The 72089-nt window shown below is 37.6% G+C and overlaps 3 protein-coding genes across 3 annotated transcripts; 1 reads left to right on the forward strand and 2 right to left on the reverse strand.

Annotated features, from left to right (window-relative positions):
• Nucleotides 1-28722: 28722 nt before the first annotated feature.
• On the forward strand, nucleotides 28723-31277 carry LOC133819158 (pentatricopeptide repeat-containing protein At4g14820). Its single transcript, XM_062252330.1, has 2 exons — nucleotides 28723-29373; nucleotides 29629-31277. Exons 1-2 carry the CDS (start codon nucleotides 28781-28783, stop codon nucleotides 31220-31222), a joined length of 2187 nt encoding a protein of 728 aa, XP_062108314.1. The 5' UTR covers nucleotides 28723-28780; the 3' UTR covers nucleotides 31223-31277.
• Nucleotides 31278-31416: 139 nt separating this feature from the next.
• Nucleotides 31417-32885, reverse strand: LOC133819159 (uncharacterized). The gene is made up of 3 exons (XM_062252331.1): nucleotides 32124-32885; nucleotides 31867-32016; nucleotides 31417-31763 (listed from the first exon to the last, which is right to left on the reverse strand). Exons 1-3 carry the CDS (start codon nucleotides 32757-32759, stop codon nucleotides 31473-31475), a joined length of 1077 nt encoding a protein of 358 aa, XP_062108315.1. The 5' UTR covers nucleotides 32760-32885; the 3' UTR covers nucleotides 31417-31472.
• Nucleotides 32886-40390: 7505 nt separating this feature from the next.
• LOC133819160 (uncharacterized) lies at nucleotides 40391-41360 on the reverse strand. The gene has a single exon (XM_062252332.1). It carries the CDS (start codon nucleotides 40993-40995, stop codon nucleotides 40627-40629), a length of 369 nt encoding a protein of 122 aa, XP_062108316.1. The 5' UTR covers nucleotides 40996-41360; the 3' UTR covers nucleotides 40391-40626.
• Between the last annotated feature and the right edge of the window lie 30729 nt (nucleotides 41361-72089).

Below are 72089 nucleotides of genomic sequence, written 5' to 3' on the forward strand. Positions count from 1 at the left end.
CAAGAGGTGACACTTGGCGCAAGCACATGGATTGGCTCAGCTTGGCTTGGCGTCTTTAGCTAATTGCTCAACTAAAAAATGGCTTACACATCTCAAGCTCTTCCATTTTGGGCTGGGCTTATTACTCTAGCATTTCACCAATTTTTTCATTTTCTTCTACAAAAATAACACATTTATTTTCCAAAAAAAATAAGCCAAATTAAAAATAAATATTTCCAAACTAAAGATTTATCAATTAATAACCAATTTATTTTAATGGTAATAAAAGTATATTTTAATTTAAAAAATCATTTTAGCCCAAAAATCATAAAATACCAAAAATAAAATTAAAATAACTAAAAACTAACGATTTCTAAGCCTAAAGAAATTATGAAAATATAATTAAAATTGCACTTATCAAGCATGTGTGATTGTATATTGGATACTAGGAAAAATTGTAGAATTGAAGAAAATTTCGATTTTCAACTTTGAAAAAATAGTGGGAATTTTCCCTCCAATAGGTAAGTGGAAAGGTTTGAGAAAGACACTACCTTTTGGATCCATTTTTACACTTGGTCGAATAAAAATTGTGTTTATTCGAGCAGCACACTCTGTTTAGGCACACATGCTAGTCGAATAATTCACTTCTCCTTTCCTTGTTACCAGATGTATGCACGCGATCACTAGGGAAGTGATTATTCAATTGACCTAGATTTACTCCAAATGTTGGTCGATGATGTGGATCAGAATTGAACCGATATTGATCTCAACCGCGATGCTACTGAAACTTCTGCTCAACCTGGGGAGCAATCCCAGCAATATGATTTTGAATTTTTCCCTGACCAGAAGTATCAGTAAAAAATTGGGTAATTTTATGATATTTTATTTCTTCACATTTAACATATATTTATACAAGCCTAGGTTACCCTAATTGTGAAAGAAAGAAACCCTATAATTAATACAAATAAATATGTATAATAACTATTTTCCTATCATATACAATTGCTAGAATATTCTACACTTTACATCAAATAAACTAAAAACAGAAACTTCTTTAAATAGTTTGATTTTTTTCCAACACTCCCCCTCAAGCTAGCCTGTAGATATTGTCCATAGCTAGCTTGCTACTCAACAAATCAAACTGTTTGTTGAACAATCCTTTTGTGAAGATATCAGCCACTTGCTCTCCGGTAGGAATATAAGTTATATAAACTGATCCATAGTCCACATTTTTTTTAATGAAGTGTTTATCCACTTCCACATGTTTTGTGCGATCATGAAGAGCTGGATTATGAGCAAAAGAAATAGTAGCCTCGTTATCACAATACAAAATCATGGATGATGATGGTGATATCTTCAATTCTCCCAACAATCTTCTTGTCCATAGAATCTCACACATATCATGTGCTACAGCTCTAAACTCTGCTTCGACACTGCTTCTAGCTACCATATTCTGCTTTTTACTTCACCATGTAACTAAGTTGCCTATAATGAATGTGAAATTTCCCAAGGTAGACCTTCTTCCAACTACACTTCCAGCCCAATCTGCATCTATATATGCTTCAACTTGTAGATGTCCCTGAGGTCTAAACATAAGGCATTTCCCAGCTGTTCCTTTTAGGTACCTTAGAATTCTATAGATTTCCTCGAAATGAAGTGGTCCAAGTGAGTGCATAACTGACTCACCATACTCACTGTGAATGCTATGTCTGGTCATGTGTGAGATAAATAGATCAATCTTCCAACTAATTTCTGATAACACTCTCGATCCTTTACATCTGCCAATGGCGCGGGTTGCAACTTCACATTTGGTTCTACTGGAGTTTCAATAGGCTTACACCCAAATATACCTGCCTCCTTGAGTAAATCAAGAACATACTTACGTTGACTTATGAAAACACCTTCCTTGGACCTAGCAAACTCCATTTCGAGGAAGTACTTCAGCATGCCCAAGTCTTTTATCTCAAATTCTTCAACAAGTCTTCTTTTTTATTTTTCTAGCTCAGCATGATCACTCCCAGTTAACACAATATCATCCACATACACAATTAAAATGACTACTTTACCTCCTTCTAAGTGTTTATAGAACATTGTGTGATCATCTTGACCTTGAGTGTATCCATGGCCTTTTATCACCCTACCAAAGCGCTCAAACCACACTCTAGGAGACTGTTTGAGTCCATATGAGGACTTATTTAGTTTACACACTTTCCCAACTCCAAAACTCTTCTTAAATTCGGGTGGAGGACTCATGAATACTTCCTCCTCTATGTCTCCATTAAGGAAGGCATTTTTCACATCTAGCTAGTATAAAGGCCATCCTGAATTAACAGAAGCATTATTTTAGCACTCTGATGGAATTTATTTCTACTACAGGTGCAAATGTCTCTTGGTAGTCAATCTCATAGGTTTGAGTAAAACCTTTTGCAATCAGCCTAGCTTTATATCTTTCAATACTTCCATCATCTTTGCTCTTTATTGTAAAGACCCATTTACATCCTACAACCATCTTTTCTTTTGGTAACTCTACAATTTCCCAAGTATCATTCTTCCTCAAAACATTCATCTCTTCAAACACTGCTAACTTCCAATTCGGATCACCAATGCTTCCTGTATATTTCTAGGCACAACAAGATCTGAAATATTAGTGGTCATTTCTCTATAATTTTTGGACGGATGGTTGTAAGAAATGTATTTGGCTATAGGGTATTTTGTGCAGGTCTGAATTCCTTTTCTTAGGGAAATTGGAAGCTTAAGATTTGATTTAGGGGCTATTTCTAAGACAGGTTCAGGTCCAAATTTTTCAGTGTTGGAATTAACTAGTAACAACAAATTTGGTTTAGAAAAATTTGGAGACAAGGTAGGAGAATTAACTAGTATTGTTGGAGGACCATCACTCAAGGCTTCAGTTGGAACATGTGCTTGAATGATTTGGTGGTGTTTACTTATTCTAGTAGCATTTTTTCTAGAATAAACCACAAGCTCAAGATTTGTATGATTTTTAATTAATCGTAGTATTTCTTTTTCCAATAGACCAATTTCATATTCACACTCAGTAACTTGAGTTTCTTTAGAAGGAATAGGAATATTGAGAATGACATTGGGTAAAGGGTAAATTTCCCAAAAATTTGATTCAACTGATTTCTCCCCCTGAATTAAATTTTTGGTAAAATACTGAGTATTTTATAAGAAAGTAACATCGATAGATGTATAAAACTGTTTGGTAACAAGGTTAAAGCATTTATAACCCCGTTTATTAGGAGGATATCTTAGGAAGACACACCTTTCGGCTCTAGGTTCAAGCTTAGACCTAGATTTTTAGGGATATGGACATAAGTGGTGCAACCAAAAAATTTTAGAGGTAAGTCAGAATAAATTCTTGAACCTAGAAAATTTGTTTTCAAGAAATCTAAGGAAGTAATGTACTACAAAACACGAGTAGGCATCCTATTAGTAAGATAAGAAGCAGTGAGAATAACGTCTCCCCATAGATATTTAGGAATGTTCATATGAAACATCTTAGCCCTAGCAACTTCTAGCAAATGTTTATTTGCCATTTTGTTCAAGGGTATCGGGACAAGTGGATTGATGTAAAAACCATTTTTCTGTTAAAAAACTGCCTATGATTTTCTTAAAATATTCAATCCCATTATCAAAACTTAGAATACTCATTTTGGTTTGAAATTGGGTTTCAATCATAGAGTAAAAATCTCAAAAAATTTGTGCTACTTCAGATTTTTCTTTCATTAATTAAATAAACCCAACAAAGACGAGTATGGTAGTCAATAAAAGTAACAAACCATTTTTTACCGAAAAGAGTGGTAACCTTAGAAGGTCCCCAAACATCACTATGAAAAAGAAAAAATGGTTGTGAAGGACAATAAAATTTGGGAATATAAGATTTACGGTGGCTCTTGACCAATAAAAAACTATCACAATGAAAAGATAAAGAATTCAATTTTTTGAATAACCCAGGAAACAAATGTTTTATGTAAGACAAACTAGGATGGCCTAATCTATAGTGCCACATCATTATTTGATCATAAAAAAAAAAAAGAACTGATACTACTAAGTCCTTGAGCATTTTTATTACTAGATAAAATATTCCCAAAATAATAGAGACATTTGATCATCCTAGCACTGCCAATCATCTTCCCTGAGTTCAGGTCCTGAAAAATGCAATGAGATTCATAGAAAACAACAAAACAATTAGAATCTCTGGATAATTTGCTAACAAATAAAAGATTACAATATAGTTGACGAACATGGAGAATAGATTGAAGATCTATTCCCTCAGATAATTTAACTAAGCCTTTTCCTGAAACAGGTGAGAAACTACCATTAGCAATCCTAACTTTTTTCGGTACTAGGACATGGATTATAGGATTTAAATAATTAGGTGAATTGGTCATATAGTCAGAAGCTCCGGAATCAATCATCCACGGAGTGGCTGGTGTAAAAAAACAATTGAGAGCATAAATTTCAGTACCTGTATGTGTCGCGGAAGCAACAGAAATACCAAAGGATTGTAGGTCGGACTTTAACAGCGCCTGGAGATGCTCCATCTACTCTTTGGTGAAGGGGCTTGTCTCAGCCTCATTGGTTGTAGGAGTTCCACGTCCTGCCTTGTCAGCCTTGCTCTTTCAGTTGGCTGGTTTTCCATGAATCTTCCAGCAAGTCTCACGGGTATGACATGGCTTATTACAGAAATCACCTTAGACCCTTGGCTTCTAATTAGATCTTTGTGAACCAGTCCTACTATAACCTTCTGAAGATGCCAAGGCTGATCCTTCAGTAGTTGTTGCGGCAACCCTTTTTCCCAGCATAACATTCCTTCTGCTCTCTTCTCTTCTAACCTCCAAAAAAACTTTACTAATGGAAGGCAGAGGTTGCCTACCAATGATCCTCCCCCATACTTCATCAAACTCAACATTAAGACCAGCCAAGAACTTGTAAATCCTATTATCCTCAACAGTCTTCTTATGGTGACGATCATCCTTAGTAGATTTCCACTCATAAGTGTCAAACAAATCTAGATCCTACCATATTCTTTTCAACAAAGTAAAGTATTTAGTAAAATTATCCTCGCCTTGTTTTACATCACCGAGTTTAAGATCAACTCAAAGATTTGAGATTGATTACGTAAATCAGAGTACATCTCAGTCACATTGTCTCATATTTCTTTGGCTGTTGGGTAACACATGTAATTCAAGCTAGTCTCCTCCTCCATAAAATTGACCAGGAAGTCATAACCATAGAATTCTCTGCATCCCATGTAGAAAACACTAGATCATCCTCCTTAGGAGCCACCTTCTCTCCAGTTAAGTTCCCCATATTTCCAAGTCCTCTCATATACATCTGAATCGATTGAGACCATCTCAAAAAATTATCACCATTAAGTCTAGTGGTGGTAATTTGAACATGGTGGGATTCCAAGTTGATTTTAGGGTTTTCGGTAGTGTTTGGAGTGACAGTGGCATTGGCTAGGTTGGTGTCAGATTCAATGGAGATTTCGGACATTGTGAGGGTTGGCTTTGATACCAAGTTAGAAATTGGGTAATTTTATGATATTTTATTTCTTCACATTTAACATATATTTATACAAGGCTAGGTTACCCTAATTGTGAAAGAAAGAAACCCTAGAATTAATACAAAGAAATCTATATAATAACTATTTTCCTATCATAGACAATTGTTAGAATATTCTACAGTTTACAACAAATAAACTAATAACAGAAACTTCCTAAAATAGTTTGATTTTTTCCAACAGTATCGTCGTAAGGTTGATGAATTGCACCAATGAATAAGGAAATTCCTTCCAAAATATTGGACCTATGTTGTCCACCCTGACTCTGTTGATACTCTCCCAGTCAGAATCTCGACCAGTAGGAGGGAAACGAGCAGGAGTTCAATAGTTGAAGAGGCTATAACTGTTGCTTTATGTTCTCCAAATATGGCCAGAGTAAAGCAAATGACCAGGCAATGAAACAGACCCCCATGTCACAAGGCAAGCAACAAGTGGGAATAATCCCTACCAGAAAGGGCAGAACAAGCAGCTTGAAAGGGCTGCATCAGCTGTGGAGGTGACCAACTCCATTAGATTCTGGGAAAATTTCAAGCCTCGGATAAAGAAAAATGTGGCATGGCATGTTGTTCCAGCAAGCACTCTTTCGAGCAGTTCTATTGAAGGATGCCTTGAGAAATACGACATATGGAGGATTAGGATATTGACTCCTCGGGCCGACTAGCACACTAACTTGCCTGGTGGAGCTTTTAGTGCTTGGTTGCACTTCCACATTCAAGATAGTGCCACATTGCCACTCCACAAGTACTTCAGGGGCGTATCTGAATACTTCGGTATTGCCCCTTTCCAAATTACTCCAAACAGACACCTAATGTTTTTAGCATTATATATCATCTACTACCTTCGCAAGTGGGCATCTCCAACTCCCCACGAAGTCCATTACCTGTTCGATCTTAAGTCCAATCTAGGTCAGCCTGGTACTGGATTTTTCTATCTTTGCCATAAGGACATGGCCAAAGTGTTTTTGACTGAGCCCACATTTAGGAGCGATGTGGTCACATACTTCAAGGAGTATCTTCTAACGACCGACCTGGTCACAAAAAATCTATCCTTTCAACAAGGAGGTAATGAGATTTTCTTATTTCTCTTATTGCTTTTTCTTTTATAAGTTGACTCCTAGCTTATTTTCTTTTCATTGTTTTAGGCCCATGGGAACGACCTCCTGCTACGTCGAGAATGCTCACTTTAGCAGCTTTGCTAGACAAATTTACGCACTACGATAAAACCTGTAGGTTGTTAGTAAATAATGCCAACCTTAGGTTGGTTGGTCTGCTCGAGCCCCACATGACCAATAAGGATGCCACCATCGACAGCATGACTAATGGAAGAGCCACAAAGCAAGAAGCTGGTGAAGAGATGGGGCAAAACGAGTAGCCCTAAGCTACCCCTACTCCTACAAGGAGGAGAACAGGTGGAGTAAGTATAAGGGAGCCGGAAGATGCTCCTCGTGCCAGAGTCCCAACACCTTTTGATGTTAAAGGGAAGGGGAAACAAGTGTTGGTCGAGGATGAAGATGTTCTTAACATCTCATTTTCTTCTGATGATGACGAGGAGGACATCCCAAGTAATAATTTAAATTACAGTATAACTTCACCAGTACCTAAATGTAGACGTAGGCTTTTTGATTCACCTTGCTTGAACAATAGTGTAGATATGTGTACCATGCTTACTTTATAGTTGTTCTGCTCGTTTTTCTTTTATATGTCATTGATTTTTTCTAGCAAATTTTCTCTTGATTATAGTCACGTCAGAATTTGAGATCTTCGAGCTATACTCTTCAACCTCTCCTCCTCCCTTGACTAGGAGAGCGTCAAAAAGAAAAACCCCTACTGACGTTGGGTCAAGCAGAAACCAGCCTCTGGCCAAGCAGCTTAGGCAGGATCCTCCTGCTCCATTAATTCCGCCTTCAACAAGCCAGCCACCACATGCGAGCATCTCTCCTTCTCGCTTAGTAGTTGATCCCAGCACCTCTCTGATCATACTTGAGAAGCTTAAGAATGCAGCTAAAGAATTTGGTAACCGCGCAACAAATTTGTCTCAGCATCACTTAAGTGTTGAGGCCTTCGCTACCCTTGAGGAGACCTCCGTGGATGAAGCCTTTGGTCGAGCTATCTTGGAGGTGTTGTAAGTAAGCGCTTTGATTATTATTCCTCATGTATTTGATCAAATTTTCTACTTGCATGTAATTCTTTTAATTTTGCAGGGTGTGATGACGCTCACCCACAATCGTCCTCGAGCAAGGGGAGTTGCCAACGAGCTGAAGAAGACCATGGCCACTTTAGAGAAATTCAAAGAGGCCAATAAAAAGAACCATGAAGAGGTTAAAGAGCTTAAGAAGGGTCTATAGGAGAAGATCACCGAGATTGAGGGAAAGAGCCAAGTTATTATATCTCTCCAAGAGAAGGAGACTAATCAGACTCGCCTCCTTGAGGATCATGAGTAGTAGCAGAATGATAAAGAGGAGCGGATAAATAGGCTGAAGGATAAACTTTCTCAGCAAAAGGAGAAATACTCCTCAAATATGTCTAGATTCAAGAATGTCATGTTCAATTGTTTTTCATGTTCTGAAAAAACAATAAGGAGGCAGATTTTGAATGCCTGCTTGCTGGGCTCCGAGAGAAGGAGATTGACAGGTGCCTCGCTCGTAAGGCTGCTGAATCTGTTGAGGTTGCTACTCTTGAGACTCTTGGGCCAGAAATCTCCTTGAATCTGGATGGTGACCAGTCTCGTGAAGAGTTCGAGGAGGATGTGGTCAACCAATGATGTTGCCTTTATTTTTCTTTCTTTTTACTTTGGATCACCTGAGCAATAATGTTCATGGTGTAAGAACATTGGCTGCCCAGGAAGCTTTTAATCTCGGGTGTAATGTGTAATATTTTTCTTGTATTACACAAACTATGTTGCTTGTTAATTTTAATAGATATAACAATTAATTTCTATATAAGATTTCTAACTTTTTTGCTCGTGTGAACAAGCAAAGTTCTTAATTTCTATGTTCTTTTTGAACAAAGCACAATACTTTATAAATCATAGAATTTTCTAAGTATTACTCAGTTGTGCTTTTTACTCTTTTGCTGATGTGAGATTATGTATACCCTATATGCCCCCAAGTGATCGGGGAGGTAAGTCCTTGGTCACTTGACAAATAAGTAGGCATGTTCAAGATAATTCTGCTGCTCGCAATAATATTCATAAAGCAATATACTTTTAGGAAAAATCACACACTTTAAGCAATACTTGTTAAAAGTAACAAAAATTGGCAACATTTAAATGTGTCAAGCACACTCCCTTGTAAATAACTCGTAATAAAAATGGACAAAATCGTGTCTATTGAATCATAAAAATTTGTACGAGCAATGAATATTTTTTAATGAAAACATCTTAAATTGAATCTTATTAAATGATTGTTCGTTTAAAAGGGCATAATCGTGTCTTACGACTAGGTAAACATAATTAGTCTGGGGAATAATTAGTTGTTAAAAAAATGGGCAAAAATGTGCCTTTACAACCAAATATAACAAAAATAAGAAATACACTTGTCGTGAAAAATTGGCAAATATGTGCCTTGCGACCAGTGTTATTGGTCATAGTTATCATTGATAATATTTATGTTGACCCTTGATTTGGTCAACGACACGGAGTCAAATAAACGACAAAGAACAAAAAGGAAATCAAGAAGAGACTCAAATGGAAAGAAAGTGACACAAGCGATTTATAGTGGTTTGGCCCCAACTAGGTGGTAATGACCTATGTCCACTTAGTGTTCTTATTTATATTGAATCCCAATACTGTGATCAAAGAACTAGGGTTCTTAGTTTCACCAGTCTTAGGAGAATTACAATTTCGGTGGATAATCACATTATGCTTTTCTCTCTAAATCCAAAGATTAAAAGTTCAAAAGTAAAAAAAAAAGTCCCTTCCTTGAGCCTTCTCATTCTTATTTATAGGCTCAAGGAGGTTACATGGGCCGATGGGCCTTTATTACCATTAAGATTAGAGTATCAAGGTAATAAAAAGAAATATAATAAATGTAGTTATTACAAGATTACGGATCTCAAAGGAAGTAGATAGAAGTATGCGACCAGACTGGTCGCACCTAAACGTGAGACTTGATGAAGCAATAACCATCTGGTCGATAGTCGAACAAAATCCCTTCACTCAGAACTGCCACGTGCCAACCACCTATAAGAAATTCTTGCCACATCATCAGGAGCCATTTTTGGGTAAACATTTGCCCCCCAAGTTTATTTTACTGCGACCAGCATAAAGTAAACTTAGGAGACCGACCCTTCGCATGCCCCATCAAATCTGTCAAAGTCACGTATACCTTCTCGGAAAAGGCAACTAATCATGTCTTTTTGGTTTCCCAAAAGTTGTCTGACGGCTATTGCACTTACCTATGCCTTGGAAAGTTACTCCCATCATTACCTCTTTTACAGTGCCACGATCAATATAAATAACCCATTTTTTTCACTTTATACCAATCTTCTTTTCCTTAAGAACTCTGAAGAACAAAGCAAAACAGACTCAGAAAAACTTGTTGATCCAAGGTGTGTCTGTCCAGCCGTTTGAATCAACGCTTGTGTTCTCACTTCAATCTTTCATTCAAGTAATTTTCTTGATTGATTCATCTCTGCTATGCCATATTGTGCAATGTCTGTCTTCCCTTCATTTTAGATTCTGAGTTCTTGAAAAAATTGCTTCGGGGTAAATGGGTATACTAATTTGTGTTTAATATGGAAGGAAAATGACACTTTGCTAGGGTTAGGCATCAGTTTGGTAGTCAGGATAATTAATCTAGCGCGTAAAATCGAAGTAAAATTTCAATTTTTAAGCCTGTAGAAAAATTGGGTTTTTCCTGCCCTTCAGAGTCGAAAAAGTTTCTCTTGGAAAAACTTTTTACTTCTACTTTTTGATATGTTTTCCAAACTGTTCGCATAGGATTTAGTATTTTTTTTTTCAGAATGTTGTTGGTCGTATAAAAGCTTAACTTTTATACACGAGCAACGTTATTCCAACTTTTTACACCTCTTGGTTTTTTGGGCTGTAGATTCTCATCTCCCCTTCTCTATTTGCAGATTTTCATGCAAGATCCGTGGGGAGGTGAGAGGCCAATCGACGACGACCTGCTCGCCCAACTGCTCATGGACGAAGAACAACTATCTTTACTCATTCCAGAGATTCCTTTTTCCCATACCCCATCCAACAGACCTTCAACCAGTCCATCAAACGTGGGTAGAGTAAAATCCACCGCCTAGAAAAAGAAACCAACCAAACCTTCTGTAAATCAATTTGCTCCTCGAGCTGAAATTCCTTCGACCAGTGGTCCGGTTGAAAAAACTCATCCCGAAATCCAAACGCAGGCCCAACCCTGGGACGTCCTTCGACCAGACGTCGAATGGTATGTTGCTCCTCCTAGCCAAATCACTGCTAGGATGCTAACTAATTACCTTAGGAAGTACGGACTTCCTGGGATAACTTTATTCAAACCCACCAATGACCACTGGGCAAACCTACCTAGCGGCACCTGATTGAGATACCATATTGAGGTAGGAGCAATCTTGCCTCTTCATCCCTTTTCTTAGGGAGTGGCCAATTATTTCAGGGTCACTCCTTTCCAAATAACTCCAAACGGGTATAGAATGCTTTCCGCACTCTATATCCTTTATAGCCATAAAAAGTGGCCTTTCCTTATGCCTCATGAGATCAACTACCTGTTCGATCTTAAATCCAACCCCAACCAAGATAACACGGGGTTTTTTTCATCTCTGTCACCAGGAATCGACTCGCATCTTCCTGAGTGAGACTACCTACAAGTCCAATGTAGGAAAGTACTTCAAGGAGTACTTTTTTACTACTGATATGGTTGCCAACAACCTAGCCTTCACCCAAGGAGGTAACTTCTTTACTCTCTGGTCGCTTATTTCTTTTTATTTTATCTGCATTCTCCTTAGAAAATTATCACTCTTTAAGTCCATGTCAACAACCAGCTCCTACTCCAGAAATGGAGATTCGAGCAACATCCCTGGTCAGCATGACTGACGTAGAGAAAAGTGTCAAAGAGTTGGTCACTGAAGCCAACTTAAGGCTGATCGGTCTTCTGGCACCTCATCAGGATGTGTGGGAGTCAACGGTGGGGAGTGCCACTGGTGAAGAAGTTCCCGAGCAACACCCAGACATGTCACAACCTCCAAGGAGGAGGACAACTGGGGTGACAATCAGGGAACCCTCCAGCACCCCGCGAGAATACGTTCCCCCTGCCCCTTTGGGAAAGGGAAAAAAGAAAGTTTCCGAACCCCCTGCACCCATTGAAGAGATTTCAAATGAGAACGGTACTGTCTTCTCACTTTTAGACAGTTTACCCATTCCCTGTCATTTATTTGACGAGGACGGCAACTTTAAGTACACACCCAATTTAAATTCAGATTTCTTCCAGGCAGTGAGTGAGTGTAGCAGTAGTTCAGTAAGTAATGTAGCGACCAATAGTTATAGCTCGGGTACTTTACTAATAATTTCCTTGTTCTCATGTTTAACTCCATCTATACATATTGTCTAACTGCTCGCAATGTTTCCTTGCAGATATGTCATCTGGAGATATGTTTGACCGCTACAACACACCTGCTGCTCCTTCGAGCAAGAAGAAAGAGAGCAAGCGACACCGTGGAGAGAGCAGCAATGCTCTTTCAACCAAAAAGGCCTAAACTAAGGATCATCCAGCTGCTGCTCCCTCAAGAGAAACAACGCCCCCTCCATCTCCACTTGACCAGTCGTCTCCCCCTGCACCAGCCACCCAGAATCCTACCCCTTCGACACCTACCGACCAGACACCTCACGGTTACCCTGGAGATGTCCTGACAAGCTCCGTGGTCACCTCGGTCAAAGATAGAATATACAAACTCTCAAAGCACAAACACAGCCGAGAGGCCATCATCGGTACAGACTCCATGGAGGCCGATTAGATAATAAACTGAGGACTGAACGAGACAGCCAGTGCAAGTTGCTTTCTATTGTTAAGTTTTACTTATTTTACTTTTTCATTTTCCGCCATCATCTTATCTCTTTATCTGATTGTAGGGAATGCTGACTATAATTGCCGGTTGGTGCCGCACAGGGACTTTGATCACCCAGACCAAAGAATTTGACTTTAAGCATATTGAGGAGGTCAAGGTGCTCGATGGGAAAAACACTGAACTGCTCGGGAAAAACACTAAACTACTCGAGCAAAACTCCAAGCTGGCCGAAGAGCTTCAACAATTTAAGACTGCCCTAGCCAAAGCCAATGAAGACAAAGAGAAGTTTAGGGAGTGTGCTAAACTTAACTTTCAAGAGGCCAAATAGCTTGAGGCTGAGCTGATCGCAAGAAAAAATGAGACTGAGGAACTGGACAGGCGTATCAAGGAGCTCGAGGAGACTAATGCCAGCAACTTGGAAAGGTATAGGGGAGCCACCCACCATTGCTTTTATGACTTCTGGAAGCACAATCGTGGGGCCAACTTCAATTATCTTTCTAAGCGCCTGAGGCGAACTGAAATAGCCTCGTGTACTGCTCGCCTGGAGGAAGAAGAGAGAGCCAACATTCCTGCCTCCCCAGAAATCTCCCTAGCCACATGAATTGATGGTGTGGAAAATAAAGTTAGAACCACCATCGACCAGGACAATACTCAAGACCCTCCTACCTCGTAGTATTTTTGTTTTTCTTTAATTTTATCCTGTAGTCAAGACAGTTTATATTTTTATTGCTGCACGATCAACTTTTCTTTTAATATACAATTACATCCGAGCAATAACTGCTCGCGATGTAAAGGGATTCATTTTTTATATTATAATACTTTCATTTTATTATAACATCTGTTCACATGACCGAACTTAGCATAGTACTTTGGTTTGATTTAACAAAATAACTAAATTTTGAAAAATACTCTAAGTACCCTAGCATGCTTTCACTTATTTTGCTCATGTGTTTACATACCTTTTGATATGATTTGCTTACCAGATACCTTATACGCCCCCCAAGTGATTGAGGAGCTTTAGGTCCTTGGTCACTTGCCTTGACGAGGACCTGCTCGAACATTTCTGCTCGTAGTATAAATTTTGAAACGATAATATAGCAAAACAACACACTTAATGAGCAAATACTTGTAATATATACAATAGTTTGGCAAGATTGACGGGCTGCGCATAGTCCCTTTTATTTCTCGTAATAAATGGACAATCGTGCCTGTATGAGTGATCAATAAAATGATCTTACACTTATAAGCGATCAGTCACAAAAAATGACTAACCCTTTTTCATAAACTTGTAAAAAGTAGAATTAATACAAGCCAATTCTTTAAGAAGAATTGTTTATTGATAGTACTCGCTCAGGTGTTCTCCATTCCAATAGCGAGGAATGAGATCTCCATTTAAGCGAGCAAGTTTGTATGTGCCTGGATGGAGGACTTCTTCGATTTGGTACGGTCCTTCCCAGTTAGGTCCGAGTACTCCAGCAGCTGGATCGCAGGTGCTGAGGAAAACCCTTCTAAGTACTAGATCTCCTACATTAAATTTCATTTCATGTACTTTAGAATTGAAATACCGGGCAACCTTTTGTTGGTAAGCTGCTACTCGGAGTTGGGCTTGTTCGTGCTTCTCATCGACCAAATCCAAAGATTCCATCAATAATTGGCTATTAGAGCCTTGATCATATGTCATCCTCCGATGCGATGGTGGATCTAACTCAACAGGCAATATAGCTTCATATCCATAAGCCAAGGAGAATGGAGTATGTCCTGTTGTTGTTCGATGGGATGTTCTATACGACCAGAGGACTTCAAGCAATTGCTCTGGCCATGCTCCTTTTGCTTCTTCAAGCCTTTTCTTTAGAGTATATTTTAGCTTCTTATTGATTGCCTCAACTTGTCCATTTTCCTGAGGGTGAGCAACTGCAGAAAAGCTTTTGATAATTCCATGCCGCTCGTAAAAATCCATAAACAGATCACTATCGAACTGTGTGACGTTGTCTGAGATAATTTTTCTTGGCAATCTATAGCAACACACAATGTTTCTGACCATGAAATCCAGCACTTTCTTGGTCGTTATGGTTGCAAGTGGCTCAGTTCGGCCCACTTTGTAAAGTAATCGATGGCCACTACGGCATACTTGACGCCGCCTTTCCCTGTGGGCAAAGATCCAATTAGGTCTATACCCCATACTGCAAACGACCACGGACTTTGCATTTGTTTTAGCTCATTAGGGGCTGCTCGTGGAATCTTGGAGAATCTCTGGCACTTGTCACACTTTCGCACAAATTCCATCGAATCTTCATTCATTGCTCGCCAGAAGTATCCTTGCCTTAGGATCTTTTTCAATAAACTCTGCCCCCCAGTGTGGTCTCCACAAAAGCCTTCGTGGACCTCTCTCATTAATTCTTTACCCTTCTCTTTTGAAATACACCTGAGGAGTGGCATTGAGTATCCCCTTTGGTACAGGATTCCATCGACCGGGATATACCTAGCAGCTTGTCGTTGAAGAGTCCTGGCTTTGTTTCTGTCCGTCGGCAACACACCATGCATCAGGTACTCTATGTAAGGTGCCATCCAAGTGCTTGTTGCATGAATCACTAGAGATGTTTCTTCTACTTGGATGCTTGGTGCGGACAGTCGTGCAACAGGTACTATATTCAGGGTGTCAACATCCTTGGTACTCGCTAATTCGGCCAAAGCATCAGTGTTTGAATTCTGGTTGCGAGGTACTTGCTGGAGAGTATATTTTTTAAATTGTGCCAACAAATCCTTTGCTTTACCCAAGTAAGCGACCATCTTCAGACCCCTGGCTTGGTATTCTCCAATGATCTGATTAACCACCAACTGGGAGTCACTGTAGATTTCTAGTGACTTTATGCTCATGTCTCTTGCTAATCGTAATCCGGCGAGCAATACTCTGCTTCATTGTTTGACGCCATGAAGTCGAATCTGATTGTGCAGTGGAATCGATGCCCTTCAGGCATTATCAAAATTACTCCAACTCCACCGTGATGCTCATTAGAAGAACCATTTGTAAACAACTTCCAAGAGAGAGTTTTGCTTTGAGGTTCAGACTCTTTAGTCTGCTCGCTGTCTGGAAGCCCAGTGAGCTCTACGACGAAGTCGCCCAGAGCTTGTCCTTTTATCGCTGCTCGTGGTAAGTAAGAGATATCAAACTACCCAAGTTCAACTGCCCATTTAAATAATCGGCATGCAGCTTCTGGCTTCTGCAGAACTTGCCGTAGAGGTTGGTCGATCAAAATTGTGATTGGGTGAGCTTGGAAGTATGGTCGTAGCTTCCTGGAGGCTAAGATTAGACAGTAGGCTAACTTTTCAATAGGAGGATATCGCAGTTCTACTCCTATTAGCCTTTTGCTTACATAATACACGGCCTTTTGCACATTTTCCTCCTCTCTTACTAGAACAACACTAGCAGCATATTTTGTGATCGCCAAGTAGATGAACAGGGTTTCTTTATCAACCGGCTTTGATAGAATCAGTGGCTGCGACATGTACGTCTTTAAAGCTTGAAAAGCCTGCTCGCACTCCTCCGTCCATTCAAACTTCTTGTTGCCTCTAAGTAGATTAAAAAATGGGATGCATTTGTCCGTCGATTTGGAGATAAATCTACTTAGAGCAGCAATCCTTCCGATTAAACTTTGAACATCTTTGATCTTCGTTGGAGATTTCATATCGACCAAGGCTTTGATCTTCTAGGGATTGGCATCAATTCCTCATGAGTTTACTATAAATCCCAAGAATTTCCCTGATCCAACTCCGAAGGAATACTTCAGGGGATTCAGCTTCATCTGATATTTATTCAAGATGCTAAAGCACTCTTGCAAGTCCCCTATGTGTCCTTCTGCCTTTTTTGACTTAACCAGCATGTCATCAACATATACTTCCATGTTTGTACAGATTAGCTCCTTGAAAATGTGATTGACAATTCGCTTGTAAGTCACACCAGCGTTTTTCAAACCGAAGGGCATTACTTTATAATAGTAAAGCCCTATATCGGTTTGAAAGCTAGTGTGATCCTCATCGGGTGGATTCATACTGATTTGATTGTACCCGGAGTATGCATCCATGAATGACAAGATCTCGTGTCCTACAGTGGCAACGACCAGCTGGTCGATCCTAGGGAGTGGGAAACAATCTTTAGGGTAAGCTTTATTTAGGTCTGTGAAATCCACGCATGTTCTCCACTTTCCATTCGGCTTAGGAACTAGTATGGGATTTGAGACCCGCAATGGATAAAATGCTACCCTGATGAATCCATTCTCCTTTAGCTTCTCGACTTCTTCCTTCAGAGCTTTTGATCTGTCTTTGTCGAGCAGCCTTCTTTTCTATTGAACTGGTGGAAAACTTTTGTCTATGTTTAGGACATAGCTGATAACTTTTGGGTTTATCCCAACCACGTCTTTATGCGACATGGCAAAGACTTCCTGGTTCTTCTTTAAAAACTCCACCAGTTTTTGTTTTATTGTTGTCTCTAAGTTTTTATTGACTTTCACAACCCTGGTCAGATCTGCTTCATCGAGTTGGACCTCTTCAAGGCCCTCGATGGGTCCCACTTCTTCATCATAATCCCCAAAAACAAGGATCCAAATCTCTATCCTCACTTTGGGCAACACCCTATTTGGTAACACAATCACCTGATTGGGCTTGCACTTCATTGGCCGTTTGCAACTCTTTTCTGGCGGTTTCCTTCGATCCACCTTTCTTTGCCTTAGATATCGAGGCGTTGTAGCACTCCCTCGCTTCTCGTTGGTTTCCCAATACGCATCCAACCCCTGCATCAGTTGGGAATTTCATGGCAAGGTGCCAAACCGAGGTAACAGCTCGCAGGTTGACCAGAATAAGCCTCCCAATTACAGCATTATATGCAGAAGGACAATCAACTACTACGAAAGTAATGAGTAATGTCCTGTTTGTGGGCACAATTTCTTCTATAATGGGAAGCCTAATCGACCCTGTTGGCGCGAGCCCTTCGCCAGAAAAACCATATATGGTTTGGTTGCACAGCTCCAGGTCCTTGACGGACAACTTCATCCTCTCAAGTGAAGACTTATACAAGGTGTTGACTGAGCTCCCTACGTCAACCAACACCCTCTTAACCATCATATTGGAAATTTGGACGTCCATGACCAGCGAATCTGAATGTGGGAATCGGACATGCTGGGCATCGTCCTCAGAGAAGGTAATCAACTCCTCTTCTGTTCGAGCTTTTTTAGGTGCTCGATCCTCCACACTCATCATCTCGATGTCTTGGTCGTGGCGTAAGGTCCGAGCGTATCGCTCCCTTGCCTTCCCACTATCTCCTACAAGGTGTGGGCCGCCACAGATGGTGAGTAACCTACCTGCCATAGAAGCTGGCTGTAAAGGTGGCGAGCGTTGGCGTATAGGGGCCTGCTCGTTGCCTCCTTGAGCCTCTCGCTGAGACCCTCCTGTGGCTCGTACATATCTCCTTAGGTGTCCCTATCTGATAAGAAACTCAATCTCGTCCTTCAACTGGTTACACTCATTAGTGTCATGTCCATAGTCGTTGTGAAAATGACAGAATTTTGTTGTATCTCTCTTGGGGATATCCTTCCTTATAGGTGATGGTCACTTATAAGGGACATTGGCATTGGTCGCTTGGTAGACCTCTACTCTACTCTTGACAAGGATCATATAGTTGGTGATCTTGGCTCATACCTGTTGCCTTTAGGGCGTTTATTTTCGGATGTTGATGGCTCATTGTTCACCATTTTCCCACCATTTTTTCCATTTCTGCTCCCGTTGCCTTTTCCATTGCCATTGGGTTTATCCGACCCGTTGGAGGCTTTGGCGGAATATTCCTTTGGTCCCTTGTCTTTTGTAGGCGATTTCCCCTCGTTGGCAATCGCGTCCTCAAGCTTGATGTATCGATCAGTTCGATCAAGAAACTCTTGGGTACTTTTTACCCCATTCTTTCTTAGGTTGTTCCAGAGGGGAGAATGACGCCTAACCCCAGCAGTTAGGGCCATCATATTTCTCTCATCGCCCACTGTTTTGGCTCCAGCCGCTGCTCGCATGAAACGTTGGACATATTCCTTTAAGGGCTCTCCCTCCTTTTGGCATATCTCGACCAGCTGTTTGGCCTCAGTGGGGTGTACGCGACCCGCATAGAATTGTCCATAAAATTCTTTTACGAACATTTCCCATGATACTATACTAGCAAGAGGGAACTTAAAGAACCACTCCTGAGCAGTTTCGGATAGGGTGGCGGGAAAGATCCTGCAGTGGGCATCGTCCGACACCTTCTAAATATCCATCTGTATCTCGAATTTGTTTACATGAAATACTGGGTCCCCGTACCCATCGAAGTTCGGCAGCACTGGCATTTTGAACTTGTTGGGGGTTTCTGCCACAACAATCCTTTGTAAAAATGGAGTGCCTCTCCTCCGATCGTACTCGATGAGGGATGTTCGGCTCCTCACCAGCTGATGTATTGCCTGATTCAAAGCATCAATTTAAGCCTGAACAGTGTTTGAGATTGCTGGGGCGACTGATACCGAAGGAGCAAAATCATCGTGCCTCTCGCACCTGTCATTGAGCACGTCCCTCAGGTCATCATCTCTACGTCTTTGCTCGCTAATGCCCAGCCGATCAAAGGTGTTATGCTGTTTGGGATGCCCCCCAGTGTTATGGCTCGCAGGCCTATTTTCTCTCGGTGGGGGGTTTCTGTCTCCACCTCTTTCCTCACGCCCTCGACCAACATTACTCCTACCGAAATCGGCCTCATTATAGTCATGCCCATCCCTAAACTACGACCGACTATGGCGCGACCGGCTGGTCACGTTGTTTCCTCCTCTGGCTGGCATCTCCCGAGCATTTGGGGGAGGCCTACGTTGGTCGGTGGGTCCCCGTGCATTATTATGCCGTGGTGGGCTCCTGACTCGTTGTGCCTTTTATTAGCAGAAGGACGATGCCCCTTGCTTGGTGCTTTTGGCTCATCGCTCCCTGGGCATCTAGGGCTTCGGGGAGGCTGCCTGGCCCTATTCTGCCTCTAGCGCTGGGGATTGCCGCGACCAACTTGAGATGGTGGTTGTTGCTCAAGATCCTGAATCGGGACATCCTCTTAAGCAACAGGCAGTTGCTCCAGCCTTTGAGGGCTTGCTGGCTGGAGCGGAGGACTCGGATTCGAGGCCCGTTGCAGTGGTGCATTTGGTGGCTGATCCGGTTGAGAGGCTGGTGCAGCTTGTCCTCGAGCCAACTGAATGGCTGCTTCAAGAGTAGTCGTGGCATCTCTCTGCTGACGGTCCATGACCGCCTGCCGCTCATTCATCTCCTGACACTGACGCTCAATCTCCCTCTGTTGTTGCGCCAGGGTCTCCGTCGCATTCTCATGATTGGCCCTCAGATTGGCCAACTCATCCTACAACATACTTAGTGTTGTCCTCAACGTTTCTGAGTCCATTTCTTCCTCCTCAAAATCTAAGTGTGGCTCATTCTCAGCCACATTAAGAGGAGGAGGCTGAGTGGATGCGGCACCAGAAGTCTGTCCAGCTCTCTTAGATGTCTTAGCCAGTAGATCTTCTGGAAGTTGTCTGAATAATCTCTCAATGAAAGCACCAAAATGTTGACCCTTGATTTGGTCAATGACACAAAGTCAAATAAACGACAAAGAACAAAAAGGAAATCTAGAAGAGACTCAAATGGAAAGAAAGTGACACAAGCGATATATAGTGGTTCGACCCCAACTAGGTGGTAAGGACCTAGGCCCACTTAGTGTTCTTATTGATATTGAACCCCAATACTGTGATCAAAGAACTAGGGTTCTTGAGTTTCACCAGTCTTGGAGAATTACAATTTCGGTGGATAATCACACTATGCTTTTCTCTCTGAATCCAAAGATTAAAAGTTCAAAAGTAAAAAAAAAAAAAAGTCCCTTCCTTGAGCCTTCTCATTCTTATTTATAGGCTCAAGGAGGTTACATGGGTCGATGGGCCTTTATTACCATTAAGATTAGCGTATCAAGGCAATAAAAATAAATATAATAAATGTAGTTATTACAAGATTATGTATCTCAAAGGAAGTAGATAGAAGTATGTGACCAGACTGGTTGCACCTAAACGCGAAACTTGATGAAGCAATAACCATCTGGTCGATAGTCGAACAGAATCCCTTCACTCAGAACTACCACGTGCCAACCACGTGTAAGAAATTCTTGCCACGTCATCAAGAGCCATTTTTGGGTAAACAATTTCTAAGATGTTTGCCATTCCAATATCTTGTGATCAACTCACCGTTTAATCAAGCAAGTTTGTACGTGCCTAGCTGTAAAACATCTACAATCTAGTATAGTCTTTCCCAGTTGGGCCCCAAAACTCCTGTTGTTGGATCCTTAGTGTTTTGGCACACTTTTCACAAGACTAGATCTCCTGTTGCGAACTTCCTTCTTTGACTCGAGAGTTAAAATATCGAGAAACTTTTTGTTAGTAAGCAGCTACTCGCAACTGTGATTGCTCTCTTGAATTGAAGATGAACCCAAGAAATTTTCCCAAGCCTACTCCAAACGTGCACTTTAAGGGGTTAAGTTTCATGTTGTAATGCTTCAAAATATCAAAGAATTCTCCTAGATCTTGAACATGCCCCCAGCCTTTTTTGACTTGACTAGCATATCATCGACATAGACTTCCATGTTATTGCCTATCTGATGCTTAAACACCATGTTGAGTAGCCGTTGGTACATCGCGCCAGAATTTTTGAGTCCAAAAGGCATTACCTTATAACAATATAAGCTTATGTCGGTCTTGAAGCTGGTATACTCCTTATCAGGAGGGTGCATGCTAATCTGATTGTACCCTGAGTAGGGATCCATAAAAGTAAGGACCTTATGCCCTATTGTAGCATCAACTAGCTGGTCAATGCTTGGAAAAGGAAATCAATCTTTTGGGCATGCTTTGTTTAAGTATGTGAAATCAACACAGGTCCTCCATTCGCCATTACGCTTCGGTACTGGAACAGGGTTTGCAACCCATTCAGTGTAAAAAGTTTCTCTTATAAACCCATTCTCTTTCAACCATTCAACCTCCTCATTTAAGGCCTTAGACCTTTCTTCGTCAAGCAACCTCCTTTTCTACTGAACAAGTTTGAAATTTTCCTTGTCGATATTCAAGGCATGGCTAATCATAGTAGGGTTGATACTCACCATGTCTTTGTGTGACCAAACAACACATATTGGTTGTGTTTTAAAAACTTATGAGTTCAAGTTTAACCTCTTTAGCTAAGTTTTTTCCAATTTTAATTATTCTGGTCGGCTCTTCTTTGTTAAGCAGAACCTCCTGGAGTTCCTTAATTGGTCCCACTCCAGTTCAAAGTCAAGAGGATCAAAGTCCACTTCCTCGCTTTAGGAAGCACCTTATTTGGAGGTGTTCTGCTCATTTGAGGAAACCTGCTCCTAACCTCTGAGATGCTAACTTCCATTATTGTTGTTGGCTCGTTTTCCACTAGTCCAGCAAAAATCATGTTGTTCATTACTAAGCCTTTTTTTAGCAATGGTAGTGGAAGAGTTGTAGCATTCTCGAGCTTCCCATTGATTTCCTCAAACACATCCAATTCCACCATTGGTTGGGAACTTCATTGTTAGATGAAAAATGGACGCGATAGCTCTCTGAATGATAAGTATCGACCTTCCAAGCAAAGCATTGAAAGTTGAGGATAGATCGACCACAAAAAAATTGGACACGACCGTGTTGTTTGTTGGTGCTACTCCAACATTACTGCTAATCTAATTGTCCTTATTGGAGTCATTCCCTCTCAGGTAAAACCATATAATGTCTGTGTGCAGGGCTCAAGATCTTGAACAGAAAGTTTCATCCTTTCAAGAGTGGTCAAAAAGGATGTTAATGGAAGAAGCATGATCCACCATGGTTTGTGAAATGATCATATTGGCAATTTGGGCTTCTATTACCAAAGGATCGTTATGTGGGAACCTGACGTGTGTGGCGTAGTCCTAGGTGAATGTAATAGGCTTGCACTCTATCGAGGTGTTTTGGGAGTACGCTCCTCGACGGCTAACACCTCTTCTCCTGGCTCTTGGCGTAGTGTTCAGGCATATCGTTCTAGGGCCTTTCTATTATCGCCAACCAGGTGCAGTCCTCCACAAATCATTTCTAATCAACCTACTATAGCAACTGGTTGTAGTGGTTGTGCTGGTGCATCAGGAGTTCCTGTGGTAGGTAGATTCTGCTCGACTGGGTGATGAATATATCTTCTTATCGCCAGATGGTTTTGACAAATCAGAAACTCGATTTCGTCCTTAAGTGGATTACACTCATTAGTTTCATGTCCTGGTTGGATTAGGTTTCTTATAGGGTACTTCGGCTTATGTAGCTTGAAAGACATCTACTCATGATTCTAAGAGTGCAAAGTAGGTGGTAAAATGAGGCACATATTCTTGTGGCTTATCACTGGTCTTTGCTCGTTTATTGTCGTTATGATTGCCACTGCTAGAATTGTTGTTCCGCTTACCACTGTTCTGGTTATTCTTGTTACCATTGCCACTGGTTGTTTGTATCTGGTTATTTGCACCTGAGTTTTTTGTTGGTGCAGCACTATTCCAGCTTGGTTAGCTTTGGTCAGCCTTCTGAATAGCATCTTTCAGTTTTATAAACTCATATGCTCGATCGAGAAACTCTCTGGTCGAGTAGATAGTTTTTCTTCTAAGGTTGGTCTAGAGCGGACCTTTAACTTGGAGTCCAGCCCATCAGTTTTCCATCATCACTGACTGTCTTAGAGCGACCAGCTTCTTGCATGAAACACTGCAGATAATATTTGAGGGGCTTGTTGGGTTTTTTTTAATGTCAACAAGGTCATTGAGCTCGACTCGCAGAGTTCAAGCAACAAAATATTGTTAGTAGAAGAAACTCACAAATGCTTCCCAATAATTTATGGTTCCAGGCTCTAGTTTTAAAGAACCATTGTTGTGCATAGTCACTGAGCGTAGTAGGAAAAATCCTGCCATGGACATCATTTCGAACCCCTTGGAGATTCGTCTGTATCTCAAAATTGTTCACGTGGGAGACGGGGTCTTCTTTACAAGTATACGTCTTCCAAGTTGGCATCTTTAACTTGGGAGGGATAGCAAGAGCATTGATCCGATCAAAGAAATGAGAGCCTTTCCTTCTCTCTAAATTGATGTCAATTGGTTTTGGGGTTGTTAACTCCCAAACCATTTGATTTAAAGCATTGAGTTTTGCTTGAATAACATAGGCAACCAGTGGAACAACTGCTGGGGCAGCGACTAGGAGTGTTGCAGCTTCATTTTGTGGTGTTGGAGAGGTTACTAGTGCAACAGACCCCACAACATTAGACCCATTGCCTTCCCAAAGTTAGACAAGGACATCTCGCAAGTCACGTCCCTGATTTCCAAGCCTATTAAAGACATTATTTCCTCTAGGTTTCCCCAACATTCTGGCTATTTGTTCGATGAGCACCAGGAGGTCGTCTGGCTGGACAATTTGCTAGCTCGTGCTGCCTTGGTAGGACAAACGATCCTTCAAGCTGCGTATTATCATAATGATGGACACCCAAGCGGACAATTTGTTCTGCTAAGGCCACCTGAGCCTCAAAATATCCCTGCTTGGGTGGCCTTGGCAGGACAAATTGTCCTCTTGGGTGCCCATCATTATGACGGTGGCCATAATATTGGTTATCATGGGGTTGGTAGTATGGACTATTGATAAGTACTGAATTTGTCTATTTTTAATTCATTATTCTTTTATTATTATGCACTTGATTATTTATTTGTATATTTTTAATTCGTTTATTTTGTATTTTTAGGATTTTCAAGACATTTGGGTGAAAATGAATGAATTTGTGATGTTTTACAAGTAATGATTAAGCTCAGAATTACAAGTCTGAAACTTCACACTTGATTTTGATAATTTTCCAATACTCTTTTAGAAATATACCTAGACATACAAGTTTTATATATTTTTCTTAGCTTTCTATAGCTTTTTGAATCATCCAATTCCAAGTTATATAGAGGAAGTTATGCTTAAAACACTTTCGGTCACTGCAACAGAAGAAAACCGAAAAACGGGAAAACTTGCTACGGCTGCGGCTAGCCTTATTCTAGGCCGTGGCCTGGTGGACAGAACGTAGTGGCCGCGGCCAGCAATGTCCCAGGCCGTGGCCAGAGCCCGATTTTCTGGAAAATACATTTTTCTAGCGGCCGCGGCCGCCAAGAAACACTGGTCGCAGCCGTGCGACAAATTTTTCCTTAAAATTCAAATTTTAAATGTAATTTTTCATGGGCTATAAAAGAGATTAGAGTTAACTTTTATGAGAACTTTGGATGGCGATTTTTAGAGGCTAGAGCAGCAGAGGAGGAGGAAAAAACATCATCATCTATATTCTTCAATCTAGTTTTTCTTTCTTCTCAAAACTCTTTTATTTTCATTGAATATTTATGTTTATGAATATGAATATGATTATGGGGTAGTTTTCTTTATAGTTAAGGGTTATTTCAAAACCCTAGACATGAGATCTTGAATGCATTAATGAATTTTATTCCTTTTATTCCCTTATATTAAATTGCTTCTATTTTTCTATTTGAATGTCATGGATCTTGTAAAATCTTGTTTAGATGACCACTAATTAAGGTTTTGCATTGTTCTACTATCATCTTAGGATTTCTATTCACCTAATAGTTTAGGATTCTAAGTAAAGTGATAAATTGCAATTAAGGTATTGTGACGGGTATTTTAATTGTGATGAGAAATAGAACTTAGGTTAAATGAATCCCATGCTTAATGAATTTGTTGCCTAGATTAACATGTTTCCACAAAGTGTAATGCTTTTACTATGTTAAATAGATTGCATGCTTAATGGGTTTATTGCTGGGTAAAAATGGTTAATTAAGAACGCTTAGCTTTAATTAATTATATTAGGGAAACTGGGATAATTGACTGCTTAAGTGTTATCTGCGGGGTTAATAGTTTAATTGGGAATAGGGAATATTATGCATCATTGTTGATAGATTGATTGTTGAAGGTGGAGAGTAATTCTTGACTATTTATTTAATATCGTTATATCCTTAGTTATTCAATCGTTGATATTTATTTCATTTTATATTTTCAGCTATTAAAACTAAAACCCCTTATTAATTTCAGTCAAATATTATTTTGAATAATAATTTGATCATAGTCCTCGTGGGTTCGACCCTTATTTACTGCTATACTGAAGTAGCTGGTGTAAGTGAATAAAAATATATATATATATTTAAATTTGATACAGCATACGACACGCATCAACTATCTTCTTCATCGTCATCATCATAACCATCACAATAGGATGTTTGATAGCTACTACTTGTTTCTTGGTTGTTTCTTCCCATGTACCTTCTTGGTGGGTGAACATGATTGTACCCAGCTAACTGATTACGTCGAGGTTTTTGGCCTCGATTTTGACTCATTGGTCATTTGTTCCTTGGTTTTTAGAACTGTTGACCAGGTCTTGGATTTTTTGGATTAGGAGGTTGTCCTCCTCTTGGGTTTGATCACCTTGGTTGCCTATCAGTAGGCCTTCCATCTCCAGCTACTTGTCTACCACATCCTTGACCTTGGTCACGATTGGGCAGCACTTGTTCATCCTGATGGAGTTGACAAAATACTGCTGGTCGAGTTCCTCTGTTCGAGTGATTACTACGTGTTTACCCAAGTGGAACTACTTGGTCTCGGGACCTTGCTGGTTGGGCAAGCTCTGAAACTCAACTAGTGTTCTTAGGTTGAGGGTTCATTGGTCGAGTTCTTGCAGCTTGGGTTTACTACAAGACGACTTCTAGCAGCCTTGCTACTTCAGTATTATGGGGAGCAGCTTATTCTTATCGAGCTTCAAGAGCTCATTGTCATTGATCCATCAAGGCCTCAAAGTCTTTCCTCTGCTTGTTCAAGGCTTCAGCTATAGCTTCTTGGGCTACTGCTTGATTCTCATGCATGGCACACAAACTGCTCTTGCATTTGTCCCACAACTTTCTTTAGCTACTCAATATCACGATTGAGGTCTTCCTCTAAGTCCACGTGGGGCTCGTCATGCTAAATGCTCCTCGTGGAGGTAGGCTTCCAGGTGGAGGAACCTGTTGACCAGGGTGTAGAGGGGGAATTTGACTGCTCAAATGGCGATCATGTGGTCTAGTAGTGATGTTTCCCCCTTGTGGTTCATTGCTTTGGCTTCTAGTAGCGATAGCCGTTGATTCAGATAGATTGGTGAGTTGTGATTCTTAGATTTCAGCTCTCAATGAAAGCACCAAAATATTGAACAACATTTTGGTCAACGACATTGAGTCAATATGAATGATAGTAAATAATTTAAAGAGTTGAATTCAAGTAAAATGACACAAAGAATTTATAGTGGTTCGACCCCAAGAGTTGGTAATGACCTATGTCCACTTGCACTTTTATTAAACAAGAATATCTCATACTCAAGATCAAGATCAAGAAAAACATGGTTCAACTGAGTTTCCTAAGCCTGAGAGAGAATACAATTCGATAGGGATTTTGTATGTAAAATGTGCATAAAAAAATTATGACTGCGGGAGATCTCTATTTATAGTCCCTTAATTACAAACATGATCTAAGCCCTACCCATGTAGTATGAGATTGTTACAACTGTTTACATATTTAAAATAGTACAAAAGACACATTTAAATATCACTTACATAAATATCCCTTGATATGAGGATCAATCTTGTTATCTGACACTCCTACGATTAGGATCCATCTTCGAGCAACCTTAAGTGGTTAGTAGACATTCGACCAAGTTATTATGTTCGACCAACAATGTCTGTGTAATTTCAATGTCCTCAAGGTGGATAGCTCCCTTCGTGTTGATTGAGCACACTCAAGCAACTCATGTATTTCGACTAGTCCTTGCCAATTCTATACTGCCACGTGTCATTTTATATGCCATATCATCATGTTAAGTTTTAGGTTAAATAATTAATATGAATTGAAATATTATAATAATATTTAATACAAGACTAGATATCTAATAATTATATTAATATAAAATTAAATATTATAAAATATCATTGTAACAATAATATATCATACATAATCGTATTTTTTATTAAAAAAATTATCATTTATATTTAAAAAGGTTATCATATTATACATATTTCAAATAACCATAAATAATATTTTAGTTTGTTTTTTCTTTTCATATGTCTATGTCATTATTTTATATATGATATTATTTATTTATTTGAAAATTATATGACAATCATAAAAATTTAATAAAAATAATTAATAAATTCTATAAATAAAAATAAGCAAATATGCATTGCATGTTGCTTGTATATAATATATTAAAAATTGTTCAAAAAATATATTCATTTTACATTTAGTACTATGCTGTTTTGTTAAAGAAAAAAACTAATTTGTTAAATGTATATCAATTTTTAATTAGTTTTTTTAGCATATTTTTAATTTTAATTAGTTTAAAATTAAAAATTAATTTAAGAAATAAATTATTATATAAAAATCAAATAAAATATATATTTTTAAAAAACTAATTTGTTTAATGTATGTCAATTTTTAATTAGTTTTTTTAGCAGATTTTTAATCAGATTAAAATTTTAAAAATAATTTAAGAAATAAATTAATATATAAAAATAAATAAAATGTTTCTAAATTAATTAAAACTTAAAAAAATTATTTTCATATAATACATTATCAAACAAGAAAATAATTTATTTACTTAAAAAAACAATAATAATAATAATAATAATAATAATAATAATAATGAAAAAAAATTAAGTGGGTAATTTTAGAAGAGATTTATATCAACAAAGGTGTCTAACATTTCTGAAAAATATCATCTATAGATTGTCAAACTCTTGTAAAAAATATTTAGTTTGTATCTCAAACTTTCTAAATATGTATCACATTCATTTTTTTTCTTGTTAGAAAATAATTTACAAATTGTGAAACATAAATAATTTACGACCTAATTAATTATAAAAAAATTACTTAATTATAAATCATTTTTAGCTTTGTCATAAACTGTTTTCTCTTATACATTCTTAAAATTAAACTTATAAGATGAACATTTTGTAAATATAAGACATACAAAATAAAGTTTGTTCACCTATTTTGATAAAAACTGGGAAGCTGTACTAATAAATATAAACCCGTTTTGAAAGTTTTGGAAGCAGCTACCCTCCATTTTGTCTGGGCCGCCAATAACAATGGCAAGTCTAACACACACCACTTTAGCCCTCCCACCCAAGGCAGTCACCACCACCACCCCCGCCACCACCACCACTCTTCTCACGGCTCTGTCTTACTCCACCAGCACCGCTCACCTAAAACAAGTCCACGCCCAAATCCTCCGTTCCAAACTCGACCGTTCTAATTCACTCCTTCTCAAGCTCGTACTCGCCTCCTGCGTCATCTCCCCCAGCCTCGACTATGCTCTCTCCGTCTTCACTCATGTCTCGAATCCCGGTACCCTGTTGTCTAACAAGTTCTTGCGTGAATTTTCTCGCCGTGCCTCGGCGGAGAAGACCCTTTTGGTGTATGAGAAGATGCGAAAGGAAGGAGTGGGTGTGGACCGCTTCAGCTTTCCGGCTATCTTGAAGGCAGCGTCAAAAGCTTCGGCTTCGTTTGAGGGGATGGAGATTCATGGGCTCGCTTCGAAGTTGGGATTCTGTTCGGACCCCTTTGTGGAGACGGGATTGGTTCGAATGTATGCGGGCTGCGGGAGGGTTATGGAGGCTCGCTTGGTTTTCGATAAAATGTCTAGGCGAGATGTTGTCGCTTGGAGCATAATGATTGATGGGTATGTATGATTATTGCTATCTTATTTGCTCTTTCTATTTTTTTATTTATTATTTTACTTCTTTGATTTAAATTGAATTGATTTGAAAAGATGTGTCTGTAGATGATGAAAAAAATGTGGTGTTGGTACTTGCAAGCTTTGTGCTCGAGTTTCTGGGAACAAAATATATGTAGAAAATAAAATACAAGAAATTTATTAGAAAAATGATAAATTCAGTTTTCAGAAAAACCATTGACTTGTACATCTTTTGAACAGGTACTGCCAGAGTGGTCTTTTTGACAAAGTTTTTGTTCTCTATGAAGAGATGAAGAACTCTAATTTCGAGCCAGATGGGATGATACTTTCTACCATTCTATCCGCATGTGGCCGAGCTGGAAATTTAAGCTATGGCAAAGCCATCCATGACTTCATCATTGAGAATAATGTTGCTGTTGATTCTCGTTTACAAAGCTCCCTTGTTGCTATGTATGCGAGTTGTGGCTCTATGGATTTGGCTAAAAAAATGTTTAGCATGATGTCACCCAAAAACTTAGTTGTTTCAACTGCCATGATTTCTGGATATTCAAAACTTGGGCAGCTTCAAGATGCTCGATTGATATTTGACCAAATGGTTGAGAAAGACTTGGTCGCTTGGAGTTCCATGATATCTGCTTATGCCGAGAGTGATTGGCCCCAAGAGGCGCTTAGGTTGTTCAATGAAATGCAACAGTCGGGAATAAGTCCTGACCATGTAACAATGTTGAGTGTCATTTCAGCCTGTGCTCATCTTGGTGCATTGGATAAAGCAAATTGGATCCATATTTACGTTGACAGGATGGGCCTTGGATGTACTTTATCTGTTAATAATGCTCTGATTGATATGTATGCTAAATGTGGGAACTTGGGAAGAGCAAGAGAGGTGTTTGAGAAGATGCCAAGAAAAAATGTGATATCTTGGACCAGTATGATTAATGCCTGTGCAATGCATGGTGATGCCTTCAGTGCTCTAAGTTTCTTCAATAAAATGAAAGAGAGAAATGTTGCACCCAATGGTGTCACATTTGTGGGTTTGCTTTATGCTTGCAGCCATGCCGGGTTGGTTGAGGAGGGTAGAAAGTTTTTTGCTTCAATGATTGGTGAATACAACATCGCTCCTAAACATGAACATTATGGTTGCATGGTTGATCTCTTTGGCCGTGCCAATCTCTTGAGAGAAGCTCTTGAGATTGTAGAGACTATGCCCATGGCTCCCAATGTTGTCATCTGGGGGTCTTTAATGGCAGCTTGTCGGGTTTATGGAGAGTGCGAGTTAGGAGAATTTGCTGCCAAACGCCTTCTTGAGATGGAACCTGACCATGACGGTGCCCTTGTTGTATTATCAAATATTTATGCCAAAGAAAGAAGATGGGATGATGTTGGGAAGGTGAGAAATCTAATGAAAAACAGTGGCATTTTTAAGGAGAGGGGATTTAGCAGAATTGAATTGAACAATGAAGTCCATGAGTTTTTAATGGCAGATAAAAGACATAAACACACAGATGAGATCTATGATAACTTAAGCAGGGTAGTTAGTGAGTTAAAACTGGTTGGTTATGTTCCAAATACAAGCAGTGTTTTGGTTGATCTGGAAGAGGAAGAAAAGAAGGAAGTGGTTCTTTGGCACAGTGAGAAGTTGGCACTTTCTTTTGGGTTGCTAAGCAAAAGTAAAGATTCATGCATTCGCATAGTTAAAAATCTTAGGATTTGCGAGGACTGCCACACTTTCATGAAGATGTCCTCAAAGGTGTACGAGAGAGAAATTGTTGCAAGAGATAGGACTAGGTTTCACCATTTCAAAGATGGTCTCTGCTCTTGTAAAGACTTTTGGTAATGACTGTATAAAACTCTCATTTAAATTGGTTAAACTAGCATTTATACCGTCTCTTTATTGTTCTCCTCTTCTCAACCACATTTAGTAAAGGAAATATATAGATTTCCTCGTTACATTGCATAAGATGGTCATCATATACAGTTTGATGTACAGTTTATAAATATAAGTTTCATTACCAAACAGAACAAAAAAGTGGAGGAAAATACAAATTCAGATTCTCACAAGAAATGAGAAAATTGGACGTTATCCATCAGGTTGGGACTTGTACAGCCCTTTCGGCAGCGAAATTATGGTGTTGGTAACTCTCAAAAGCAGAGAAGAGCCATAAATCATGCTTCATCTGGCCAACTATTCTTGACACCCTGTATTTCAAGATTGATAGCGCTGCTGAAACCAGTCTTGGATTTTCAAGTATTGAGCTGCGCCGATATTCCAGAATCCATGTATTTGGATCGAATTGAATTGCAGAGGATCTCCATTTCTGGTGAGCCCATGAGGAATTCGCCTTTCGAATGACATAGCCAACCTTTCCATCTGACCACTATTCAAACCAACAGAAAACACATATAACTCATAAAGCAAGAAAAGAAGTATTTTTTTAGTTGCCAAATCAAGACTACGCTAATTGAGGCTGGTAAGTTTACCTCTGTGACTCTGCCAGATACAATGGTGAACGATCGAGTAGAGAATCCAGTTGTGAGTAATCCTGCTGTCTGCAGAGGCCATCCCCATATTCTTATCTCCTCTCTGGACGATTTGTACAATTTGCAGTGCGAGCTTAGCAGCAAAGCATCCTTAAAATCCGTAAAAATAAATAAATAAAGATATTTTGAATACGTTTTTCCATAGTAAAAGAAAGAAAAAAAAAAGCAAATGAAAACTTAGTTACTAAATTAAGCACCTGGCTGATTTCCCATCTGGAATTAGCGTAGCTGCAATTAGAAACCTTATCAAGGTCAACAACACCCTGCAACGATTTCTGCAAGAACCTCAGTTTCCCTTTCAAATCTTTCACAGCCGAAGATTTTTCTCCAAGATTCCTCACCATATCCGGAGTAAACACAGGTTTTGAAACCTCAGAAACTATCCCAAAAAACCCAAATTCAGCCATGAAAATCAAGCTAAACACCCCAAACAATCTCAAGAAATCGCTACCGCAGCCCCATTGTCTCTCTTTTCTTCTCAACTTCTTCTCTTTTAGATTAGTCCTGGCAGATGATCTGAGACGTGGGGACACCGGAGTCCGAGGGGTGTCCGATCTCGGCGTGGACAAACTGGAAGCGCTAAAAGAGATGGGAGTGACTGCAACCTTGGGATTTGGCCTAGAAGCGGTGGAGAGCTTGGAGAGAGAGCTCATGGGAACGAGGTCAAGAGTGGCATTGATACTTGCCAAGCACATTTCGCAGCTGCAATTCGCATCTTTTCGGCAACCCGGGTAGTAGTAGCAGGAGCTGTCTCGGTATTCTTCTTCGATGGAGGCGGTAGTGGTGGTCGATTTGGCCGAAGTTGCTGAGGATAAAACGGCGACGTTTTTCATAGTTGCTCGTTGAGACTCAGTTTTCAGTGTGTGTAAGCCGTTGAGAGATTTTAGTGTGTGTAGTTTTATATTAGTACGTGAATAATGAAGTTTTGAAATTTGAATACAACGGTCATATTTAGGACGGTTAGAGTTAGACCGTTGGTTGCGCTTGCGAGACAGAATGTTAAATGGGGAGGCACTGGTAATTGACTGAAATACCCTTACCCATGAATTATATACGAAACAACAACACCAATGTACGTTTTCGGAAAAGATTCCAAAATCAAATCTAATTGCTTAAAGTAGGTGCACACCGGTCGAATTTTTGGGTTTTGGGTTTTACGGGTTTTGGGTTGAGAAAAATAGTACCGAAACCGATATGAAATTTTTGGGTTTTTTCGGATTTCACTCTGGTTCGGGTTTCATTTCGGGTTGGTTGGACCATTTGTGTTTTGGGCCGAAAAACCCAAATTTGCAAAAATATCATTTTTTTTTAAATATCATAAAAATATCATTTTTTCTCAAAATATCATTTTTAAATAAATTATGTTTCTGTTATATATGATCTGAATATATATTAATGTATATATAATATATATCTATTAATATACATATCTATTAATATATATATATATATATAATCATAAACTTAACACATACAAGAAAGAATAACATAACTTACCAGGGGAGGCGGAGCTGCAGAGGGAAGCGATCTGTGGTGGAGGTGGTGGCTGGCCTGGCCTGGCGACGGCGAGGCGTGTCGCGTGAGTGAGGGAGAGGGAGGGAGGCGATCTGGTCTAGTCTGGTGGTGGCTGGCTGTGCGGGTGGTGGCTTGGCTCTGTTGAGGGAGGCTCTCGGTCCGGTCGACGTCGTGCGTGAGTAAGGCTAAGGGGCTGGTCAGCGTCGTGCGTGAGTAAGGCTAAGGGGCTGGGCAGTTGGCTGAACTGAACTGAACTGAAAGTTTGAAAGAGAAGAAGGTGTCGTGAGTCTGAGAGATGAGAGAGAGACTTATTCAGAGCATATCTGGGGCTTTTTTTTAAATTTAGTTCGGGTTTCGGGTTAAACCCGAACACGATTGTGGCAAATTGTAAAACCCGAACACGACTCGATATGTTTCGGGTTTGGGTCGGGTTAAGCCCAAAATTGACGGGTTTTTACAAAAAATCGGGTTTTCAGGGTTCGGGTCGGGCGGGTTTTCGGGTTTTGCGGGTCCCGTGTGCACCCCTAGCTTGAAGTGTCTCCTATCCTACTTAAATATTTTGGGAAGACTGACTATTAAAATGCCATTTTTTTTTCTTTCTTTCTAAACTATATAGTTTCCAAATGATTTTATCCCTATCATCACATAAAAAAAAAAAAAAAAACTTTATACCCAAGTTCTACACTAGTAACTAGTCAAGGCATTCCAACATAGCATTAAATCTTTATCTTAGTGTATAATTATACAGAATTTACATATAACATAAAATAATTTGAATTTTGTAAAAAGGAGATATCGTACGATTTTTTTTCGGTATATGTATAAAGTATATTTACCCTATATAATATTTTTTTTAAGTTTTACTACCATTATATTTGTTTTCACTTTATAGTGTATAATTATCAATTATACAATTATTTGGGTCAAAATCTTCCCCAAAATATGTGAAAGTTATTATCCTTCATCTTGTCAGTTGATGCAGTTCCTCGGATTGATACACATTTTATTTTATTGGCAAAACTAATAGTATAAATGTGTTCATCAATTGAATTGAAAGATAATACTGAATGAGGAGTACCTACAAAAAGATATTTAGATGATTAAGTCAGTCAATCGTACTCTCTCAATTCTCAATTGAGCAATCAACAAACAATCCAAGGTCCCCAAAATGAGATCTTACCTACTATTTATAGAAAAATGAACGAGCAAAGGAAGTAAAAAAGCTTCCTTTGATTGGTCTACTTGTTCATCTTTATAATTCCTTCTCCCGCTCCTCATTCTTTTCGTTCAAATTGTGTTATGAGATCAATAACACAACATTTAGTCTGTCCCTATCTCCTTCAGCTCATTTTTGAACTTCTTGATTTATGATGAGCTTATTGCGAGCTTTGTTCTTCTACGATGGACTTCCATGAACCCCTTATTCATTCACCCTGAGTTTTACACTCTTCAATAGTTCATTAAGAGCTGGAAGTTCTGCATTTATTCATTAAGAGTTGTGGGCTCTTCATTTATTTATTAAGAGCTGTGAGCTCTTTATTCGTTCAAACAAAGGTGAGAACTCTTCATTCATTGAATCAGAGTTAAGAGGTATTCATTCGTTGACATGGGAAAATATTTCCCCTACACAGATTTATTTGTTTTATGTTTTTGTTATTTTAATTTATATTTTTTTATATTAATTTGTATATAAATGTTACATTTAAATCATAATTTTTAATTTAAAATAATAATAAATAAATTTTTTAAAACTTAAAAATATAATTTTGAAGGGCACTCAAAGAGAGTTCTAAAAACTTATTTAAAAGCATTCAGTATGATCTTTTAGGACACGTGGACATTCTTTGCAAGTCGTAAAAAACCCCAATTTTTAAGTCTCTCAAATAGAGTACTCCTAAACAAAATTTTAGGGCTCGCTTTCTGTAGTAGTGAACTTTTTCATAATGTTTGAATACTTCATTGTATAACTTTAGATCTATAAAAGTCACTTTTAGATGTCTTCTACACAATCTCATTTTTCACTTTTCTTTAAGTGAAAAAATTGTTAAATATTTTGCACCTCAACGTGTAAACATTTTAACTATTATATTTAACAAATCTCAACATAAAATTGTGAAGAAACTTAGGCTAGTGACTTGGTCTTTGAGGCTTTATGGGCTAGTATTGGTAGACATCATCGTCTTCCTCTATTCTTTCATATGTTTCTTTATGATTTATATATTGTTTTCTTTTTCACCTTTTCTCTTTCCAAGAAAGCAATTTATGGTAGGCCCAATTCTTTAGATGATATGGGGATTACAAATGGAAGAAAAAAATAGTTTCAGGTACTCACACTGAGCCTATATAGTTTTGAAGAGAGATTGTAATTTTTAATTTACGGTAAGTGAATTACAAGTTATATATATATATATATATTTATATGTATTTTTTGTGAAACACCATTTCTTCTTACCTCAAACTTTTACAATACAATATCAACTTCTCGATATTTTCTTTATATCATCTAAAGATAATACTTTTCAATATATTTTATTTATGAAAATAAAAATCTATAATAAAAGAGAGAGGAGAGAGAAATTATTAAAAAACTAATTTGAAGAAGCTAAAGTTGTAGCTAGATCTAATTATGCACTATCCAATACATGTATAATAAAAAGCACCATTACTTTTTTGGATTCTTTCTTAGCTATTTTACATAGTCAGATATGACTGCTCTAAACAAAGTATGTTTATAAGATTATATTATTTTAGTACAAAAGTGAGACTATTATTGAATTTGAGTACGACTTACCCTAATCCATTCATAGATGTATATAATATCCCATTCACTTTTTTGCTCAAAAAACTTTGTCAAACATTTGAATTTTGTACCCTGTTACTCGTATTTTCCGAGTAGACAAACATGTGCGACTACCTATAAAACATGTGACCTCATCGACATGTGTCAGATTCTAATGCCTAGCAAGGAGCTAATTAGCATGAACTACACTTAACCAACTCTAACTTCACGAACCAATGGAGGAGTCTCTGATGACCATCAAGAGTCTTGAGTGCCCCATCCTTAGAGAAGGCCGAGGGACGGGGTCCGAGGAAGAGGTTCCTTTCTTGGGAACCATCCGCATCCTTTGAGGAGCACTTACCCACGTGTCTGCTCATGAGAGGTGGGGACACTTACCTCTGACATAAGTTGTGGTTACCTGGGAACGTGAATATTCCCTCTGAATAGCTAACATAGGAGGATGCCAAAAGATCAAAATCATACACTTAGTATGAGATGGTGCACCACCTAACACTAATGCCACTACCGAATGCGGTCGTACACACATGGACTTGGAAGCCTCCGAGAAGCTGCTTGCAAGGAGGAGTTTACTTGGCGGACAAGTCTAGGCCTCCTCACAGACCACCTTAAACACACTTTACACATTTTTCTTATTGTAATTCAGGATTAAACTGGTAATTTTATTCCCATGTACTAAACCCTAGATCAGAGAGCATTAATCTCCTCAAGGTGCCTATAAATATGGCAGAGAACTCATTGTATAGAATAGATCATGCTTGTGCGTGCAAAAGCGCTGCCGAATTGCCAAGAGAACTTGAACCTGTGCAAGTTTTTCATCAATACCATTGATTCGTGGAATAAGCATTAATAAGTTGAACCTTGTAAACTCCCTATTGTCATTGTCATTTTCATTTTCTAGTTCTTCCTTGTTTTGCATGTCGTTAACTCTTACATCAACATAAAAGAAATATCAATTATTAAATGATTATACTAAATCTATCCAAAGTACTCTAATGATACAAACTTGATAAACCAATTAAACAAATAAAATGATCATGTTACTATTACGAAAGAGCAGTACTCTAAGTAGTCATAATTGATATAAATAGTCTTAAACAAAAAAAGCCAATCAACCAAATAAATTTAAAATTACTTAGGCATTAAAAAGTAGTTGGTAATGTTCGAGTTAAAGAATTTATTTTGACAAAAAAAAACAAACAGAATTGATTGTGTAATATTCCATGTGGTATATATATATTTGAAAGGGTGTGTATATAATTGAATGACCGAAATTTTTAGTCAAATCAAAGTTATTTTGAGTAGTCAATGGCTGTATACTTCAATAAAAAAAAATAGTGATATTATTGTAGCAGCAACAATGTGGTGACAATCTTGGCATATACTTGGAAAGGTTACATCATCCACTGTAGGCTTTTGGAACAAACAAAACACTTTGCGTGTTTTTTCAAAGAATTGTCTCAAATTTACCATGTCTCATTAGTCATTAGAATATATAGAAATATATGGACATGTTGTTTACTACTTTAGTAGCAGTTCACTAAAAACTAGGTTCTAAATTGTTCGAGATGTAACTGGTCCAAAAGGGTATGTGATCCTCGTCATGTACATCATGTTGTAGTGTTAATTTCTCCTTGTCGTTTTCTTACATAACCATTCAACGACAAAGGTTTTGGTTTCATATTTAGTTGCTTTAATAATTAATGAGGAATCTCTCACATTAATTAAATTTACTTTATATATATATATATTTATATTACTTTTGTTCCTACAGTCATGTTACGATACACATGTACATAAAATACATATAATTTGACTAGAAGTCATTATTTCCCAAGGCACACAGAAAACAAAAAACTGCTTGAAGATGTGGACCTGAAATTTATTGCTCGTGACCATAGAATCTAGGCAAAGATTTATTGTTTTGTTGAAAATATATATATATATATATATATATAATATGTCTGGTTAATCATTTCATTTTATTAGGTAATGTTTATTAAATGCAATTAATACGTGTTACAAAATGAATTCCCTGAACGGAAAGGCATTTGGGAAATTGATGGTTGAGTACTGCAACATGTGCTAATACTACTGTCAATGGAGGTTTGTACTTCCTTGGAATTAGATTCTTGATGCCCCTGCTAGGAGTATAGTTAGATGTTCTCTGTTCATATCAGATATAGAACTTTTTGAAAAAGACAATTATTTCGTTAAAAACAAAAAAGTATTGCCACATGTAACCTTTTATGCTCGATCCCATTAAAAGGGTACTAAGATTTTGAAAAATATAATTATTTTTTTCTTTCATATATTAGGTCTTCAATTCTTTTGAATTATCATTTTATATATAATAATTAGACAAATATTCAATTTGTATTAGTGTAATTAATGTTCAACTCTACTGTTACGTACCTTTAATATTTTTTTTTTAAAGTTAGCAATACAGTTATTATTTTATAATACTCCTTATATATGTATGTGTTGAAACACGTACATGTAATTTAATGCATGTTTTTAAGTACGTAACTATATTTGAAAATCTTTGAATAAAGACTGGAAAACGCATAATGAATATATATATATATATATATAATTTTAGGGAGATTCTTAGGGTATTACTTTTGCTCCTATCATAGGGGTGTTTTCTATTTTTGATATTTTGAGAAATTATAGCTCAATATTTTTATAACAACGTACATAATAGTTATAGTAGACATTTTATCAATTTTCAAGAAATTTCGATGAATTTATAGTGACAAAATCAGAGTTCAAATAGTATGTTTTCTACACGTATAAAAAAATCAGACACGCGTGCAATTGACTTATTAAACTCTGATTTCGACACCGTAAAGTATTCGAAATTTCTCAAAAATAAATAGGATGCATGTTATAATTATAATGTACGTTATCATGCAAAAAAAAATTGAGTTATAATTTCTAGAAGGGGCAAAAATAGAAAACGCAAGAGCAAAAATGATGCCCAAAATTCTTATATTTATATACATACACTACACTACACAACTACATGCGAGTCACGAGTGTATCCATATGTGTTAGATTGCTTATTTGGATGTGCAACCCTTTATAAATATTATGATAACACTCTTTGTCAACACTAATTTACTTCATAAGGATTAAATTCCAACCATTGATGGTAGTTAGTGGTAGTTACTAGTAGGATGGTTCAAAATGTGCATTAAATTACTTATTTTCTTAGAGAATTCTGATGTTTCATTAGTCTCTATATAGCTTAACTAATTATATTTAATTTATTATTAGAAAACAATGAACCTTTTATGTTATTGATTATTGGTCAACATTATCTTTTTTTAATCTCCATAACTTTGTTTATTTGAGATTCCTTTGCTCGATATTAAAGGGAAGAAAAAAAAATTGGATCCTAAAGAAACTAAACTTGTTAAACAAGCACCTCACCATCATTAAAAAAAGTAGTAGTTTTCTTTTATTAATTAATAAGATTAATAAAAGTAAATATTTATTTCTTCCAACCACTAAGAATATGGTGGGGGAGAAAGTCATACTTTAGGTTGAATAATTGAGGCTTGTATGGTATAAATATTAATATATATATATATACAGTAGAATTAGTCATTTCCTTTATGGTGAAGTGGGAGGTTGACTTCAAATAATACTGCATTTATTTATGTAGAGTAGGACTAGATATGTTCTTGATTTTGTTGCTTTTAATAAGCCAAAAATTTAGACTGGTTGAGAAAAATATCTTAGACACCAAGAAAAATAATTGCCATATGTTTTTTTTTTTTACATTATTCCAAACCCAATCATTTTACTTTCTTTCTAAACCAGGTTGAAAAGTTGTATTTTTATCGACTTAAAATAAGAATTTTCCACTTGGTTAGAATTTCCCAAACATGTCTGGATTTTTTGTATGAGAAGGGAAAAGAAATGAAGTGAAAAACAAAGACAGAAAACATGGTCATCTTGATTGCTTGCCTAGAGTACTCATGATTTGGATTATTCTAAAGAAGGAAACTCGAAAAAACAGGAGGAAAATAATATGTATATACATATTGGTGTTAATATAGGAATGAATGATAGATATTTTTATTATAAGAAAATTAAGAAGCATGGAGTTGATTGAATTTTTTCCACTTGACAAATTCAAGATAAGAAAGTGAATAGCATATAAGTGGGAAAAGCTAAATTATAATCAAAACTAAGAACCAAGTCTTCAACTTATATAAAAGTCCTGTACATGAACAACGATGAGAGAGAGAGAGAGAGAGAGAGAGAGACTTGTTATACCATGATAGGCCAACAAGTTCAACTATCAATATTATTGTAACCTGAAATTAAGAGGTTCATATTCCTGATCCGGTGCTGCAATTATGAAAACCCCCAAATTAGTACAATGATGTGGTTGTTGATCTTGAGTACTTCTTGGAAGAAGAAGAAGAAGAAGAAGAAGAAGACGGCGAAGATGATGATGACAAATCACCTGACCTTCTCCTAAGCATCTGTCTCATCCCATCGGCCACTCGAACGGCGGGGTTTGATTTGAACTTACGACAAAACGACATGTGAGCTTTCACAGCTTCTTCCATACCAAATAATGGACTACTTTTTCCTCTGCTAACCTCATCTCGAACAGCTTCTGAGCATAACCCACATAGCCATTTTCCATCAAATTTAGACTTGACATCTGTGATATAGTCTTGAGTACAATCTTCTTTTAATCCACAGCACTCACACTTGGCCAACTCAATATCCATTTTCTGTTTTTTGTTTTTCCTTTCTGAGTGACTAGTTGTATTCTTTGATATAACAAAGTAGTGTGAAAAAAAGGATTCGATATGAAGAAATAAACTGCTCAACTTACCAAGCAGTAGTACGAATGGATATATTATAGGGCTACTTTTTCCTAGTTGGATGTGATTGCAATGATGGTTATGCAAAGTGGGTTTCTTTTATACACTACTACTCATCTTTTTTTTGTTCCACCTCTTGTTATGGTTTTCTCACTTGGTGTGTGGTTTGATGGCTTTGTTGCTTGAAGAACTAGGAAGTGTTTGGTGCTGTCATGAGAGAGAGAGAGAGAGAGATTAGAAGAGAAGGAGAGCTTATAAGCTAATGAGAATAGGGAAAACTGCCATAATTTCATCCATGTTCTAAGGGACATGGGGCAGTGGGAAATGAGACAAGGGTGGTCAGGTGGGGGCCACAAAGCTGGCCCTTTATTGCACTTTGCACTTATTGCAAACCCAATTAATAACAAGTGATGCTTTAGAAGAGAGCTTAGTAAATTGCTCTATCTCTTATGCTAACAATACTCTTATTTTTTTGGCGAGTTTGGTTTGTTTTGTTTTGTTAAATCATATGGTAGTTTTATATTCTTTTTTCTTTTGTCTGTTGAGTGACAGTTACTTTCGGTTGAGTGAGAACGGTCTATATATACATGGCTCCTTTATGATGTGGCTTCACTTGACTAGGCTGTGAAATGGCTCAAAACTTTTGTTTGGGTTTTGGCTTTTGTTTGTTTGGTTTATCTTGGTTCCATGAACGTGTTGACTGCTTGACTTTGATGCATTATTATAATTTTTAAAGGCTTACTATTGGAATGAGGTCAACATCACATGCCCTGCTTTATTGACCTATGGGGCTTTGGGTTGTTGAACACCCAATGATATATCCAACGGCTGTTTATTATTTAGGTCTTCTTTTATGTTTTTATCAAACTCTAAAATTGGTTTGCAAGCTTCCATTCCAAAAATAAAAAATAATATATCACTATAAAAAACGTGATTTTTGTCGACACTTTTTTGCATCGGTAAAGGTTGTCAATTGCGTCGACAATTGCCCTAAAATTTTTACTAGTGCAGTTTTGCGTCGGCAAACAGTGTTGTGAGAACTTGACCACTAATATAACTTTTGCCAGCGCAAAATAAAATACGTCAACAAAAGGAGACATCACCAGCGCAATATTGCATAGGGAAAAATGAGAAACGCCAGGGAAAAGACCAAACCACGAAGTTGTGGGAATGACTTGATATGAACTCCACCAACACAGGTGATGAAACCTGATAACAATATATGGAATACAACCCCAAACTTTGCAAAGAACAAGTAAGTTGAGTTCTGACTCATTATTTATAAAGAGATAAGAACCAAAAACTATGAAATGTGAAGACACCACACCAAGATACTTAAGAAATACACATAAGAATCTAAATGATAAGTCTAGTTGCTGAATGTCACAAGAAATAATCTTGATAAGTTCAAAATCTTCTCAAGAACAAAGAAGCACACAAAATAACTAATTGAAAATTCTCTTAATCTGATTACTTGATTCAAACATACAACACTTGATCCTATTTATAGGAAAATTCGTTCACCCCCTTACACAGCAATAAATGACAATTAAAACTCAAAATAAGATCCATACATGAATCTGACTTGAAACCATAAAACTGTAATAAATGCACAGCTAAAAACCATTGAAATAAGACCTAAAATACTTAATAACCAAGGAAAAATGTGCACCCATGTCTTGGAAGTTATTTGAAGCCCTTCCAAGGTGTAAACAAACTTAAATGAGATAATTTTGTGTCTTCCAAGACTTATGAATGTGGATGCTCTTTAAAAAGGGCATTAGCTAGAACCTTGACAATGTGGATTGGACTCTCTTTATTTTTCTTTGGGCCTAAGTTGGGCACCCATGAAGAAACATATAGTTCTATTTGCTGAATCAACCCATTTAGAGCCTCTTTGAAACGTTTAGCTCTAAGTCTTGTAATTGCTCCACTAGGCAAGCTTTGTGGATCATGATGATCCACGTTCATGATGATTATGAACAGTTTCATTAGCTCCTTGATTTTCATCATTCTCCCCTTCTTGAAAATGATCTGTCCTCAAATCATCACTCGCATCAAAAGGAGTGATAACTCTACAAAATAGAGTTATTTTACCACATTTTTTATGCTAATTGTTGCTTAGTCTTTGAGTTTTTATGTAACTTATTAAGTTTTTCTAAGTAATTTTGAATTTATTAGTCTTATTGTAATTTTATAGATTTTTGTGTGTTTTTATAGATATTTTATTATAATATGTTGTAGTTTAATTATTTGAAATTAGTGTTGTTAGATTAAAAGTTAAAAATGTGATTTTATTGAACTTAATTGCCAAAGTAAATTATATTTTAATTAATATTTTCATGAACTTAATATGATTTATTTTATAATTGAAGATATTTGATTATAATTTAATGTTTACTTATTTTGTAGGATGTACTTTGCAATTTTTATGCTTGAAAATAAAGAAGAGAAAAGAAAAGAAAAGTGTTAGGTTTGAAAGAAAAGAAAGACAAAATGGTGATTTTGAAGCTAGGCCCAAAACAGTTGCCCTTGCCCAGCCCAGCACCTGGGCCCGCGCCTGCCCCTCCAGGCTTCAGCCAGCCCAAGCTCGAAGCTGCTTCCTCTAGCCACGGCCCAGCTGCCCTATTCGGCCCACCAGCTACCCCAGACCCGCCTGCCACCAGTAGCCTCCGGCCACCTTTCCATTCTCTTGAGCCCAAAAATTGTCCCTTTGTCCAAAAATGCCATATTTTTACTCAACTTTTCTATATATTTCACCACAAAATCATCATTACACCCTTCAATTTACCCCTTCTTGCAATATTATTATTAATTTAATTAATCTAATCAATTTAAATTGATTATGTTAATAATCTCATTTTGGCTATAAATATGTACTTTCAAGACCATTTTTTGGGTGTTTAATTTTTTGTTACCATATTCTTTTCTACCAATTCTCTCTACCATTCTCTCCTCCATTTTAGAGTTTTTCAAGAGCATTTTTCAAGTATGTATTCCCTTTATTTTGTAATTTCTATTCTAGTCATGAGTTTCTAATCTTTTTAAGATTATTAAGGTGATGATGAAACAATATGTAACTAGATAGTACTTATTTTGTATGTTGATTTCCCATTTGTGCAACAAAGTTTATGGATTTTTCTTCTTCAAATATCTTCTTTCATCTTAAATATCATGTATTTTTTATTGTTAGGACATATTTACACTTTGTTCTTCATTAGTGCAAAATCATAATATTTTTTGATTAAGGTGTGCCATTGAATTGTGCACATCGAATGCTTAGAACAAAAATATTATGTTTTGCCTTATAAATAATATTCATTGATTTGTTTGTTGTTTCTTTAGATTGATTCACACTAAATACTTTGAAATATATCTTAAAAAGTGAAGATAAATCCTATATTTCTAAAATAACTTGTGCTTAAATAGAATATATAATTTGAATAAGTGATGGTTTAATTAATTTTTACTATTACTAAAACTTAAGAATTAATGTACTTATAAATATTATTAAACTTATGTTTTGTGGATTCTATTATCTTAATAATCTTGCTTCTACCATTTTGTTTACAATTATTAATTTAGTTATATATATGTTTTCTTTAATATCTTTATTATTATCTTTTATTTTATTTTCTTGATACAAAAATCTCATCAATCTTTGGAGCTAGGTTAGAATTTATTAATTTTTGTTTAAAATAGTTTTCTTTTTATTTTAGACAACTCCTTTGGGTTTGACATCCTTGCTTACGTGATCACTATTCTATATGAACAATTCATGCACTTGCGATATAAATATTTAAAACATACCAATTTTGGGTCCATCAAGGAGATAGATCAGAAACATTAAAGTTAGCACTTACTCCATACTCACAAGCTAAGTCAATCTTGTAGGCATTATCATGCGTTCCATGACTTGAAATTTTCCATCACCCCTTGGAAGCAATTTTGAACACCGGTTCTCTGGAAAACACTCTTTCCTCGTATATGTAACCACACCCAATCTCCTGGTTCAAAAATAACCTTTTTGCGACCCTTGTTTGCTTGCTGATGTATTGTTGGGTGCGCCCTTCGATATTTTCCTTTGTTTTCTCACGAATCTGCTTGACAAAATCAGCTTTCTTTTTGCCATCTAAGTTCACATGCTCACCCAAAGGTAAAGAAGTTAAATCCAAAAGTGTTAATGGATTAAAACCATAAACAACTTTAAAAGGTGAATATTTAGTTGCAAAATGCACTCTACTATTGTAAGAAAATTTAACATGAGGTAAGCAATCCTCCCAAGATTTCAAATTCTTTTGAATAATAGTATGCAACAAAGTTGACAAAGTCATATTCACGACTTCAGTTTGCCCATCAGTTTGGGGATGACAAGTTATAGAAAATAATATCTTTCACTACACCAAATACCTCTTTCTATAATACATAATTATAAGCTAATTGGAAAAGTATTATAATAGGTAAGCCAAAAATTAGAAAGCGGTAAAGTAAATTTTAAAATGGAGGGAAACAAGAAAAATGGTTGGGTACTTTTGGGTAGCCCGCTCAATTGATGTAAAAGCTTTTTTTTTAGCAAATGTAAAAGGCAAAGGGCTAATTTTGTCTGATTCCTCTTCTGCTCCGCCGCAAGAGCTGCTCCGAAAGCTCCACCTCTATTGCTCGCCACTTTGGTTGATTTTGCTCTCACCCTCAGGCGCACACCGTAATCTCTCACCCTCTCTCAATCTCTCGTTCACTCATTTTCACAGTTGTTGAACAACCTCCATCTTTCAATCTCTCACTCTCATTCTCCCTCAGGCGTGGACTAAGGCTCAACGACTATGGGACGTAGGCAGGGACTAAAGGTGACAATGATGGGATGCAGGTGGTGCTTTGGTGGTGAGGGATAGATCGGTGTAGGTGGTGGTCGACTGTGTCTGTTGAAAAGGTCGGGGAAAGACGAGGACTGAAGGGTGACGAATGGGTAAGATTTTTTCTCACCTGTTTTTTTTTGTTAACATCTCGATTGAAAACAGAGATATTGAATATGATATTTGTGTATTTATTTTGTGTTTTGAGATCTTTGTATATATCTGGGTTGAAGATAGATTCAAATCATTGGATTAATCATTTTCCTCTATTTGTGTGAATATTTGTTCTTCTGTGAGATTTAATGGCTAGAACCCGATTATAATCTTTAAAATTGAGGTACTGTAATGCTACTTATTACCTCAAGATTATTTGGATGCATGATTCATCTTTTATTGTTTAATTTTTAATTGTTGTATATTGATTATTGATAGTACTCTAGAGGTTTATTTGTTTGGAATGTTGAAGATGATTTTTCAAATTAATTGGCTTTGAAGCTGATTCACACAGTATGATCCTGTTTATAGTTTTTGTATACATTTAATTCAATCTTGGAATGGATGCCCTTTTGATGTGCCACAGTTACAGTTTCTTCAAATTTTCTATTTCTTAAGGTCTCTTTTTCACTTTTGTTTTTGCCTAAACTCATGGTTGATTCCCTTTTGATGTGCTGCAGATGCAATTTCACCAATTTTGCTAGAAATATCTGTTGCCTGAAGTGCAAAGTTGAGGGACCAAAGAAGTCTGGAGGAAGTGATATTGAAATAAAGAAAGGTGATTGGAATTGTCCAAAGTGAGTTTTCTTTTTTTATTGTGTCCTTCTAATCTAAGGGGAATAAAAAGCCTGATATTAATCATAAAAAAGTATGCAAGGAAAAGTACATTTGGTTGTTACTGAATAAGTTTTGCTTTTCTTTTATCAATTGCTTCATTCCAATAAACAACTATAAATTCTATTTGCAAAATGGCAAGTTTCAAGAGAGAGCTTGATATTAATCTTTGAAATTGTGAAAGAAAGTACACTTGGAGATGAGAAGTTCAAGCTGGATTTCTTTCCCCTAATTACATTTTTATTTGTAAAACTACACTGTTTTTCAAATAATGGTCAGTTTATTTAGTTCCAATATCTGAACAGCAGTCTGTTAAACTGCATTTCTTATTGAACATTTCATTTTTTGTAAGGACTATGTTGCCACTCGATGGTACCTTGCTCCAGAACTCTGTGGGTCAATTTTTCTCAAAAGTAAGCTAGGATTGATCTTTGTGATTTTATTTTCAAATTCTATTGATTGGCCGATGACATATGCATAAAGTATTGCATTTTTTTGTTGATTTTCTAATGATCTTTTGAAGTTCTTCTTTCATGTTGTTTCTTCAATTTCTTCTATTACTGATTCCACAGTATACTCCAATACTTTTTTTTTTTCAAGTATTGTTCCCTTGCAATATACGTATATATGAGTTGGCATGTTGTATTGGCTTCTTCTACTGTATATACTACTGGTATGTGGCCATCATTATTTTTTCTATAAGCTTGAATCACCAAAATACATGTTTCTCTCAGCACCATTGATCTGTTGCTCTTCATTTTATTTATATGAAAAATTGACAATGGCTCAGTTTACCTATTATGTACTCTCATACTTATTTCTAGTAAAAGAATAGTTGCGGACATTGTTTTTTATTGGCAATTAACAAGTAGCAATGCTTTTAAGTATTTTCCAATATCTTTGAAGGGATTGGCCAATGTTAATTTTTATGTTACCTTCTTACTCTAGATCATATCAAGTGTATGGTTGCTTAGTACTTTGTTTCTAATACTAAGAGTCTAAGACCTCTACTTTTTGTCTCCAGTACACACCTGCAATAGATATTTGGAGCATAGGATGTATTTGCTAAAATTCTTACAGGAAAAACACTGTTTCGTTGGGAAAATGTGGTACACCAATTGGATCTCATGACTGATTTTCTTGGCACACCACCCCCCCACTGGAAGGGTTCGTTTTTATTCTTTCTATCCATGCTAGTCACTCATCCATAGAAAAGATAATCAAGATTCATGAGATAAAATATTTAAGTAGCTTTTCCCTGAATTCTCTTGCTATAAACACTATATTCATCATGCTTAAATACTTGATTTTTAGCTTTTGCATTTCATTTTATGGCTTATTTCTTAAATCTAATATTCTCAAATTTTGTGCTTGAGTTGGGCTAGTGGCCCAAGATAATTTGGGCCAAGTGTCCACCATAAATTTGGACCAACAATTAGTTTTAGTTTTCACAAGGCCTTGATTGTAGATATATATGAGCCTCCCAGGCCTTCTCGAAATTATCATTTTTATTAGTATTTGTAGTTTTTCCACTAAAACAATATTTCATCTGTTTATGTTCGATCTTAAGTAAAATTTATAAATAAATATAAAATTTTAACTAGAATTATATAGAAAAATTAAATATGGCAAATCGAATGCCCCAAAGCCAAAATTGGTCACAATACTTTAAGTAAAAGAGGGCAGCCTTTATAAGACTTTATAAAGGATCATTTCTAAGACTTATTAGTGACCTCTTATATATTTTTTTTTTCTAATTTGATTCAATATTATTTTAAAAAAAAATATTTATCTATATAAAACTTTGTCACTGAATTGATTATTTATGAGTGATTAATTATTGTATTTATTAATAAGGATGTTTTAATTATAATGTACAGGTTTATATAATAATTTAAGCTTATCCAAATATTAGAATAATACAAAAAAATGTGTTATTGTATCTTTTACAATAACACTTGTTTATAAGCATAAAATTATGTGATGCAAACTATTTTCTATAATGCAGAAAGTGTGTTATTATAAAGTATATCATAACACTACTTTATAAGTACAAAAAAGTGTTATATAATCTATTTATAAATAGCATAATGAAATACTTATCTAACTATTAAAATAATACAACAAAAGTTTTATCGTAGGCCATACCATAACACATGTCTATAACTATGGAAAAGTGTTATACAAAGTGCTCTGACCTAGTATAACACCGCTTTCCTTAACACATAAAAAAGTGTTATGGTATATATTTGATAATACCTTTTCGGTCTTATTGAAAGTATTTTTTCTTGTAGTGTTTGTTCCCAATTTTCTCCCACAATGTTTTTCCAAAAATAACTCATGAATTTTGCATCCCTATAAAAAACAATGCTTCGTGGCATGTCGTGCAATCTAACAATCTCCCTAAAGAATAAATCAGAAATGTTTGATGCATCATCAGTTTTATGATATGCAATGAAATGTGCCATCTTGGAAAACCGATCAACAACTACAAAAATGGAATATCCCCCCCTCTTTGTCCTCAAAAAATCTAAAAAAAAGACCCATAACCCAAGGTGCATTTGGAATAGGTAATGGTGTGTACAACCCATGTGGTTGCTTTCTAGGCTCAGCTTGCATGCATCTCTCACAAATCCTTTCTACATCTCTTTTCATATGAGGCCAAAAGAAATATTCATGCAATACATCTAATGTCTTTGCTACCCCAAAGAAGATTGTTTGATGCAAAGCATGTCATTACGAAATAGAAATCCCTCATGCACAAAATATTTTTCACACGTTCCCTTTTCAAAAAAGTTAAATATTTCTCCAAAATCTAAATCATGATCATATAACTCATTGATGTATTCAAATCCAAGCAACTTAGAATTAAGAGTAGAGATCAAAGCATACTTGTGTGATAGCGCATCTGCCACCACATTTTCCTTACCTTGCTTGTATTTGATCATATATGGAAATGTTTCGATGAACTCCATCCACTTTGCATGTCATAGATTCAATTTAAGTTGTCATTTTAAATGCTTCAAGGATTTATGATCTGTACGAATGAAGAATTCTTTGGGCAAAAGATAATGTTGCCAAGTCTCCAAACTTCTCACCAATGCATACAACTCCTTGTCATAAGTAGGATAATTTAGGCCAGCCCCACTCAATTTCTCACTGAAGTATGCAATAGGTCTTCCTTCTTGCATCAGCGTACCTCCAATACCTATTCCTGAAGCATATCATTCAATTTCAAAAGTTTTGGAAAATTTAGGCAAAACAAGTAAAGGAGCATTGGTTAATTCATCTTTGATAAGAATAAAATCCCTTTCTTGTTCATCTCCCCAACAAAATGGCACGTTCTTCTTGATGACTTCAGTTAAAGGAGCAACCAAGCTGTTGAAATCACGCACAAACCGTCTATAGAAACTAGCAAGGCCATGGAAACTTCTCACTTGGCTAATTGATGTAGGCATTGGCAATTCCTGGATTGCCTTCACTTTTTCTTCATCCACTTGAATTCCTTTTGCACTAACAACGAAACCAAGAAACACAAAAAGTGCATTTATTAAGATTAGGAAATAACCTTTCCATTCTTAAAACTTCTAGAACCAATTTCAAATATTTAACATGATCTTCCAAGATTTTGTTATAAATCAAGATGTCATCAAAGTACACAACTACAAATTTACAAATGAAAGCACGCAAAATATGGTTCATAAGCCTCATGAATGTACTAGGTACATTAGTTAACCCAAAAGGCATAACTAACCAATCATGCAATCCATATTTTGTCTTAAATGCAGTTTTCCACTCATCTCCCTATTTCATCCTAATAAGATGATAACCACTTTTAAGATCAACTTTTGAAGACACACAAGACTCATGCAACTCATCTAACATATCATCTAAACGAGGAATATGGTTTCGATACTTTACAGTGATATTGTTGATAGCTAGACAGTCGACATACATCCTCTAAGTCCCATTCTTCTTTGGAACTAAAATCACTGGAATGGAACAAGGGCTCATGCTTTCCATTACATATCCTTTTCCCATCAGTTCATTGACTTGCCTTTGAAGTTCCTTTGTTTCTTCAAGATTGCTTCTATAGGTTGGTCGATTTGGAAGTGCGCCGCCAGGTATTAAGTCAATTTGATGTTCGATTCCTCGAATTAGACGTAGACCATATGGTACCTCTTCCAGAAAGACATCCTCAAAATCTTGCAAAAGATAAACAATTTTGCTCGGCAAAGATCCAACAATATCATTAGTATTCAAAAGAGCCTCCTTGTACAAAAGTACTATAAGGGGCGGTTGTAAACTCAAAGCACTATTAATCTCACTTTTTCTTGCAATGGAATTGATTTCTTCCTCTGTTGTACTAACCAATACTTTTTTTCTTTTAGATTCTTTTCTTGCTCTTTTCTCTCATTTTATGTTCTTCTCTCCTTTTCATTTTCTTTTTTTTTTCTCTCTTCTTTTCCTTTTCTCTTTTCACTTAACTTTTGCAATTTCAATTAATCTTCAAGAATCCGTTTTGGAGTTAAAGGCACAAGCATGATAGGCTAATTTTTAATTGTAAAAGAGTACCTGTTTGTAAATCCATCATGAGTAACTCTTCTATCAAATTGTCATGGTCTCCCCAACAAGATGTGACATGCCTACATCAAAACTACATCACAAAGCACCTGGTCCTCATACATGCCAATAGATTATGCCACCAACACCTGCTGCCTTGACTTCTCCACTGTCATTTAACCATTGTAGTCGATAGGGGCGTGGATGTTTCATGGTGGTAAGTGACAATTTCTCAACAAAATAAGTGCTTGCAAAGTTGGTACAACTTCCTCCATCAATTATCAAACTCTAAACTTTCTTGTTCACGAAGCACCGAGTATGAAACAAGTTGTCCTGTTGGTTGTTTTCTTCTTCTTTGACCTAAGTACTAAGAACTCGTCTTGCTACAAGCAACTCCCCTTCAACAGCGGCCTCGCCTTCATAATCATCATCAAGAGGTGGCTTCTCTTCAAATTCATCTACTCTTCTAAATCTTCTAAACTGATTCCCACGTCCAAATCTGATCTTGTTGAGTTGTGACCCATCAAAGTCCTATAAATCTTCTTCACGAGCATTGTCATCCCTTTGTTCTCCTTGTTGATCTTGTCTACGAGTCTGCCTCCTTGGAGAATCTTGAGTATTCTCCCTGTCGACTCCTTCTAGTGTGTCTATTCTTGTATGTATCTGCACAAATTCAGCTTGCATCATTCGCCTCATTTCTCCCATTAATGCTTCCATCTGTAGGTTGTGAGTAGGTTGTTGAATTTCCTCGCTGGAATTCACTTGAAGATTGGACATATTAAAATAATAAATTTTAAAAACAATGTTAAAGACCTCACAAGAACTTCCTTGCATGTTTTACTCTCAAAATATTATGTAACACTCAAACCTCGTGACTACTCTTGATATGGCTTTTATTGAATAATGTCCTCACACTCTTTTGCCTTTTTCCACTATTTGTGTATTTCTTTTGTTCTTAATCAGACTAATGAAAGCAAACCAAGTTTTCAAAATAGCAATTCAATGGAAGAACAACAAGAACAAATAAAAAGATTAATAAGTGATTCTTAAGAAAACTAGTGCAAGTGGTAGAAATGAGTAGTTCAAGACCAAATGTTGTCAAGTAACATGGAATAGTAATAAGAAAGACAAGGAATAGAAATGATAACAAGGACAAAGAATAGAAATGATAATAACAACAAGGAATAGAAATGATAATAACGACAAGGAATAGAAATTAAAGATAAGGAATAGAATTGATAATGAAGATAGCAACAATTCTCTCTTCTTCTTTTTTTGAAGCATTTTTTTTATATGATGCAAAGAACTTTTAAACAAACCCAGAAACTTGATGAATCCCAAATAAAAATACAATCCCAAAAACTTAAACTTGTTGAAACAATAGATAATTTTTTGTAATTGAAACAAAAGAAAGCAAGTAAATGGATAGTCAAACTTGCCTTAGAACCAAAGCTCTGATTACCAACAGATATGAACCCCACCAAGACATGTGATGAAACTCGATAACAATACATGGAATAGAACCCCAAGCTCTACAAAGAACAAGTAAATTGAATTCTAACCCATTATCTATAAAAAGATAAGAACCAAGAACTACGAAATGAGAGACGCCACATCAAGATACTTAAGAAATACACTTAGGAATCTAAATAATAATATTGATAAGTTCAAAATCTTCTCAAGAACAAAGAAGCACATAAAATAACTAACTGAAAATTCTCTTGTTGACGCAGTTTTTTGCCAAAAGTGAATTAAGAAAATAACAAGGTTGATTAGTGCTTGATAATAAACCGAAATAGGAAATTAACTCTCAAAGACACAAATCTTTTTACGTGGGGCAGTGGTTAAAATATTTTTACCTAGTCCACGAGTCTATATTATTACTATTTTTCTCTCTATTTTGGCAGAGTTTCGGCATTACAGAATAATCGTCCCCTTCCCTGACTAATATTCTCAGTATTTATAGAGAAATTCCTTGGCGTTTGGGTAACCGCGCGAGTCAATCACAGATTTACATATTTATTACATTTAATATAAACTATTCCCTTTTATACTAGGGTATGATCTGATCACGAAATAAATGGTCTCCTAATGTCTGGGACATTAAATATTATAGACAGGCCATAAATGATCGTATAAAGATACCCGAGTCTTTAAGGATTCGTGGGTATGCAATATATTTGATTTACCACGAGATGGATATATTTCCGAGCTCGTACTATGGAGGCCGTATGAATATCATGAGCTCATGCTCCACAACCTATGCATCACTAGCTCGCATAATCACCGTGAAAACTGAGCTATCCACGTGGATAATAAATGGATTCCTTGGTTATTTCCCCCACATATTTATTTGCCAGCTGTACCCGAGCTGAGTGAAGGACTTGTGCTGAAATTAGGGTACACATTTGCCCCCCAAGTCCCAGCTCGTGGTTCATGACGTCACCTTCTGACCTACACAGTAGGGACTTTTAGACTTCTGCTGCATTAAACCATGCATGTCCACTACTCAAGTACTGGACACGTGGTACATCACAATTGTCGTCTGTTTGGGTTTCGTCCCAAAAAATGCTTTTTTTGGCCAGAAAAGGCCTGTTAGACGCATCTTACCTTACATCAAAAGTCCGTACCCCCATCTTTCTCCGTCACGTCGAATGAGTTTTGGGAAATGTGAAAGAAAAGAAGATAGATGCCCGGTGTCTCATTCAAGCTTTACTTACTTTCTGGGAATAGAATTCTTTCTATGTTAGCTAGTGGGGGCGGGCGTTCCTATGGTAGTCTCGCTGCGGCCTCTGACCATCCGTCCCGTCTCATCTTGATTTGGCTATACTTGGGCCTAGCGTCAGAGTTGCGTAACTATGATCAGGTAGAAAGCCTTTTTAAAAGGTAGAGCTCAAGAAAGCATTTCAACATTCCCCAGCCCTTAGGGTCCTCTTGAATAACATCAACACACCAGAGCCGTCTTGTCTGAACTTCGTTGCTCATCTCTTTGACTTCGGAATCGGCTTATTCTGACTATGGATCTTTACTAATTGGATTTGAATTCCTGTGCGCATCGCGATGATCGTTCTCTTCTCGAAACTCTACGCATAGACAAACAAAACAAGTTCTCATCTTAAGAGTCAGTACATTCCTCATCTCGAATGGGCTAGACCGGGATTAGGAGAAAGCCAGGTGCCGGAGGGAAGCTCTATTCGACCCGGAGCATGGATTCCTCATAACGAATAGGCTAGCTCAATTGCCTATCCTGTGCTCGAGAAGGTCCCCCAGTTCCTCGGCAGCACCTCGAGGTGCATTTAGTTGTCTTACATTCTTGCAGAAGACATGGAACGATATTCCGCTTTGGTAGAGGATTTAGAGATACGTTCCTACTTTTTGCATTTCCAAGAGGCTTACAATAATTGTCTTGTCACCTTTTTGCCGTCGTTTTGTCTTTTGAAACATAGCCCTTGGATTTTGTACTGACCAAATCGGATGGCTCAAATTAATTTATGTCGTTTACCTATAAATAGGGTAGGCAATTTCTACAGTTCACAACCTTTTATTCGAAATCTTTCTACATTTTCTCTTTTCTGCATTTTCAAACCCTTTCTCTTTCTCAGAAAAACCCAAAAATCATCTGTTGCAAAAACCCTCAAAAACCCAGTTACTCAGTTACTCAGGAGTCTTCCAGGAACTCTCCCCTACAAAGTCTACTTCTTTTATCGAAGAACACACTGTAAGTCTTTTGGTTTTGAAGAAACTTTTCTTTTACTGATTTCTGTGTTTTTTTTTTATATCATGGTCATCCGCACTTCACCATAGTCGATATTAGGTTGTTCTCTAAATGTTTTTGGCACATAGGCTTCAACTTAGGTTTACTGAGTAGGTCTTAAACTATCTCTAGAACTATGATATTCATAAAACTGGGTAAAATCTGGGTAATTTATGGAAAATTTTAAGAAACACCCATTTGGGATATAGAAGATGAAAAGATTTTAGGGTTCAAAACCAGGTTGCTTAGGGGACACGCTTCTTGGGTGGTTTTTCCCTAAACCGCCCCCAAGGAGAGTAGTGGCCTGATTTTCTGACACACGGATCCCTAAACATTAGGGGTCTGTTAGGAAACTGAGGTACGTAGCATAGGGTAGCGCGTGGCATCACGCAACGGGCTGAGACTAACTAAGATCGTATGTCAGAGACAACATTCCCTTCGTACTTCTGTGCCATAACCTTTACAAACTCTTAGATCGCCTACTAAGTAACTCGTCATTCTTGTTTGTTAGGTAATATGATGGCTCCCAAGAAGAATGCACCAAAGATGAATGCACCCAACTCGTCTTCTTAACAAACGAATAAAGTGAAAGAGATCGCCTCAAAATCTCCCCTTCCTCACTTCAGCCCAATGGTGGAAAGGGAAGTTGTGGTTGAACCCAACACTTTCTTTGAGGCAGAGACAATTGCTTCCTAGATTACGACCCAAGGAAGGGTCAACAGAATTATGCTGAGCCATAACATCGAGGGCGGGATCGGAGTCCTTATTGCCTGACCTCCGTTCGAAGGGGAACGGAGTTGTTCCCCTCTTCAGGATGACTTCGCGGCCTGGAGTGATGAACATTTGAAGGCGGAGGCCTTCCTTCCCCTGGACCAGTATTTTGCCGACTTCCAAAATTATGTGAAGTTGGCACCTTTTCAGCTCCCCCAAATTCTTACAGGCTTTTGGCGGGGTTGAAATACTTATTTTTGAAGCATGAGTGGGAGGTTCCCACTCCGGCAGATATACTATATTTTTTCTGCCTCAAAGCCAGCCCGGAACAAAAGGGACGAGGTGAAGGATTCTACTACCTCACCAGATTCCCAAACTCTGCCTCGGTCATCGAGCTCCCAAGCCACCCCAACGACTACAAAGATCAGTTCTTTATGTCGAACGGGTTCCAAAACTGTGAGAACCGATACTTCAACTGTCCTTGTAAGTTTTTCTTTCTCTGATCTCAGCTCGTAAATTTTTTCTCTTTTGAAGACATTTTCCTTATGCATGTGCTAATTGAGTTTATTTTTTTGTGCAGCCATATTTGCGGGGATGGGGAAGTCAGTGACCCTCGGGGGTCAGTATGAAACATTGTCTGGGCTCCCACCCAGCAAGAAGGATTATCGTCAGCTCGTGAATGATGTCACGATGCTGGCATGTAATTTGATTAGCCCAGGCCAGACATTGGCCTTAAGGAGGACTGGGGCTCTCTCCTGGTAATCCATGAGCTCCCGTCCTCTCAAGAAGTGGACTCACCAGCCACCGAAAGTGAGGAACAGGAAGAGGACGAGGTGCCTCTTGTGCGGAAGAGGCGGGTTCCCAGGCTGATCTGGGACCCAATTTAGAATGAGTTGCATTGGGGGTAGCAACCGGCCCCTCTGGCCAAGGTAACCCATACCCCTATAGGGCACTAGATAGGGTTGCTGCTGATTTTAGGTTAGTTAGATTTAAACCCAATCAACTCGTCCACCGTCACCCTAACAATCCAGACCGTAATGTCACCCTGCTCTAGTGTGTGGACCACTTAGTGTTGCATCATGACAACAACTACCCTAAGGGCACCATTGTTGTAGATAACACCTTAAATTTTAGGTCCGTCGTCTTTGAGGAGTATGGGACCAATTGTAGGAGCTGGCCTTCCCTACTCCAGGGTACCTTTGCCCCAGAATTTAGGGAGTATGTAGACGAGTCTAGCGTCGAGGTAGAACCTGAGCCTGAACCTCCTAGGGTTCAAGAAATATTAGACTTAGATTCTCCTTCTCCTCCAGTAGTCCCAAGGCCGGAGGTCGTGATAATAGAATCCTCCCCCAGCCCGGAGGGTAGGATCTTTATTTATTATCTTTGTATATGTTTTTTTACTTTACTTGTGAACTAATCCCTTTTTCATTCTTTTTAGACGACGAGATGGAACAAACCGGAGCTCCTGACCTCCGTACGGCTTTCCAGGGTGGGAAATCCGACTCGGGCCCTCTCATGAAGAGGCCCCATTTACAAAGAAGGCTCCCCCAGCAGGAGGAAATGTCTCAGAATCTCTTGCTAAGGGGAAATCCACGAGCTCGACAGCTCTGGTGTTTTCCATTACCCAAAAGAGGATTCCTCCTCCTCCGCCTCCACCTCGGTTCACACCTTCTTGGGATCAGGTAATACAAGATGATCCCCCAGCTCCTCCTTCCCCAGTTGCTACTATTCGCATACCAGTTGATCCTCAGGATTTGGCAAAAATCCCCAAAGCCTTTCGGGGAATCCTCTACAAGACAGCGAGCCATATGGTGGGGCACGCTTACAGAGCCAGCTCGAGGGACTTGAGGATGATAGAGGAGCGAAGCCCGGAGAACGTCCTAGAGTCAGCCTTAAGGATGACCCTCACAGTAAGTTATCATTCCTTGGGGACATTTTTCTCTTTATCATGTCAAAGGATACATCAAACTTGCCTTGTTATTTTACAGTCTGCCCTGGCTCAACACCGCAGCATAGCCCGAGCTAGGGCCAGAAATGATGAGCTCCAGGCCGAGATCAATGTCTCCAAGACTGCCCTAACCACTGCTCAAGAAGGCAAGCAGGCCACCAAAGCTGCCTTTACGGCTGCTCAAAAGAGTGAGTACGATGCCAAGTTCGCCCTCGCCTCATCTCAGGAAAGCGAGAAGGCTGCAAAAATCACCTTGGTTGCTCTTCAAGCCCAAACTGCTCAACTCCAAGCCGAGGCTGATGAAGCCAAGGCAAAGCTACTCGAGGCCGAGGCTGCAGTCAAAGAAGAAAAGGCAGCCTCACTGTCCTCCATGGAAGATATGTTATACCATTGATGGGATTTTAATCAGGATAACAACTTTTCCTTCATGGCTCCCGCGCTGTGGGAACTGTACCTTGAAAAATTCAAGGCTTAGATCCTGTTAGAACCGTCAGAAACGGGTGATGTTTCTACAACGGGTGAGCAAGAAGGGAAGGAGGTCACGTCCTCAGAGCATTCTGGAGGGGCTCCATGACAGTCTTTCTTGTTTTTTATATTTGTTTGTAAACAATTGCCCTTGGGCTTAGTTCGAGGTTTTTCTCCTCGGGACAAATTTAATTTCACTTTATATATCTAACTTTTAATCTATTTGTCTTTCCTTGATTATCTCTCATGTTTATGACTTCTTAGACTTGTACATTTGAGATTTTAGGAATCGGTTTTTAGATTGGGATAGATATTTTAAGCTCGGTTGTATCCAAACATAATGTGTTGATTTATATCATACTTGTTAAGAATCAGGCCTTGAACTCGTTTATATCCGGGATTTTAAATATTTTAAACTTACTTCGTGTTAGGTTTATTGCCAAGTCGAGTTTTTTTTTAAAAGAAAAAACCCTTGGTTTTAACAATTTTCCCCAACTTTCAAAGTTTTTTACCTAGTTGCATCCAGGGTTTCAATAGATCAAAACTAAGTTTATGCTAGGTCTATTGACATCTCGAGCTCTTAAAAAAGCCATCGAATATCCAATTTTCCTAAATTCTATGTTTTGGGACCTGGTTGTATCTAGGGTTTTAAATGATTTAAACTTCGTTCGTGCTAGGTTTATTGACATCTCAAGCTCTTAAAAAGCTGTCGGATAATCAATTTTCCAACCTTCTAAGTTTTTGACCTGGTTGTATCCAAGACAGTTTTGTACCTGGTTGTATCCAGGATTTTAAGTAATTTAAACTCATCCGACAACCTTATTCTGATCCACCTCGAGTTATATGCCCCCAAGTAACCAGAATGTAGAGAGTTTCTGGGTTGCTTTTACAAACATCAATACACAAGCTAATAAGGAAAAATTATTTAAAACCACTTTAACAAGAAAAATTACACAATAATCCCCTGTTATTTAATTAAATGGATTTTATAATTAAGCCTTACATGGATGATTGTACTGCTGATAATACTTTTTTAGGTGCATGGCGTTCCAGGTCCGTGGGATTGTTTCTCCACTAAGCCGAGCTAACTTGAAAGTTCCTTCACGCAAAACTTCCATGATCTGATATGGTCCTTCCCAGTTCGGGCCTAAAACGCCGTCCTTGGGATCCTTGCTTGCCAAAAAGACCCTTCGGAGAACCAGATCGCCCAATCCAAAACTACGTCTCTTGACCATAGAATTAAAGTAACGAGTGATTTTCTGTTGATAATGGGCGAGCTGTAACTGTGAATCCTCTCGTTTCTCATCAATCAGCTCAAGTGATGCGTTAAGTAATTCATCATTATGTTCCTGGCTGAATGTCTTTTGCCTGTGAGTAGCCACCCTAGCTTCGACTGGAAGGACGACCTCACTTCTAAAAGTTAAGGAGAAAAGAGTGTGTCATGTGGAGGTCCTGTGGGAAGTTCGGTATGCCCAAAGTACTTGCGGGAGCTGCTCAGGCCAGACTCCTTTGGCCTCATCTAACCTTTTTTTAAGGCTCCCCTTTAGGGTCTTATTCACAGCCTCGACCTGCCCATTGGCCTGTGGATACGCTACTAAGGAGAAACTCTTAATAACGCCATATTTTTTGCAGAAGTTAGTGAAGAGATCACTGTCAAACTGGGTCCCATTATCTGACACGATCTTTTTAGGAAGTCCAAACCGACATACAATATTTTTCACCACAAAGTCCAGGACCCTCTTTGAAGTGATGGTTTCCAAAGGCTCGACCTCTACCCACTTCGTGAACTAGTCGATTACCACCACCGCGTAACGAACTCTTCCCTTTCCCATAGGTAAGGATCCTATTAGGTCAATTCCCCATAATACAAATGGCCATGGGGATGAGATCGTCGTTAGCTCGACCGGAGAAGCTCGGGAAACTGTGGCAAAGCATTGGCATTTGTCACACTTCTGGACATACGAGATGGAATCTTTCATTAAAGTGGGCCAAAACTAGCCCTGCCTCAGTATTTTCAGTGCTAGGTTTTGCCCCCAGCTTGATCTCCACAAAAGCCTTCATGCACTTCTTGCATAATGGTTTTAGCCTCTTCAGGCTGAACACACCATAGGAGGGGCAATGAATGACCACATCGGTATAATGTCCCATCCACTATCACATACCTCGGGGCTTGATAGAGTAACTTTCTTGCATCCTTTATCTCCTCAGTTAGCCTTCCTGTTGTAAGGTATTCAATTATGGGGGTCATCTAGGTCCGTCTTGTGTCGATCATCTCAACCTCTACCATTTTTTCTGCCATGCTCGGATTCTCCAAGAACTCTACTGGCACTACATTCAAGGTCTATGCTTCCCTGGTAGTGGCAAGTCGTGCCAAGGCGTCTACATTGGAATTCTGCTCGCGGGGTATTTGTTCGATTGTACTGTACTTGAATTTGGATATCTCTCCCTTCACTTTAGATAGGTAAGCTGCCATCCTTGTGTCTCGAGCTTAATACTCTCCCAACACCTGATTAACCACGAGTTGAGAATCGCTATAGCACTGGACGACCTTTGCTTTCAGCTCCTTTGCCACTCTAAGTCCGGCTACCAAGGCCTCATATTCGGCTTCGTTGTTGGATGCTTCGAATCCAAATCTCAGAGCTGTATGGAATCGACGCCCTTCTGGAGAGATTAATATGATCCTAGCTCTGGATCTATTCTCGTTCGATGACCCATCTACAAATATTTTCCACAACTCCTGCACCGGTTCCTTCAAAAGCTCCTCTTGAAATCCGGTGCATTCAGCCACAAAATCAGCAAGGGCCTGACTTTTTATTGAAGTTCATGGTATGTACAGTATCTTGAACTGGTTGAGTTCAATCACCCATTTTAAAAGACGTCCCAATGTTTCAGCTTTTTGTAATTCCTGCCTTAAAGGTTGGTCGGTCATGACGCGGATTGAATGGGACTGGAAATATGGTCTGAGTTTCCTGGAAGCCAATATTAGATAGAATGCCATCTTTTCTATCAGTGGATACCAGATTCAACTCCGAGAAGTCTCTTGCTTTTATAATACACCAGTTTTTGTGCGCGGTCTTCTTCTTGAACTAACACGGCACTAACTGCACTTTGTGTCACAGCCAAATAAAGGAACAGAGGTTCTCCAGACATAGGCTTAGACAATACTGGGGGCCCGGATAAGTGCGTTTTTAGGTCGAGGAATGCCTGCTCGCACTCCTCAGTCCATTCGAATTTCTTGTTTCCTCCGAGCAAGTTGTAGAACGGAAAGCACTTGTCAGTGGATTTTGAAATAAAACGGTTCAGGGCTGCCACCTTTCTAGTCAAACTCTGAACTTCTTTACACGACCTAGGTGAGGGCATTTCCAACAATGATTTGTTTTATCAGGGTTCGCCTCTATCCCCCTTGTATTGACTATGAATCCAAGAAATTTTCCCAATGCCACTCCGAAAGTACACTTCTGAGGATTCAGTCTCATATTATACCTCCTCAAGATCTCAAAACATTCATTCAGATCGGATACATGGTTATCGACAGTCTTGGATTTGACTAGCATATCGTCGACATACACTTCCATATTTTTCCCAATCTGACTAATAAATGTTTTGTTGACTAACTGTTGGTAGGTAGCTTCGACATTTTTCAGCCCGAAGGGCATAACTTTATAACAATATACATTAGTTGGAGTCATGAAGCTAGTAAGCTCTTAGTCTGTAGGATTCATCATGATCTGGTTATATCTAGAATACGCATCCATGAAGGACATGAGCTCATGTCCCATGGTGGCATCAACCGAATGATCAATCCTCGGTAGTGGAAAGAAATCTTTAGGACAAGCTTTGTTTAGGTCGGAGAAATCGATGCAGGTCCTCCACTTTCCATTTGGCTTCAGAACCAGTATAGGATTCGCGACCCAGATCGAGTATTTTGCCTCATGAATAAACCCACATTTTAATAGCCGAGCTACTTCTTCCTCCAGTGCTTCAGCTCAAACTATTCCCAAACGTCTCTGTTTTTGGGATTTTGCAGGCACGCTTTTGTCCAAGTTTAGAGTGTGCATGATCACACTCGAGCTTATTCCCCATGTCTTCATGCGACAAGGCGAAAACATCTAGATTCCTTTGTAAAAATTTAACCAGCTCCTTTTTCCTGTCATCATCAAGATTTTTCCCAATCTTTATGACTCTTGAAGCGTCTTTGGGATCTATGTTTACTTCCTCGAGTTCCTCAATAACTTGGAGCTCTGATCTGTCCTCGCCCATTCATGGGTCGATATCATCACCTGGGGCGACGTCATTATCCTTTGTTTCTTGAGGTTATTCTGTCCTGCAAGAAACTTCCACTTCCTGGGACTCCTCATCTTCGTCACTTATGGCCATTGCTTGCTACCCGGGTTGTGATTTTCCCTTCATGGAAATTCTATAGCATTCCTTGGCAGCGAGCTGATCGCCTCTAACGGTGCATATTCCTGCAGATGAGGGGAATTTGACTTCTAGGTGGTGAATAGAGGTTATGGCTTCATTTTCCATCAATGCAGGTCGGCCCGGAATCGCATTGTATGTGGCTGGAAAATCGATGACCACGAACTCAAGCAGCTTGGAGACAGTTCGTGGACCCTCACCCAACGTTACCACTAATTCGGTCGTTCCGATGGTAGCCGATCCTTCACCAGAAAACCCATATAGAATCATTGAGGTTGCCTTTAGCTCGGTTACAGAAAATCCCATTTTTTCTAAGGTGGACCTAAAAAGTTGATTCACAGAACTCCCATTGTCTACTAGTGTCCTTCGAACTCTCCGATTGGTGAGCTGAACAGCTACGACCAGAGGGTCGTTATGTGGAAACTGGACATGACAGGCATCTTCCTCTGTAAAAATGATAGGTTGCTTATCCAATCGCTGCTGCTTTGATAACCGTTTTTATAGGACGAACTCCATTCCGTTATGAGAATTCAGTTCGTTGATGTACCTCTTTTGGGCACCTCAGCTCGTGCCTGCCAGATGAGGTCCTCCTGAAATGGTGGCTATATCTCCTCCTGTTATAGAAGGAGGATTGTCATGATTTACCTGAGCTCCGACTTGATTCATTGGAGCTTTAGGAGCTGACGGAGGGTTTTTTCCAACGAGCTGATTGGGAGTCGCTCGATTCTGGGCATATTGGGCGAAAGGTCCTGCCCTGATGATATTCTCGATCTCATCCTTCAAGTGTCTACAGTCATCAGTATTATGACCGATATCATTGTGAAATCGACAAAACTTCGAAGGATCTATCTTCGCTCTTTGGTTTTTTAACGGTTCTGGCTTCTTCCATGGAAGGTAAGTAGAATTAGCGAAGAAGATGCGCTCTCTTGTATTCGTGAGATCGGTATATGTTGCGTAGACCAGTTTAAATTTCTCTGCGAACTTGTTTTTCTTTGTTCCACTCTGGTTGCCCTCACCATTTCCCATCCTCTTATTATTCCCCCTTGGTTATTCTGGGCAACGGTTTGAGCCGTAGCTGCAACATCCGTTACCACTCCACCAAGCTGGACAAGGACTTGGTTGGTTCCTATGACAGATTCTCGCGTCTCTTCCAAGTTAACCCATCTTTGAGCTCGTGTCAAGAACTCATCCATATTATTAACTCCTTTTCTCTGTAACTCTTGCCATAGGTCACCTCTAACAAGAATTCCCGTCCTCATTACCATGAGCTTGGAGCATTCATCAACATCTTTAGCTCGCGCAGCGACATTGGCAAACCTACTAAGATACGCTTTCAACGGTTCACCAGGCTGCTGCTTTACATTTGCCAATGAGTCAACCTTAATGTGAGCTGCCTGGGAAGCCCTGAATGCTCTCTTAAAATCAGTGGAAAACTCTTATATGAGCTCATTGAATGCCTCTTGTATTGTTTGAACCATTGCCTGGCTGAACCAATCAAAGTCGAGGGGAATATAAGGCATCTTAGATCGGGTCCGACGTTGTGGGCCATCATTATGGTGTTGAACATTCCCAGGTGATCAGACGGATCCCCATCTCCGTCAAATTTGGACAAATGTGATATCTTGAAACCCACTGGATATGCGGCCACCGCAATATTTGGGGCGAAAAGCTTGAGCTCATCCTTTGAGTCACACTCATCTTTCTCTTTCTCCGATAGAAATTTCTTCATTAGCTCCTCCATCTGGGCCAGCCTTTCAAGGGTTTGGTCCTTGGTCCCTAGGTTATTCTGGGGTTGTTCAACAACTCCCATCCTATCGTACACGTTTGGTGGGTTGTTGTCCCTCCAAGTTCGGGCTTGGTTTTGTGGGACATTCCCCTTATCACGTACTTCGGAAAGACCTCCCTCTTGACGAGTGTAACTGACTCCTTCATCCCGAGTTGTATTTCTTCTCTGCGAATTTAGGTGATCACGTAGATCAGGCTATGGATTATACCTAGGGCTTTGAGCAAAACTTAGATGGTTCCTTAGATCACCCTCGGACCTACCACTTCGGCGAATTTCCCTCCAATAACTTCCATTTGCGAAGCTCACAGCCCGCGGTTGACGCCGAGGATTTGGATTTTCAGCATGTGTCCGTGGGACATAGGTATGGGCAGATGGAGGAGGATTTCTTCTGCTGTCCAGGAATGTCCCATGTAGGACGAGGTGGCGTCAGATGTCTTATGGGTGACGGGGGATGCCTAACTAGCGAGGCAATCCTTGTCCCATTGGGGCGAACTAAATTAGCCCGCCTCTGTTCTGTCCCATCATTTCCAACTCTTGGCGCTTGACGATCTGACCGTGACGCAGGAGGGTTGGCTGGAACATTTTGTCTCTGTGAACCTACTCCAGCCCCTCCTTGTTGGTTGCCATGGGTATTTCCTGGTGCGTGCAACGGAGGTACCGAACTTGGGGTCGTGATTCTAAACGATCGACTAACATGCCGATGACCCCTAGGAAGGCCACTAGGTTGAGAATTTTGGAAATCTCGCGCTATAGGCACATAACTTGGGGTGACAGTTCTGACTGACCAACTTGGTTTGGATCGATTATTCCTGTGGGACTTATGAGATCCACTTTGCCTTTTTCTGACATTAACGTCAGTTGCAAGAGGGGGTAACCGAGCCAAAACCTCCTCAATTTGCCTGTTTTCCTTAGCAAGATGGCTTCTTAACTGCATATTTTCCAATTCAACCGCAGTTAAGTAGTCTGGCTTTGGATTCGGTGGCAATGACGCCGAACTCCCAGCATTGTCGTGGTCCACCAGTTCCTTCCCCGCTGAACTTCAGGACCATTCTCGTTTGAAACAGCAGTATGAGGGGCCTCCTGCCCACCAAGTTGTTCTAACTCATTATCATGCATTGAGCGAGTGACCACCATGATGAGATTTGACTGGGATTTTTAAGAAAGCACTAATCTCACCTCTCAATGAAAACACCAAACTATTGACACTACAACAAAAACCCATTTCCATAACACAAAATTTTAACACTTTTAAAAAAGTATTATAATATATATAAGTTTATATGTATATAGGCGGGACTTATTGCAATTTGGCGCCTAATTTTCACCAGCCCCCAAAATTTTTCACACGGTCCAATTGACTAAAAAACGTGTTATCATCCTCTCTCCTTCTCTCTCATTATTTCCTTCTCTCTCATAATTCAGATCTCTCTTTCTCTTTCTCTTTCTTTTCTTCTCCTTTTTCCTCATCATTCTCTCTCCTCTCTTTCTCCTACCAGACCTCTCTCCTTCACTCTTTCTCTCTCGCCTGTCTCTTTGTGGAGCCCGACTGCCACCTTTCCCTACATGCGCCGGCTAGGGATCTTCAGAGGCCGTCAAAGCTTCAACCCACGTGGGCCATCTTCGTATTCTTATTCCTATTCTCTTTATGTTTTTCATTGTATTTACATAGATTTCTCTCTCTCTCTCTCTCTCTACTTTCTCTCAGGTCTTCTACTTCGACGTCGACGAGAATAGAAGGGGTCGTTTCCTCAAGGTACTCTCTGCGTTGACCTTATCATCCATTTTGCCTTTGGCTTTTTCAAACTATGCAGGTATATAAGTACAGTTCTAGGCATGACTATAGGTTGACTTTTCTATGGATTCAATTGGATTGGATCTCATTATATATTTATATTTGCTGTATTGCATCTACTTTTTGGCCATTCATTTCAAAAAGGAGAAATAAAGCCTTTGATTATGAAAATAAGTGTATGTATAAATCTATGGAAGAACAGTATAATAATTGATCTGTAAGTCCTATCCTACAGTTCATCAAAGAAAGACCAAACAAGTAACCTTAACGCAAACTTTTTTTCTTTTATTTTTTTCAGTAGAAATGTTTTCTTTCTATTTATGCAGTTTTGCCTATTGTGTTGGTGAAATGCTTAGGAAGGTTGGTTTGGCTCTGTGTTTCTGTAATGTTATGATAATAAATAGAATTACAAACTTGCTGTTATGTCTTCAGACTTCTTAATTGTTTCATAAATGGGAAACAAGTACAATTTTGAAAATTTATTATGTTACTGTTACATCACTTTAAAAATTAAAAAATGTATTCATACTGTGTTTATACAAGTCTCTGTACATTCTTACATAATACATATCTATATTTATAAGTGAGCTAGGATTGTTGAATGTGGAGTGTGTGAGCTGTGATTGAGTGAGATGTGAGTATTTTTTGGCCTCATTTGGGGGTTTCGATGCCCTAATGGGTTGAATTTCGGGACACCATTGTTAATTTTTTATTATTATTATTTGTTTATGTTCTTTAATCTTTGATTTCCATTGTGTATTTGATATCTTTTCTTTAGTCTTTATACAACTCTGCTATGTAAATTTTTTATTTCTAAATTATTTTCGGAGAAGCTTACTTCTGTCAAGTTACAAACACTCACTCATCAGGAGAAGCTTGCTTTCTGGATCAATATCTATAATTCTTGCATGATGAACGTAAGTAGATGACCTCATCTAGTACTCATAGCTTCTTTTTGTTTCTTTTATGTATATTTTCTAAAGCTGTCATAAGTAAAATAAAAGCACTATTTTACTGTAGGCATTCCTGGATCATGGAATACCAGAGAGTCTTGAAATGGTTGTTGCCCTGATGCAAAAGGTATGGAATATTATAGTATCAAAGTTTTCCTTTTCAATTTTTTGTTTCTTTCAAACTAAATACACAAACATTATCTATAATGATCAATGATGTATATGGTTATGTTTCCTTTTAATTAGGCAACAGTAAATGTGGGGGGAAATGTGGGTAGTGATTATGTTTCAATGATCAATGAAATTAGTGTGGCTTTATCTAATGGGGATAATTAGTTATTGGTGCCAGTTAAATTCATTAAAACTCATCTACTTATTGACCATTGTGTAATTTCTTTCCCCATTTTTCTTGTTAAACTGTGTAAATTGATGGTAGATTCTTCTGGTTTACAGAAGATCTATCTAGCTTATACAATTCTTTTTCTCACTCACACTTTCCCTGTTTGTACTCTGTTTTTCGTTAAATTTGACTATAATAATACTGAATTTCTTTCTTTGAATGTTTGGTGATTTCAGAGTCCAGATGGTGATATTATAGATTGTGTTTTGTCTCATCAACAACCATCTTTTGACCATCCTCAGTTGAAGGGACGAAAGCCATTGGTAATACCAATAATTTAATTTCAAGATTTATATAAATTGAAGTGATAAATTGTTTGAATATTGATTGAATATTACGTATTGTGCAGGAATAGGCCAAAAACTCATAAAAATCATCCTAATAGTACTATGATGAGGACTCAGGAGCTACCAAAATATTGAGTATACTAACAGTAAGTAAATGCTAGATAAAATTAAAAAAATAAAATTGTATGTTTAAATTCAAATGATTTAACTTATAAGGCCAATTTTTTTTTCTTGATATCATGAAGCAATAGCAATTGGAAGAACATTTGCAGCCATGAAGGACTATCAGATTGATGGCAACAAAGAAAGGGTGGCATTAGGAACAATTAACATTGTTGGTTCTTTGACCTCTTTTTATGTAGCTACAGGTGATCCAGTAATAGTCGCTAAAAATTAATAAAATTTGACACACATATATTATGTATTGGTAAAATTATTAATAGTTGGTACAACAATTAACTAATACACAATGATTACCAAATATTATAGGTTTCTTCAAGTTTAATTTGGTTTCTTTATGTTTGTAAGGAAAAAGTGTTTCTTCATAGCCTTGTGGACTAAGTTGAGGAGAAAAAGGAACCACCAAGAACCGGCCACAGTAAGAGGTACAAATTCATAGATTTCCTTAGTAGTTTACGGTTCCGATTTTTCGTTTTCATTTGTTAGGATGGCTATCAATTTGTGGGGCGTTTTATATAGTTTTAATCTGTGTTTAGGGACTATAAACTTTCATTAAGGGGTTGTGAATGGTGTAATATGATAAGGCTTGAATTTTGGGCTTGAATCTGTCTTTTTCTTTCATTGGGTAATTATTTGTTTTATTGTGATGGCTGAGGTATTTTTATATGAATGATGATGCTTTATTTACCCAATAATCTGTTGCTTTTTTGATTGATTATTACTCCCAAGTTTTGATTGATTTTTTGAACATTTAAGCTTGATTTTTGGGCATTTTAGCATTTAAGCTAGATTTTTGGGCATTTTGTTGTGTTTCATTTGCAAATTAGTCAATTGATAACTAATATTGTCTTGTTTTTTTGGGCTCCTTCAAAAGGTGATTTGAGAGACTTTGTGGATTTGGTGGTGACTTGGAAGAGCATTATATTTGGAATCCTTTAAGAGATATATTGTCTTAATTTTTTTTGTTTAATTCAATTGTATATTTATGTGATTGTATATATGTGTTTTGTTCATAAATTAAATAAACCTTGTTTGATATTGTGTTTGTTTCCCCATATTGGTTTAAGAATTAATAAATAGCACCTGTAATTTTTTATTTTGGTGTAGAATATCTAAATTTCTTCTGTAAAAAATGGATGATATAGTGTTAAAAATTATCGATACATAAAAGGGAGAGGATCTCTTATGTTGAAATGCTATGTTCATTAATCATTAGATATGCTTGGTGCATTCGATGTAGTTTCAATTGTGGATTTGATATTCAAGTTTGTGTTTTGTTAAGGTTGATAGATTTTGGCTGTAATTATTCTTTTAATTTGAATGCATATAGTTATACTTTTAAAGATTACGGTTGTTCCTTTAATTTTTTGTGACAAAAAGGATAAAGATATTTTAAGTGTAGAAAAGGAAACAACATTAAATTTGCTTCTAGTTGCTCTTGGTTTTGGGTTTTGAAGAATTGAGGTTTAAATATGATGTTGTGTAGTGCACCAAATTTTTTTTTTTGTTAGATTATTTAAATTTTGTGATTTATTTTATTTAAATGTTAAGTGTGATGAATTGTTTTATTTAAATGTTGTTTATTTTATTTAGTTGTTGTTTGTTTTATTTGATTGTTTGTTATTTTATTTAATTGTTAGAATTGTTTGGTATAATCTTTTGAATTTAAATTTGTTAATTGTTTGTTTGGTTAATTATTTTAATAAGTGAATAAATGTGTAACATGTTTATTTTACTATTAGTGTTACATTTTAAATAAGTGTGACAATTGAGGTGATTATGTGAGTTTTGGTTGAATGCACTAAGGTGCATGGTAGATAGTGATGCACCCTAGTGTTTTAGTGTGTGCAAGTATATGGTAATAGGGTGCACATGTGTGGATTTTCTACACATTTTATAATTGCCATTTATTTGATATTTCTTTTGGGTAGTTTTATTTTAATAGAGAGGAAAATAAATAAATAAAATTCAAAAGGGGCAAGTGTAGTGCACCAAATTTTTTTTTTTTTTTTTAGATTATTAAAAATTTTGTGATTTATTTTATTTAAATGTTAAGTGTGATGAATTGTTTTATTTAAGTGTTGTTATTTTTATTTGGATGATTATTTGTTTTATTTGATTGTTTATTATTTTATTTAATTGTTAGAATTGTTTGGTTAATTAATTTAATAAGTGAATAATTGTGTAACATGTTTATTTGTTACATTTTAAATAAGTGTGACAATTGAGGTAATTATGTGAGATTTGGTTGAATGCACTTAGGTGCATGGTAGATAGTGATGCACCCTAGTGTTTTGGTGTGTGCTAGTGCATGGTAGCATGGTACACATGTGTAGATTTTCTACACACTTTATATTTCCTTATTTTAGATTTTATTTGAATTTATTTATAAAAAGAAAAGAAAAGAAAAGGGGAAATAGAGTGTTTGGGCGTGTGAACCTAGTGGGAAAAGAATTATTTCTTTTTAAGTAATAAAAATCAAAATTGCAGACACTAGCTATTTTGGGATAGGAATGTGATCATCTTTATTCCTTTATATCTTTTATTATAAAAGAAAATAAAAAGAAATTAAGAGAAAATAAAATGGAAAAAGGAAACTTACCATTTTGTGTTGGTGAGGCTTTATGAGAGAATAATGATAAAGGGGGAAGGAAAGAGGAGAAGAGCCATTTGCTCTTGTGGCTGCCGTGACCTAGAGAGAGAGAGAGAGAGAGTGGTGTGTAGAGAGAGAGGGAGAGGAAGAAAGAAAGAAAGAAAGAAGAAGGAGGTGAAGAGGAACCCATCTTAGAGTATGTTCTCTTGTTTTTCTTGTTTGTCTAATCTCCTTTTATTGATTATATGTATTGACTTGTTTATTTGTTGTGTGTGTTTGGGTTCTTTCTCCTCCTCATGGTGGTTTTCAAATAAAAACCCTAGGCTTGAACAAGGGTGTGAAGTTTGGGTGTTGATCTTATTGTGTTCTTGATTTTACAATCAAGAGAGGTAATGGTCTTTTCTTAGTCTATATATTGGTTTTGATGGGTTGTTTTTGAGGTTTTGATGATGATGCTAATGGTTGATTGTGATAGGGTTGGTGATTATGATTTGTATATTTTGAGAGTATGAATTGTTTTAAAAGGGTTATGATGTTGATTTTTTCTATGTATTAAGATTGGTGGTGATTTATGAATGCACTTATGGAGATTTCGGCCTAGGCATACCCAAGGATGTTCTTGATATTTTTGTGTGATGTTGTGTGATTTTCAATATATTAGATCCATGTTTTAGGACCTATGTAATATGGGTAAGTTGATAATTGGCAATCTTGATAATTGGATCCATGAAATTTTGATAGGATGCCTGTTATATTGTGAATGAATAAATTATAAGATGCATGAAAATAATGATAGAAACATGTTAGGTTAATATAAGGCATATGTGAATATGGTGCTTATGAATTGATATATGTTATTGTTATTGTTAGTGTTTTGTTGGATTTCATGTGTAGATTCAATGGAATAGAAAAAAATGGTTTTAAAAGATTTCATGTGAATATGTTAGTGATATTAGAATCATGCATATAATAAGAGTATGATGAGATTTTGGACATGTATGATTTTATGTAATTTTTGGGATAAAAGTTGAGTTTCATGAGGAATTAAGCTTGCTGTTTTTTTGTAAATAATTGGGAAAAAGTTGATAAAAAGATGAATTGCATGCATAAGTAATGTTCTTGATGTTATGTTAATTTATGAAATTAAAAAGGGGATTTTAAGTCCCATTAAAATGATATTTTACTAAAATAATTACCTACAGAATTTTTATTGAATTTTTGAGAAAATATGAGCCTTTAAATTGAATATGGTGATTTTTAATGATAAAAGTAGTTGCTGGAATTTTTGTAAGAAAATATGAAGTAAATTTCACTAAAATGAATTTGATGAGTTTTTGGAATAAATTATTTTTCCTAAGTTATGGTAATATTGAAAAATGGTATTTATAATGGTATGAATGCATATTTTGACAAGTTGTGATTTTTCCTTTATTTTGATTGAGAAAAATATTTAGATTCTATTTATTTGT

This window comes from Humulus lupulus, chromosome 2, assembly GCF_963169125.1.
Source record: "Humulus lupulus chromosome 2, drHumLupu1.1, whole genome shotgun sequence".
NCBI lineage: Eukaryota > Viridiplantae > Streptophyta > Magnoliopsida > Rosales > Cannabaceae > Humulus > Humulus lupulus.

Coding starts and splice junctions, on each gene's coding strand:
- LOC133819158 (XM_062252330.1), top strand. CDS start 28,781: ATGGCAAGTCTAACACACACCACTTTAGCCCTCCCACCCAAGGCAGTC. Junction 29,374..29,628: donor TGGAGCATAATGATTGATGG/GTATGTATGATT, acceptor TCTTTTGAACAG/GTACTGCCAGAGTGGTCTTT.
- LOC133819160 (XM_062252332.1), bottom strand. CDS start 40,995: ATGGATATTGAGTTGGCCAAGTGTGAGTGCTGTGGATTAAAAGAAGAT.
- LOC133819159 (XM_062252331.1), bottom strand. CDS start 32,759: ATGAAAAACGTCGCCGTTTTATCCTCAGCAACTTCGGCCAAATCGACC. Junction 32,017..32,123: donor CCAGATGGGAAATCAGCCAG/GTGCTTAATTTA, acceptor ACGGATTTTAAG/GATGCTTTGCTGCTAAGCTC. Junction 31,764..31,866: donor TATCTGGCAGAGTCACAGAG/GTAAACTTACCA, acceptor TGGTTTGAATAG/TGGTCAGATGGAAAGGTTGG.